We start from the raw sequence: 72,089 nt of genomic DNA on the forward strand, positions 1-72,089 counted from the left end.
TTCAGCTCGAAAACCATACAGTGTTTACCGATGTATTGGAAAATTCAAAATGGCGTCTGATTCTCTCTTTAACACGGTAAGTTTGGGAAAAGGTCTTATAAATAAAAAAAAAACTATACAAAAAAATACATCGGTAAACACTGTATCTTTTTCGAGCTGAAAAAACATGTTACATTAAATATAAACACTAAAAACATATCCAGTTTGGTAGAAAAGTAACTTATCTTGCCTTTGATAACATTTATTTGTTATATATTTGTTTTTTGACAACTTTTTCGAATCTATGTGTACAGTAATACAAACCCGGGTTTTATTAGTTGGCTTCTTTCCCCATTCCCGGTTTCATTTACATTAAAGTTCACACACACACACACACACACACACACACACACACACACACGCACGTTAGGCAAGATTCAGAATTGAGAACTGGCGAAAGAAGGGTTCATTCAAAATTAATTTAGGCTGATCCCTTCAACCAACAAAAAAGAGTTGGACACTTAAGTTTAGCAGGTCAAAAGGACAGAGAGGTCATTGTATTTGTTTATTCGAAATTTGGGAAGGGTCAAGCTGACCTTTCAAATTAGGAAGTTCATTTGAGCAGGTCAACCGGCGTTGATCGGCCGTTATGATACACTCAAATATGACAGTATAATTCATGTATATTATCTATATATTATTATAGAGACAATTTCTATCGATTATTATATTTGAACCTAATATATGGCAGCGAGCATAATATATATATATATATATATATATATATATATATATATATATATATATATATATATATATATATATATATATATATATATATATATATATATATATACACTCATTTTATTATACATATTTTTTAGAGCGGGTGGATTGACTTAGCGAGATGAAGGACCGTTTGAATAAATTTATGATTTAAATTTGTAATTGTAATTATAAAAAAATCATTTTATTTTCAGTTGCGTGCACTTATGTTACCGAACTAGCGGGTGCTTCTATACTTTCACCTAACAATTTAATAAACAAAAAAGATATTGTAAAACTTGAATTTAACTTGAAAATACTATTTAAAAATAGCACGGTAACATAAGTGCATGTGGCGACAACAATACGGTCGCACAGAGACCGACATCTTTAATTAGATTAATTCCACGTGGTTAGTTAACCCTGTAAAATTCTGCGATTTGTTTCACAATATTTGTAAAAGCATCTGTCTTGGACATATCGCATATTTTAGGGTTAGGGTAATTGGGTTTGTATTACTGTACACACAGATTCGAAAAAGTTGTAAAAAAACAAATATATAACAAATAAATGTTATCAAAGGCAAGATAAGTTACTTTTCTGCCAAACTGGATACATTTTTTGTGTTTTTATTCAATGTAACATATTTATTCAGCTCGAAAAACATACATTGTTTACCGATGTATTGGAAAATTAAAGATGGCGCCTCACTCCCTCTTTAACATGGTAAGTTTGGGAAAAGGTGTTATAAATAATAAACTAGACAAAATACTATTAAAAACCCGCTGAATATATGTCAACCTATGTCACAGTAACATATATTGAGCGAGTTTTAACAGTATTTTATCCAGTTTTTTATTTATAACACCTTTTCCCAAACTTACCGTGTTAAAGAGAGAGTCAGACGTCATCTTGAATTTTCCAATACATCGGTAAACACTGTATGGTTTTCGAGCTGAATAAACATGTTACATTGAATAAAAACACTAAAAATATATCCAGTTAGGTAGAAAAGTAACTTATCTTGCCTTTGATAACATTTATTTGTTATATATTTGTTTTTTGGGGTTTGTATTACTGTACACATAGATTCGAAAAAGTTGTCAAAAAACAAATATATAACAAATAAATGTTATCAAAGGCAAGATAAGTTACTTTTCTACCAAACTGGATATATTTTTTGTGTTTTTATTCAATGTAACATATTTATTCAGCTCGAAAAACATGCAGTGTTTACCGATGTATTGGACGATTCAAAATGGCGACCGACTCTCTCTTAAACACGGTAAGTTCGGGAAAAGGAGTTATAAATAATAAACTAGACAATTTTTTTTTTTTTTTTTAAGTGGAGGATTAAACAATCACTTACCTGTTAATGTTTGAATTTCTTTCCCCCTAAAATTCTCAGCTTCGGACTCGTTTTCTTCTTCTCCTGTCAACCAAATAACTTTTTATAATCAAATTTGGCAACTAAAAAGTTCGCTTCTATTCTTAAATTCTTGTCTTTTCAAGAGATAGTTTCGTAAAACTCAAAAAATCGATCCCCGGTTCCGATTAAACTAAAAAAAAAAAAATCTCGACTTTTTTTTTTTTTCTTTTTAAAAAATAAAACTATTAATATAGTATTGATATAATATAGTTTAAAGAAAACTTAAATTTTCTCAGCGACTAGAAGAGAGCAGTGAATGTGTGCGCTGTGCGTCCAGTTTATAATGTCTTAAACTGAATTTGTCATGCCGACCTTAGAAAACGTATTTTATCCATGTAATAGCTTACTAAACGACCCTGGTGTCTAACTCTGTCCCGTGGGGAGGCATAGTAAATAGGTACAATGAATAAAATACGATAGGATAATCACATTTCAGCTTAAGTCGCTTAAATGTTTTGATTGGTCGACAACTATCTTAGCTCCGCCCGTAAGGCGTGGCCAGCCACATCAATGACCTTAGGGTTTTTGTTGAGAAGTTAGCGTCCCTTTCCCCGTCGGCATTTTCGTGTATAGACGCATTACCCTTATCCCCGAATGGCTTCTGAGCCTTGATAAGTGGTGACCTCCATGTAAAAAAAAAAAAATAAAAACCAAACTAAACCCTTCTCAATCACCTTAATGTGTAGTATTTATCTACCTCTCACGACAGGGAGATTTAGACACACTACGGTGGGAAAGTGGTATCCAAAAACCAGCGCCCTCCCCTCTCCACGAGGACAAGTACTCTGGCCTGCAAAAAATACCTGGGCTGCCTCGTCAACATTCCCCAGTAAGGGCGCTTTAGGCGATTAGCAGTAAACTAATCCGTTTCTCAAAGAGAGATGGAAAAGCCTGGGAAGGTGGACCTCCTAGAACTGCACAGGACAAGCTTCCTACCGCAGTCAACAGAGAAATGGGGGTTTGTATTACTGTACACAGATTCGAAAAAGTTGTCAAAACACAAATATATAACAAATAAATGTTATCAAAGGCAAGATAAGTTACTTTTCTACCAAACTGGATATATTTTTTGTGTTTTTATTCAATGTAACATGTTTATTCAGCTCGAAAAGCATACAGTGTTTACCGATGTATTGGAAAATTCCGACATTCTCTTTAATACGGTAAGTTCAGGAAAAGATGTTATAAATAATAAACTAGACAAAATACTGTTAGAAATTCGCTCATTATATGTTACCGTAACATAAGTTGACATATATTCGGTGTTTTTTTAATAGTATTTTGTCTAGTTTATTATTTATAACACCTTTTCCCAAACTTACCATGTTAAAGAGAGTGTCGGGCGTCATTTTGAATTTTCCAATACATCGGTAAACACTGCATGTTTTTCGAGCTGAATAAACATGTTACATTGAATAAAAACAAAAAACAAAAAAATGTATCCAGTTTGGAAGAAAAGTAACTTAGGATTTGTGTTACTGTACACATAGTTTCGAAAAAGTTGTCAAAAAACAAATATATAACAAATAAATGTTATCAAAGGCAAGATAAGTTACTTTTCTACCAAACTGGATATAATTTTCGTGTTTTTATTCAATGTAACATGTTCATTCAGCTCGAAAAACATGCAGTGTTTACCGATGTATTGGACGATTCAAAATGGCGGCCGACTCTCTCTTAAACACGGTAAGTTCGAGAAAAGGTGTTATAAATAATAAACTAGACAAAATACTATTAAAAAACACCGAATATATGTCAACCTATGTCACGGTAATATATATTGAGCGAATTTCTAACAGTATTTTGTCTAATTTATTATTTATAAGACCTTTTCCCGAACTTACCGTGTTTAAGAGAGAGTCGGCCGCCATTTTGAATTTTCCAATACATCGGTAAACACTGCATGTTTTTCGAGCTGAATAAATATGTTACATTGAATAAAAACACAAAAAATATATCCAGTTTGGTAGAAAAGTGACTTATCTTGCATTTGATAAGATTTATTTGTTATATATTTGTTTTTTGACAACTTTTTCGAAACTATGTGTACAGTAATACAAACCGAGAAATGGCTTAAATGCTGTAGATTTTCAGGTGCCGACGTAAAAACCCAGATAACTAGTAGCATTTAGTTCTCTCCCACCATGAGAAATGTTACACCAGGGCCGAAAAAAGGGATTGAAAATTCAGTGCACTCAAAGAGGGGAAAAAGCGCTCGGGCAGCCCCTATCGGCATTCTCCATTAAAGGCACCTCAGGCGATTAGCAATAAATTTACGTCTTCTCAAAGAGAGAAGGCAACGCCTGGGAGCGTGGACCTCCTAGAACTGTACACGACCAGCTTCCTACAGCAATCAACACTCCCCAGTAGGGGCGAGGGGAGCTTTAGGCGATTAGCAATAAACTAATCCCTTCTCAAAGAGAGATGGCAAAGCCTTGGGAGAGTGAACCTCCTAGAACTGCATAGGACCAGCTTCCTACCGCAGTCAACAGAGAAATGGCTTAGATGATGTAAATTTTTTGATGCCGATGTAAAACGCTAGCAGTGCAGAGGCGTCAGATAACTAGTCGCATTTAGTTCTCTCCCACCGTGAGAAATGTAACTCCAGGGTCGGAAAGAGGGATTGAAAATTCAAAGAGGGGGAAAAATGCCCGGGCAGCCCACTAAAGACACCTCAGGCGATTAGCAATAAATTTACCTCTTCTCAAATAGAGAAAGCAAAGACCTCCTACAACTGCACACGACTAGCTTCCTACCACAATCTACACGGAAAAGTTCATTACGTATATAGTCTAACCTTTGATGATGATGTTGCTGAAGTCAAAATTCCAGCATTTGACTGATGCTACCAGATCAGGTTGTCTGAAGATATTGGCTTCCTGAGATGAAATGCAACTAACATTGATGCTTTTTTTGTTTTTCTACTTTTTTTTTGCAAAACTTAATTATGTTCTGCAAAACCAAAAACAAAAACCCACCTTTTCCTTCTTTTCCTTCTTCCCATTTCTCTTTTCTCTTTCTAAAAAAAAAAAAAAAAAAAATAAGCCGATAATGGTTGATATGCTGTAAAACAAAACCAAACCAAACTCAACAAATAAATATTTGCAGATATAAAGAACTTGAAGCATAAAAACTGTTTCCAAAATAATTGAATTTCGCATTAAATAACCTGAAAAGGGTTGATATGCCGTGAAACAAAACAACCAAACCAAACCAGCAGTTGAAGTATGACATATCTGACCTTGACAGACTCCTCTTCGGGTCACAGTTGCACCTGCGTGTGTGTTTTTTTTTTATTTATTTATTTATTTTTTTTTTTTTTTTCATTTTAATTTATTTTCATAGTTATGTTCACTCCAAACAAACTCAAAATCAGTTAAAAATTCTAGAATCCAACCTAACTAGGAAACGAAAATCCAGAAAAAATTTACGATGTAATAACAGGTGACGGAACAAAAATGTCATGTTCCAAAAATCACGTAAATTAATCAAGTATTTTTTAACTAAGAAAATAAACTTTATCAGGAAGCGAGACGTTATGTTTTGATCTACGATATTTAAGAAATTGGAGAAAGACAATTCAATTCGAACTATCGAAATAGAAATCGTAATAAAATCAACTATTTGATCAATTTACGTGTTTTTGGAATATGACCTTTTTGTTCAATTTTTGTCAATTTTCAGTTTACAGACTTGAGATTTGACATAAGGGGTAATGAGATTTGGGAAAATCTTTTTAATCGGTTTTCGGATAGAAATTTGGCTGTCAGGGGTCAAAGTTTAACGATTTGACCTTTGGAAACTCTATCAAACTCCTCTGCCAATTTTGGATCTAAACACTTGAAATTTTAGATGTAGGTTACCTGAACATGAGTCAAACTTGTTAATATATATATACATATGCACATAAAGTTATGAACAGTACATAGGGCCCAAGCCAGGCTGAACTGCTAGCAGTTAACTAAAGATGATTATCCCATAAGAAAATCCTAAAAAAAAAACTGGAATTAGTTAAAATGAATGTTTAAAATAATATGCGGGTTTGTATTACTGTACACATAGATTCGAAAAAGTTGTCAAAAAAAACAAATATATAACAAATAAATATTATCAAATGCAAGATAAGTTACTTTTCTACCAAACTGGATATATTTTTCGTGTTTTTAGTCAATGTAACATATTTATTCAGCTCGAAAAACATACAGTGTTTACCGATGTATGGGAAAATTCAAGATGGCGCCCGACTCTCTTTTTAACACGGTAAGTTTGGGAAAAGGTGTTATAAATAATAAACTAGACAAAATACTATTAAAAACCCACCGAATATATGTCAACCTATGTCACGGTAACATATATTGAGCGAGTTTCTAAGAGTATTTTGTCTAGTTTTATATTTAAAGCACCTTTTCCCAAACTTACTGTGTTAACGAGAGAATCGGGCGCCATTTTGAATTTTCCAATAATTCGGTAAAGATTTAATATCTCAAAGTGTAGTATCTGTTCTGCGGATGCTGCATTTAAGATAATTTGTACCAGTCAATGTAGGGGAAACCCTCTATACTGGGACAATTATTATTTTTGGTAATAAGAGTGCCCCTTTTTTTGCCTACTTTTAGGGGAGCTGGTTTTTACCCCACATTAAAAACGGCTCTGTGCCTAATTTGCTTTGGTGAGGAAAAGTTGTACATATATATATATATATATATATATATATATAGATAGATAGATAGATAGAGAGAGAGAGAGAGAGAGAGAGAGAGAGAGAGAGAAAGAGAAAGAGAGAGAGAGAATGATAGATAGATGTTGTTTGTTTTGGTTAGCGATATGTTTTGAATGAATTCAATTATTTACGATAGTGCATTTTTACCTAAATGCGAGTTGGGAATAATTTTCCCTTTTAACGAATTTGGTACCCTCACATGGGGAGCGGTATATATATTATCTTTAAAATGTAATATATATATATATATATATATATATATATATATATATATATATATATATATATATATATATATATATATATATATATAATGGAATAAGTATTACAGTTAAGTTTACCAATATATATATCTATATATCTATAAAAGTGAACGTGTCTGTCTGTCTGTCTGTCTGTGTACATTTCCCTACGCGATAACTCTGTCAATTTTTAGTCTATAGACTCGAAATTTGAAATACCGGGTACTGAGATTTGGGAAAATCGATGTGACGGGTGTCAGCCAGAAATTTGGCTTTTAAGGGGTCAAATTTCAACGATTTGACCTTTAAGAACTCTACCAAACTCCTCCGACAATTTTGGGTCTAGACACTTGAAATTTTAGATATAGGTTCCTTGAACCTGGATCTAACTTAATAAAGTGATTTGAGCCCGAAACTATACATGTTAAGGGGTCATAATAGGGGTCAAATTTAAAAAAAAAATGACTTTTTTTTTGTTTTACACCTCAAAACACCCGGGCAAAGCCGGGCTGAAATGCTAGTGTATATATATATATATATATATATATATATATATATATATATATATATATATATAATGGAATAAGTATTACAGTTAAGTTTACCAAAATAATCCAAGATGGCAAAACTAAGGTATATTATAAATATTGAAGAGTTAATATTTATACAGTAAAGTTATAGAGTAAGAAACTTATTTTGTGCTTCCTTTTTAAAATTAAATCTATTTTTAACTCTTTTTCATTTTCGTTTCATTTACTCACATAAATTAATATAAATTTATGCGTAAACTTTAAGTATTTACTTCAACAGTGCTCAATACGTAGGTAGAGCTAGTTCCTATTTACTATGCCTCCCCACGGGACAGAGTTAGACACCAGGGTCGTTTTTTAACGTGGAGAAAAGGGCCAAAAATAAAAAAAAAAATTGTCTCAGTCGTGAAGGATTTCTCCTCCACTGACAGAGAACAAGAAATTCAAGTGCACTGCAGCATCTGAAGAACAGATACTACACTTTGATCTTGTCCCGAAGGCCAAAGTTAGTAAGTTATAAAACTCTAGGATTCGTCAGATATATATATATATATATATATATATATATATATATATATATATATATATAAAATAAAAGTTACAATAAGTTTACTAGGGTAATCAAAATGGTAAACTTAAAATATATTATAAATATTAAAGAGTTAATATTTACAAGTAAAATAAACCCAGCCAGATATAAAAATCCTAGCGCCACTGCCACTAAAGTTTAAAAATATGGAGACAGGGGTTTGTATTACTGTACACATAGATTCGAAAAAGTTGTCAAAAAACAAATATATAACAAATAAATGTCATCAAAGGCAAGATAAGTTACTTTTCTACCTAACTGGAGATATTTTTTGTGTTTTTATTCAATGTAACATGCTTATTCAGCTCGAAAAGCATACAGTGTTTACCGATGGATTGGAAAATTCAAAATGGCGCCCGACAGTCTCTTTAACACGGTAACTTCAGGAAAAGATATTATAAATAATAAACTATACAAAATACTGTTAGAAATTCGCTCATTATATATTACCGTGACATAAGTTGACATATATTCGGTGGTTTTTTAATAATATTTTGTCTAGTTCATTATTTAAAACACCTTTTCCCAAACTTACCATGTTAAAGAGAGTGTCGGGCGCCATTTTGAATTTTCCAATACATCGGTAAACACTGCATGTTTTTCGAACTGGATAAACATGTTACATTGAATAAAAACACGAAAAATATATCCAGTTTGGTAGAAAAATAACTTATCTTTCCTTTGATGACATTTATTTGTTATATATTTGTTTTTTGACAACTTTTTCGAATCTATGTGTACAGTAATACAAACCCGGATACAGACAGACATATAGCGTTTTATATGTTAAACTAGCAAGGAGGGGGAGGGGTCACCCGGCTTTTCCCAGTTGTAAAATACTCTTAAATATGCTATCTTAATTTGTACAGATTTTGTATATATTATTATAGAGTCTTGATTTTAAAAGTAAAAAAGTAATCACGGGTTTGTATTACTTTACACATAGATTCGAAAAAGTTGTCAAAAAAAAACAAAACAAATATATAACAAATAAATGTTATCAAAGGCAAGATAAGTTACTTTTCTACCAAACTGGATATATTTTTTGTGTTTTTATTCAATGTAACATATTTATTCAGCTCGAAAAACATACAGTGTTTACCGATGTATTGGAAAATTCAAGATGGCATCTCACACCCTCTTTAACACGGTAAGTTTAGGAAAAGTTGTTATAAATAAAAAACTATACAAAATACTATTAAAAACCCGCCGAATATATGTCAACCTATGTCACGGTAACATATATTGAGCGAGGTTTTAACAGTATTTTATCCTGTTTTTTATTTATAACACCTTTTCCCAAACTTACCGTGTTAAAGAGAGAATCAGACGCCATCTTGAATGTTCCAATACATCGGTAAACACTGTATATGGTTTTCGAGCTGAATAAACATGTTACATTGAATAAAAACACTAAAAATGTATCCAGTTTGGTAGAAAAGTAACTTATCTTGCTTTTGATAACATTTATTTGTTATATATTTGTTTTTTGACAACTTTTTCGAATCTATGTGTACAGTAATACAAACCCGTGAAGCATACATGGTCCCCCTTGAGTGCACAGTGAACGAGGCATAAAAAGAAATGACTAAGTTCAGTATTTGTCCCCACCAATTTAGCCCCAAAAGTCCCCAGGCGAGGTCAAATCCTAGTGAAAATAGACAAACGGCGTTCAGATGACATCCATTTAGCTTTTGTTTCTTTTGTGTGTGTATTTAAGCATATCCTACTTTTTTTTTTATTTTTTTATTCAATTTTCACCCCCACCAGGGCCATTATGAAGGGAGATGTGTAGAAAGATGTTTGTTAACTACTGAACTGGGGCACTGGGCTACGCCGGTTGACCTAAGCCCCACAGGTCACCATCAGTCAAATGAAATCCACAGTTGTAAAGGAAAGATGCCCATCCCATAAACAAATCTCCAATAAACAAAGACCATGTTAATCCTTTATTTTTGTCATTTGAATGGCGTTGATTCAACCCTTCATTTCTGAACTTAGCCTTCTTGCTTGTGTGTGAAATTTAATTAAAATGAAATCGGGAATGAGGAAGCCAAATATAATAAAACCCTTCCTAAAAAATACCTCCCCACTTTATAAGGATTTGTATTACTGTACACATAGATTCGAAAAAGTTGTCAAAAAACAAATATATAACAAATAAATGTTATCAAAAGCAAGATAAATTAGTTTTCTACCAAACTGGATATATTTTTCGTGTTTTTATTCAATGTAACATGTTTATTCAGCTCGAAAAACCTACAGTGTCTACCGATGTATTGGAAAATTACAAAATGTCGCCCGACACTCTCTTTAACATGGTAAGTTCAGGAAAAGATGTTATAAATAATAAACTAGGCAAAATACTGTTAGAAATTCGCTCATTATATGTTACCGTGACGTAAGTTGACATATATTCGGTGTTTTTTAAATAGTATTTTGTCTAGTTTATTATTTATAACACCTTTTCCCAAACTTACCATGTTAAAGAGAGTGTCGGGCGCCATTTTGAATTTTCCAATACATCGGTAAACACTGCATGGTTTTCGAGCTGAATAAACATGTTACATTGAATAAAAACAAAAAAAAAAAAATGTGTCCAGTTTGGTAGAGAAGTAACTTATCTTGCCTTTGATAATATTTATTTATTATATATTTGTTTTTTGACAACTTTTTCGAATCTATGTGTAAAGTAATACAAACCCGAAATCGGGAATGGGGCTTCCAAAGAAGCCAAATAATATAACCCTTCCTAAAAAATACCTCCCCACTTCATATATATATATATATGGTGCTCGGTAAAAATGGCACCGGTAGAAATGGCACCGCTAAAAATGGCACTGGTAAAAATGGCACCGGTAAAATTGGCACCGGTAAAAATGGCACAAGTGAATAACTAGGTAAAAATGGCACCAAAAGGTGCTACTGAAGCTATGGGGTCCCAAATTCTAACCTCATTTTGGGTTTTGTAAAAGTTCCTATTTCCTTGCTGTCAACGAGGGCAGAGTTAGACACAAGGTCGATTTTTAATATCCAGCCCCCACCCCCCCAAAAAGGGGCAGTTTTCATCGGCACAAAAAATTACAATTACCTCAGTTTATCTAAAGGTTCTTATTTAATTGCACCTCGCTAGGGCAAAGTTAGACACAAGGTTGGTTTTAAATCTGGGGAATATCCAGCTCCCCAAAAAGGGGCATTTTCGATCGGAACAAAAAATTACAATTACCTCAGTTTAGAAGCATTGTTTATCTAAAGGTTCTTATTTAATTGCACCCCAAACGCAATGTCGGTTTTTAATCTGGTGACTATCTAGCTCCCCAAAATGGGGTACTTAGGACTAATGAATCGCAACTTATCAAGGATAAAACACACTCAAGGATAAGGGTTAATGTGGAAGTTTTCAATTCCACTAAACAAAATGCATGTTTTCTGGACAAGTTGTAGTTGTATTTTTGGGTTCTTTTTTCATAATGAATCGCTAGGTATCAAGGATAAAACACACACGGTGATAAGTTTTTTTCCCTAAAACAAAACAAAATAAAAATGATCCAGAAAAGATGCACTTTGTTTAGTGTAATTAAAAGCTCCCTGGTTGACACTTATCCTCGACTGGCTTTTATCTTTGATAAAAGAAAAAACTAATTTTGGTGCACTCTAAATTTATTTTATCATTGAATGTATTTTATCGTTGATAAGTTGGGCTTTGCCATTTTTTCTTATTTATCCAAAACTGCTATTATTGAATAAATATTGAACTCTGGAATGTTTCTGTTGAACTCGAGAATCTGCACAGAATTTCTGTCGGATGTTGGTTGCATCGACTGATACGTTAACAAAGTGTAGTATCACTTCTGATGCTACACTCCGCCTATTATCTCCCCGTTCAATGAAGAATTAATAAATCCTTTCAGACTGAGACAATTTTAATTTTTGTTCTGATCCAGAGTTCCTCTTGTAGGAGCGCTGGATATTGCCCACATAAAAAAAAACGACATTGTGTCTAACTTTGCCCTCTTGGGGAAGCAAGTAAATAGGAATACTCAAGATGAGAATAGTAATCCAAAGCTGAACAGTAACACAAAATTCTCAAAGCTAAACTGTATCAATGTTGTTAATTACCAAAAATAGTTTTATTGCCTTATTAACAAATTCAACAGACACATAAACTAAAGGGAAAGATAACACGTGTTGTAGCGTATACGTGCGAAAAGGTTTTATGACCAATTCATCTCACAGTTTCATGCTCACAGTTGAGTATGAAACCGTTCTGGGGGACATTTCTGGGGTCAATCGGTCACTCCAATATAAATAACAGCTTACTGACCAAATATGACAGAGTTCAGTTTTGACTCACTAAAATAGGTACTTATACATGTTTGACGCCCCGAGAGTACAAACAACGTTGAAATAATAACTATTTAGAAAACCATTCTTAACATGGAGGTGGGGTGAACTATTTTGCACTTTCATCTAACAATTTAATGAAATAAAAGTAACATTATTTTTTTTAAAGTTCATATTTCTTTCGGTATCAAACATCCATAAGTACAATACCTTCGTTTGTTTACAAAATAAAAAAAAAGTTTATTTCCGCACCAAGGGGAGAGGTCATTGAATATTTAGGCTGTGAACTATAAGACTCAACGCACAAGGAGTACTTAATTTTAAAGTATAAAAATCTATCGAACTATAATTTTAAAGTTTTAATATTTCTTTTTAATGAGTGATTCATAATTGAAAAAAAATATGCTAAAAACATTTATAGATTGTTTTTAGTATTTTTTTGGGGGGGGGTTACATTAAGGTTGTATAAAATGTATCAAAATATAATTTTACTTCATCAATGTAGTAATTTAAAAAACATGAAATATTTATGAAGAAACTTCTTTATATTTGAGTTTCATAAAGGGGTCGATAACTCGTCTCCATTGCCGACATGTTGCAATGCAGGAGTTCCATAAAAAAGAAACAACACTAAGTGTACATAAATTACGAGGAACGAATAACATAATGTTGATTTCTGATTTCAATATCAGAAGCCGTCATCAAATGGACTGTTCCTCGCTATAATTATTCATGCCTAAGTTATTTTGTTTGTATTTTTGAAAAATATATAAACTGCTTATTTTTATTTTATTTTTACTTTTAGCATATCTTGAGTTTAGTAGCATTTATTTTTTGTATATTTTACTTTTTCATTTTGTTGTCTATAGTAATAAATGTTCGATAATTCTTATTTTTAAGGCATTTATTAGTATAAACATCGAATCGAATATATGGTAAAGAAACAAATAAATAGAAGTAACTAATTAAAATAAAAGGAACTTGTTTGTAAATAAGGGAGATTTTTTAAATTTATTTCTGCCCAGTGTTCAACTCATAATAGGGGAGAAGAGGTGAATGAATTACCACACAGATGAAAAAAGTTATTTCTGACACCTGTGACGTAATAGCACTTTGGGAAATCTCAAAAACGAGATTCGCATTTAGGATCTATTTAAATTTGACAAACTTCTCATTATTTTCTGTAACACCGGTGACGTCGCAGTACATGACCTAACTTTTGGAAAACTCAAAACGAGGGTAAAATTTGAGACCAGATCGGTCGTCTAGCACCCTTTTTAATTCGACAAATTTCGCACGTTTTCCCATTTTAATATACTGTGAGATATTCGTTTTGTCATTTTTCTCATTAATCCATTACGTGCCATTTTTACCGGTGCCATTTTTACCTATTTATTCACTTGTGCCATTTTTACCGGGCCATTTTTACCGGTGCCATTTTTACCTAAATTCATATATATATATATATATATATATATATATATATATATATATATATATATATATATATATATATATATATATACATATACATATATGTATATATACATATACATATATATATACATATACATATATATATATATATACATATATATATATATACATATATATATACATATACATATATATATATATATATATATATATATATATATATATATAAAGTGGGGAGGTATTTTATATATATATATATATATATATATATATATATATATATATATATATATATTAAAACGAAATTTGAGGCGATAACTACTTAAATGATTTTTTATATAAACTACACATGCAATAATCGAATATTCTTCAAGCACAAAATAATGGAAAACATTGAAATATGTTTACAAATATTCCTTACGTTGACGGAACTCTCTTAAATTGTTAACACAGACTGCTCAGGTTTTCTCCTTCAAATTGAAAACGGGGCTCTCCATTTCAAAGTCGCTGCCATTTTGATTTTTTTTAACTGGTTCGGGAACTAAAAAAATTTTTTTTTACAAAATACTGAAAAATACAAACCAATAAACTTTTCTACCATAAAAGTAACTTTTATTGATTATGGTAACATTTATTTCTTATATATATATATATATATATATATATATATATATATATATATATATATATATATATATATATATATATATATATATATATATATATATATAGAACAACAATAATTTTTACCTAAATTCATATATATATATATATATATATATATATATATATATATATATATATATATGAATTTAGGTAAAAATTATTGTTGTTCTACTTAAGATTCTTCTTCTTTTTCTTTTTCTTCTTCTCCGTATTTTTCTTCTTCGTCTTCTTCTTCTTCTTCTTCTTCTTCATATTTTTCTACTTCTTCTTCTTTTTTGCTTCTTCTTCTTCTTCATACTTTACTTTTATTTTTGCATTTTTTATTGAAAGCTTCTTTAGACTATATATATATATATATATATATATATATATATATATATATATATATATATGAATTTAGGTAAAAATGGCACCGGTAAAAATGGCACTGGTAAAAATGGCACGTAATGGATTAATGAGAAAAATGACAAAACAAGAACATGCATGAATATCTCACAGTATATTAAAATGGGAAAACGTGCGAAATTTGTCGAATTAAAAAGGGTGCTAGACGACCGATCTGGTCTCAAATTTTACCCTCGTTTTGAGTTTTGCAAAAGTTAGGTCATGTACTGCGACGTCACCGGTGTTACAGAAAATAATGAGAAGTTTGTCAAATTTAAATAGATCCTAAATGCGAATCTCGTTTTTGAGATTTCCCAAAGTGCGATTACGTCACAGGTGTCAGAAATAACTTTTTTCATCTGTGTGGTAATTCATTCACCTCTTCTCCCATATTATAAGTTGAACACTGGGCAGAAATAAATTTAAAAAATCTCCCTTATTTACAAACAAGTTCCTTTTATTTTAATTAGTTACTTCTATTTATTTGTTTCTTTATCATATATATATATATATATGAATTTAGGTAAAAATGGCACCGGTAAAAATGCCACCGGTAAAAATGGCACGTAATGGATTAATGAGAAAAACGACAAAACGAGAACATGCATGAATATCTCACAGTATATTAAAATGGGAAAACGTGCGTAATAGATGTATGGAAACTAAAGCCGCTTTCAGGACTGCCAGCAACCATTGTAAGAAAGTAATAAAGAGCGCAAGATGGTTGTATGCTCAATCTGTTAAGTCCAAAGTAGCTGAGCAGCGGCTTGGTTCCCACCAGTTTTGGCAAATAGCAAACAGAATTCTGAACAGAAGTGTGTGCTCCATCCCAACTATCATCAATGGACCTGAGGTAATCTCGTCAGCATCAGACAAAGCCAAACTCTTTGTCAAGAACTTTGCAGCTAATTCTACCTTTTGCGATCGAGGCCGCCAACCCCCAATATTTCCTCCTGTATCTGAAAACACACTATGTGATATACGTATATCTGTACGTGATGTTGCCAAGCTAATCAAAAACCTTGATTCCAGTAAAGCAACTGGCCCGGACGGTATTCCAATTATTGTACTCAAAAAACTTCAACCTGAACTAGCGCCCATACTTACAAAACTATTTAAACGTTGTCTTAAGGAGAATAGTTTCCCATCTCCCTGGAAAATTTCATCCGTATGCCCTGTATTTAAGAATTCAGGTGATCGCTCATCCCCCTCTCAGTACAGGCCAATAAGTCTCCTGTGCGTCATGAGTAAGTTGCTGGAATCTGTGTTAAATACAGAAGTAATCAACCATCTCAACAAAAATAACCTTCTTAGTGACACTCAATATGGTTTCCGTTCTGCTAGATCTACAGCAGATGTGCTTACAGTTATATCTCATAGGATTAGCAAATCTCTCGACGGAGGCAACCTTTCGAGGGCAATTGCTCTTGACATATCTAAGGCCTTTGATAGGGTATGGCATAAAGGTTTACTTCATAAGATTTCTAGCTATGGTATAGCTGGAAATGTCTTCTCAATTATTAAATCATTTCTTTCTGATAGGTTCATAAGAATAGTAGTTGAGGGGCAAAAATCAGAAGCCCACAGTATTAATGCCGGTGTCCCTCAGGGGTCCATCCTGGGCCCAACTCTTTTCCTGATCTACATTAATGATCTTCCAAATCACATCCTTACATCATTTGTAGACATTTATGCTGACGACACTACCATTTATGGTAGCACATCTAAGACAGCAAACGACCAAGTTCTCTCCAATTCTCTCTCCTCTGATCTTGAGCATGTAGTACAATGGGGAAAGGAGTGGCTGGTTACTTTTAATGCATCTAAAACCAAGCTTCTATTTTTACATCATCAACATTCTGATCCACATCTGGCATCAACTGAAATGAATGGCTCTCGTCTTCAGGAGGCCTCAAGTTTTGACAAGCTTCTGGGCTTGACCATTACTCCTGATCTTAAATGGAACACGTACATCAAATCTGTTGCCGAGGCCGCTGGAAAAATGGTGGGATCTTTCTATCGATCCAGTAGATATCTCACTGCTGATGCTATTCTCTATCTATATAAGAGCCAGGTACGTCCAAGGATGGAATACTGTTGCCACATCTGGGCAGGAGCTGCTAGAAAGGACTTGTCTTACCTTGATAGAGTTCAAAATAGACTTCGTAGCCTCGTAGGAGATGTCCTTTTCTCTTCCTTGCAACCTCTATCTCACAGAAGAGATGTTGCGAGTTTTTCTCTGATGTATCGTTATTTTCATGGAAAGTGTTCGACTGAGCTTCAATCTATGGTCCCCCCTCGCAAAACTTTCACAAGAAACACTCGTCTAGCTGTAAACACTATCAATAATTCCCCCCACTCTTTATCTGTGCCTAAACCTAAACGTAGATTCCATGAACAAAGCTTTTTTATTAGAACTGCACGCCTGTGGAATTGTCTTCCATTTTCCTGCTTTCCGGCTGACTACAATATGGTTGTCTTTAAGTCTAACGTAAATAAGTTCTTGATGAGCCGTTCCATATAAGTTATCAAATTTACCAAATTTTCATTACTAATGATTATTATATTGTCCAATTTCTACTGTACACTGTTTAACCCTTATCCTTGAGTGGCCTCTTGGCCTTGATAATGAGTTGATACCTATGAAAAAAAAAAAAAAAAAGTCCAATGTGAACAAGTTCTAATTGAATCGTCCCCCTAAGTAATCCAAGTTACAAAATTCCCACTGTTTACTATGCTAAAATCACAATGACTAATGTATACCTATTAACGCTTATCCTCGAGTGGTCTCTGGGCTTTGATAAGTGGTGACACCCTTGTAAAAAAAAAAAAAAAAAAAAAATTGTCGAATTAAAAAGGGTGCTAGACGACCGATCTGGTCTCAAATTTTACCCTCGTTTTGAGTTTTCCAAAAGTTAGGTCATGTACTGCGACGTCACCGGTGTTACAGAAAATAATGAGAAGTTTGTCAAATTTAAATAGATCCTAAATGCGAATCTCGTTTTTGAGATTTCCCAAAGTGCTATTACTTCACAGGTGTCAGAAATAACTTTTTTCATCTGTGTGGTAATTCATTCACCTTCTCCCCTATTATAAGTTGAACACTGGGCAGAAATAAATTTAAAAATCTCCCTTATTTACAAACAAGTTCCTTTTATTTTAATTAGTTACTTCTATTTATTTGTTTCTTTACCATATATTCGATTCGATGTCTATACTAATAAATGCCTTAAAAATAAGAATTATCGAACATTTATTACTATAGACAACAAAATGAAAAAGTAAAATATACAACAAATAAATGCTACCAAACGCAAGATATGCTAAAAGTAAAAATAAAATAAAAATAAGCAATTTATATATTTTTAAAAAATACAAACAAAATAACTTGGGCATAAACAATTATAGCGAGGAACAGTCCATTTGATGACGGCTTCTGATATTGAAATCAGAAATCACCATTATGTTATTCGTTCCTCGTAATTTATGTACACTTAGTGTTGTTTCTTTTTTATGGAACTCCTGCATTGCAACATGTCGGCAATGGAGACGAGTTATCGACCCCTTTATGAAACTCAAATATAAAGAAATTTCTTCATAATTTTATGTCGGAAATATACCCAGTGACGGATTGACCCCAGAAATGTCCCCTAGAACGGTTTCATACTCAACTGTGAGATGAATTGGTCATAAAACCTTTTCGCACGTATACGCGACAACACTTGTTATCTTTCACTTTAGTTTATGTGTCTGTTGAATTTGTTAATAAGGCAATGAAACTATTTTTGGTAATTAACAACATTGATACAGTTTAGCTTTGAGAATTTTGTGTTACTGTTCCCATTCCAGCTTTGGACTACTATTCTCATCTTGAGTATTCCTATTTACTTGCTTCCCCAAGAGGGCAAAGTTAGACACAAGGTCGTTTTTTTTTATGTGGGCAATATCCAGCTCTCCTACAAGAGGAACTCTGGATCAGAACAAAAATTAAAATTGTCTCAGTCTGAAAGGATTTATTAATTCTTCATTGAACGGGGAGATAATAGGTGGAGTGTAGCACACTTTGTTAACGTATCAGTCGATGCAACCTCCGACAGAAATTCTGTGCAGATTCTCGAGTTCAACAGAAACATTCCAGAGTTCAATATTGGTTCAATAATAGCAGTTTTGGATAAATAAGAAAAAATGGCAAAGCCCAACTTATCAACGATAAAATACATTTCAATGATAAAATAAATTTAGAGTGCACCAAAATTAGTTTTTTCTTTTATCAAAGATAAAAGCCAGTCGAGGATAAGTGTCAACCAGGGAGCTTTTAATTACACTAAACAAAGTGCATCTTTTCTGGATCATTTTTATTTTGTTTTGTTTTAGGGAAAAAAACTTATCCCCGTGTGTGTTTTATCCTTGATACCTAGCGATTCATTATGAAAAAAGAACCCAAAAATACAACTACAACTTGTCCAGAAAACATGCATTTTGTTTAGTGTAATTGAAAACTTCCACATTAACCCTTATCCTCGAGTGTTTTATCCTTGATAAGTTGCGATTCATTAGTCCTAAGTACCCCATTTTGGGGAGCTAGATAGTCACCAGATTAAAAACCGACATTGCGTTTGGGGTGCAATTCAATAAGAACCTTTAGATAATGCTTCTAAACTGAGGTAATTGTAATTTTTTGTTCCGATCGAAAATGCCCCTTTTTGGGGAGCTGGATATTCCCCAGATTTAAAAACAACCTTGTGTCTAACTTTGCCCTAGCGAGGTGCAATTAAATAAGAACCTTTAGATAAACAATGCTTCTAAACTGAGGTAATTGTAATCTTTTGTTCTGATGAAAACTTCCCCTTTTTGGGGGGGGGGCGGCTGGATATTAAAAATCGATCTTGTGTCTAACTTTGCCCTCGTTGACGGCAAGAAAATAGGAACTTTTTACAAAACCCAAAATGAGGTTAGAATTTGGGACCCCATAGCTTCAGTAGCACCTTTTGGTGCCATTTTTACCTAGTTATTCACTTGTGCCATTTTTACCGGTGCTATTTTTACCAGTGCCATTTTTACCGGTGCCATTTTTACCGAGCACCATATATATATTATATATATATATATATATATATATATATATATATATATATATATATATAACATTTTGTTTTTGTAAGGAAACATCATTTTGTTGGTCACTCTTGGCTACGAATGGAAACAAAGTTGATATAAAAAAATATATTTTCGCGAAAATTATCTTTACTTTCATCATATTTTGCTTAGGGTAAAATTTTTCAGTATCAAAAACTTACCTCTTTACAACCCCCTCCATAACCAATCATACTTTTATCAATCACAGTCCATTTTTTGTAGGCTGTTTTTGAACCCAGTCAACGACGACGGGTACTTCCGCTAGTAGATACATATATATATATATATATATATATATATATATATATATATATATATATATATATATATATATATATATATATATACTAGTATTTCAGCCCGGCGTTGCCCGGGTGTTTGGAGGTGTATGCTGAGCAAAAAAAAAAAAAAAAGAGTAAATTTTTTTTTAATTTGACCCCTATTATGACCCCTTAAAATTTATAGTTTCGGGCTTAAATCACTTTATTAAATTAGATCCAGGTTCAAGGAACCTATATCTAAAATTTCAAGTGTCTAGACCCAAAATTGTCGGAGGAGTTTGGCAGAGTTCTTAAAGGTCAAATCGTTGAAATTTGACCCCTTAACAGCCAAATTTCTGGCTGACACCCGTCACATCGATTTTCCCAAATCTCAGTACCCGGTATTTCAAATTTCGAGTCTATAGACTAAAAATTGACAGAGTTATTGCGTAGGGAAATGTACACAGACAGACAGACAGACAGACAGACACGTTCACTTTTATAGATATAATAGATATATATAGTGTGGAAAATTTTTGGGTGCGTCACCAAAATCGTCTTTTCGTGGTAACAAAAAGGAAAGAAAAAAGGGAAAAAAAGCATTTATGGCAAATTTCTCGGAAAGAGTAACTAAAGGAAATGAGCAAACGAAATACAGACCCGAATAAGTTTAAAATGATCCAAGTTTATTAAAACAAAAGATTATCAATTGCCTTTATTTCCCAATGCTGGGGTTAAAAAAACCCTTAAGAAACATTTAAAATACATATTTAAAAAAATACAAAAAAGGCGTCAATCCTTACGTGCAAGAAAGGCTGAAAGAAAGAACATATAAAAAACGGAAAACAGTCCTTTTTTAAAATTGGGTTTGTTTTACTGCACACATAGATTCGAAAACGTTGTCAAAAAGCAAATATATAACAAATAAATGTTATCAAAGGCAAGATAAGTCACTTTTCTACCAAACTGGATATGTTTTTAGTGTTTATATTTAATGTAACATGTTTATTCAGCTCGAAAAACACAGTGTTTACCGATGCATTGGAAAATTCAAAATGGCGGGCGACTCTCTCTCGGAGACGGTAAGTTTGGGAAAAGGAGTTATAAATAATAAAAAAAAAACAATCAAAATGTTGTTAAAAACCCGCCGAATATATGTCAGCCAATGTCACGGTAACATATTGAGCGAGTTTCTAACAGTATTTTGTCTGTTTTTTTATTTATAACTAATTTTTCCAAACTTACCGCCTCAAAGACAGAATCGGCTGCCATTTTAAATTATCCAATACATCAGTAAACACTGTATGTTTTTCGAGCTGAATAAACATGTTACATTAAATATAAACACTAATACATATCCAGTTAGTTAGAAAAGTAACTTATCTTGCCTTTGATAACATTTATTTGTTATATATTTGTTTTGTGACAACTTTTTCGAATCTATGTGTATAGTGGGTTTGTATTACTGTACACATAGATTCGAAAAAGTTGTCAAAAAATCAAATATATAACAAATAAATGTTATCAAAGGCAAGATAAGTTATTTTTCTACCAAACTAGATACATTTTTTTGTGTTTTATTCAATGTAACATGTTTATTCAGCTCGAAAAACATGCAGTGTTTACCGATGTATTGGAAAATTCAAAATGGCGCCCGACACTCTCTTTAACATGGTAAGTTTGGGAAAAGGTGTTATAAATAATAAACTAGACAAAATACTATTAAAAAACACCGAATATATGTCAACTTATGTTACGGTAACATATAATGAGCGAATTTCTAACAGTATTTTGTCTAGTTTATTATTTATAACATCTTCTCCTGAACTTACCTTGTTAAAGAGAGAGTCGGGCGCCATCTTGAATTTTCCAATACATCGGTAAACACTGTATGCTTTTCGAGCTGAATAAACATGTTACATTGAATAAAAACACGAAAAATATATCCAGTTAGGTAGAAAAGTAACTTATCTTGCGTTTGATAACATTTATTTGTTATATATTTTTTTTTGACAACTTTTTCGAATCTATGTGTACAGTAATACAAACCCCAAAAAACAAATATATAACAAATAAATGTTATCAAAGGCAAGATAAGTTACTTTTCTACCTAACTGGATATATTTTTAGTGTTTTTATTCAATGTAACATGTTTATTCAGCTCGAAAACCATACAGTGTTTACCGATGTATTGGAAAATTCAAGATGACGTCTGACTCTCTCTTTAACACGGTAAGTTTGGGAAAAGGTGTTATAAATAAAAAACTGGATAAAATACTGTTAAAACTCGCTCAATATATGTTACTGTGACATAGGTTGACATATATTCAGCGGGTTTTTAATAGTATTTTGTCTAGTTTATTATTTATAACACCTTTTCCCAAACTTACCATGTTAAAGAGGGAGTGAGGCGCCATCTTTAATGTTCCAATACATCGGTAAAACTGTATGCTTTTCGAGCTGAATAAACATGTTACATTGAATAAAAACACGAAAAATATATCCAGTTAGGTAGAAAAGTAACTTATCTTGCCTTTGATAACATTTATTTGTTATATATTTGTTTGTTTTTTTTACAACTTTTTCGAATCTATGTGTACAGTAATACAACCCCCTCCCCTCCCCATGTTAAGAATGGCTTTCGAATCTATGTGTACGGTAATAGAAACCCTGTATAGTAAAACAAACCCTTAAAATTCAGTTCTTTTAACGAAATGTTCAGTCTTTCTTCCACAAGATGTTTTGTTTTTTTCTTTTCCAAATTAATTCTATGTGTTATTACAGTCTTAGTTTTTAGTCTGAGAGTATTATTATTATTTGCTATTTGCTCATTAGGAGTTCTCGTAGAAGTAACAATCAGTGACAACAACCGGCAATGTTCCATGAAGTCTCAGTATCTTCCCAGATTTCCAATACTCTCCATTTCTTTCGATAAACTTTGCAAATGAGTTTGTGTTATCTCAATAGACGCTTGCTATTGATTTCTCATTGGAAATAACCATTGGCCTTCACTGGAATTTGGGTAGCAATAAGCCTCCCTAAGATCCCAGTCTTCTTTGTCAGATGTCAGATTAGTGCTCACTCTCCTCGATATTTCCATCCTGAAAAGGAGAAAGAAGTAATTTCCTTTGTTAAGGCTCTTGTGCCTTTTAATTCAAACGGGAGAGAAAACCATAAAGCCGCTTTGGTAGGCTTTATGTGTACAAATACGGGGTAAATTCTTGAATTATGGAAGATTAGAAGGTTGAAAATCTTTCAAAAGAGGGGATTTCCTTTCTAGCGATATTCTGCTCGTCTCGTCGGCGAAATTAAATTTTGTTCCCAGAAAAGAACTCCTCAACACACGGTAGTTTCCTTCTTTTAATCCTTTATTAATTTACCAGTTGTAAGACTCTTGTTTGCCTGGTACTAATTTTCCAGTCGTAAGAAACTAGGGTAAATATCCAGATCCGCTACTACAGAACACCGACCACTCTAATTTGTTTTTGTTTTTTTTGTAGGTAATTGAGGTCGCTGACAACGAATCTGATAGTCAAACTTGGGGCAAATTTACCGCTTGCATGCTATTTACCCCTGAACCCACGAACTACTTTCCACCATTTTGCAGCTTCCGTTTACGCTACGCGCATGCACGCTGTAGCATAAACGACGGCTTCACCAAGCAAACTACGTTGGGGGAGGGGATTTTTTTTTCCAGGACATAGAATTTTCTAATTTTCAAAAATACATTATAGCACTTTTTGGGTGGAAAATTTAAAATTAGATGAAAAAGAAATAAATCAAGAAAAGGAAAGCACTCCAATTTATCTGGGCTTTTTTTTTTTTTTTTTTTACCTGGAACATAGAATTTTCAAATTTTCAAAAAGTAACGCACCGACATTTACCAATTAGAACACCATTTAACATTTTCCGAAGATTTTACTGTTTACATTGGGGTGGTAAATGTCGGTGCGTTACTTACGGAAAAACGTTTAACTAAACTGCAAAAGCACCTATTAAGCCACATAAGTTCTTTAATTGAATCCCCCTCCCGCAAAAAAAGAATGAAAAACATAAAGATGTTTGGTGCTTATGTTTTTGTAAACCACATTAAAAACTACGTGAGACAAAAAAAGTCCCCCAATTTGTTGTACTTTTCTTTAACTGTAAGTCATTAAAAAAAATGACAGTCCGTAATTTTTTGATTGGTACGCTATGTGAGAAGGCAGTTTGCTAGGTGAAGCAAGCCGTCGTTCATGCTGCAGGACATATGGCCGAGTGGTCCTAGACGTTGTATCAAAGTTTACAGTTACCCAAAGGTGCTGAGTTCAATCCTGAACGAAGGCAGTGAAAAAAGTAACATTCAAAACAGAGAATCAGCAACTATGTCCCAAAGCCTAGTTGGAGTCCGAACACGGTACCCCCGTAATAATAATAAAGGGTTGGGTTCGAGACTCCTAACAAACGGTTCCCCAGTTCGATACAAAACACCTGACGAAGGCCGGAGGGCAAAACGGCCGAAATGTTGAATCAATGAAAACACCTCATCTCAAAAATACAGACAATTATTACCGAAACTAGTTGTCTTTTAATGACTGGGAATAAAATTACGTTAAAAGTTTAGTACCTCCCAACAGAGTTCTAAACAAACGTCTTTCTCTAAAGGAGAAAATTTAGGGAAATAAATTTTAACGTCAAGACCCTTTTTGACGGAGAACGAAATTAGCCTACTTCTTCTTAGGCCGGCTAGGTTGGAACTGACGAAAAAGGGCTAAAGGCCCATCGTCCTTTTCCTCCTCCCCCTTCCAGAAATTGAACTATACCTAAGCTGCTGCTGATGATAATAGAAGTGACCTGCCGGTCAAGGAACGCATTCCTTGACCCAAATACTGAGATGCTGAATGGGTATAAATAAAAAAATAAATAAAAGCTATTTCTTTATTAAAAATTTCCACAATACATACCTTTAAAATATCTATCTATCTATCTATCTATCTATATATATATATATATATATATATATATATATATATATATATATATATGATGAAAATAATGGAAATAGTAGTCCGACAAAATAGAGAAAATAAAAAGGAACAAACCGTATCATGTGTTCATCAACGTTTCGTCTTTATTTATTTCATCCAGAGGAAGTCTCGAAATAAAGACGAAACGTTGATGAACACATGATACGGTTTGTTCCTTTTTATTTTCTCTCTCTCTATATATATATATTTATTTATGTATGTCATATATATATATATATATATATATATATATATATATATATATATATATATATTTATTTATGTATGTTATATATATATAGATATATATGTTTATGTAATATATATTGTATGTCAGTGCCCCTCCCCTGAGGGGCACTGACATACAAAAAGTGCCTGGGCAGTCACTTCAGCATTCGCCGGTGAGGGCGCCTTAGGCAATTAGCAATAAACTAACGCCTTCTCAAAGAAAGAAGGCAAAGCCTAATAGGGTGGACCGCCTAGAACTACCCAGAACTTCACTCCAACATCAAAATCAACAGGAACCGAGTCATTACAGGAATGGTCTAATCTTTGCACAATCACGTTGACAAACCGATTCTCGACAGATTACCGAAGTTAAGCAACGTTGAGCCTAGCCAGTACCAGATGGGTGGCCATTTGGGACAGCGAGGTAAAATACCAGGCTGGGAAAGTGGCGCAGTCGATCCTTCTCTTGAGGGGAGATGGTCTCTCTTTAGTGGGGTAGTTGTACCCCAGCTAATTATTTATCTTTTAGAACCCTCGATAAAAACGACAAACTCCTTTTAACATTGAACCTTTGCAAGTCTTTAAGAACTTACAGGGAAGCATTGATCTGCCAGAGAGTATAGTTCATTAGGGGGGGGTTGCTACATCACCCCCTGCTTAGGCGGAAAGCCGATAAAGAAGAAGTGTAGCAGTTGTTAAGAAAGAAAAAAAATGTTCACAAAAGTTGTTTTTTATGAGAAAATGTTCTTGCTTTTCAGTGAAAAGCTGGGTTTTCATGCTGAGGATGAAGAAAAAGGATTTCATTTTATTTTTTTATAAAAGAAGAAAATGTCTTTGTGCAAAAAAAATTTTGTGTGAGGAAAAAAATTTTTTTTTTTTAATATATATAAAGTCTTACACAACTTCTTTGGCCAATGCACTCTCCAACCACTACGCGTGGTAGTAACGTAGTTGTCTGCATTGGGAGTACTTGCTTCAGGTGTATGTTGATGATGCATGTATGTAGGGGGAATGTGTGGCTCTTGCGTTTTCGTGTCCAGAAAGGCTTTTTTTATTCTGTCAATAAAGACAGTTTCTCTTTTACCACTGATGTCTATGGTGAAAAGTTTGTTAGTACGTGAAAGCATGCGATAAGGACCGGTATAAGGTGGAGTAAGAGGGTCTTTCACAGAGTCCTTCCTAAGGAAAACGTGAGTCCAAGACGAAATGTCCTTTGGGACCGAAGATTTTATGGTCTGTTCCCTAGTATGCATAGGTGGGAGCTTATTGAAATAAGCTCGCAGTCTGTCAACATACAGAGCTGAATCCATTTGTGCAGACTCTATCAGGCTCAGCATTTGACCTGGCAACGATAGAGGTGCACCATAAACTAGTTTGGCTGGAGAGTATCCCAGGTCCTCTTTAATGGCAGCACGACAGCCTGAGAGAACAACAGGTACGTATTCGTTCCATCTCTGTTGGTCAGGATAAGCACGTAGTGCAGCTTTTAATTGGCAATGGAAGCGCTCTATCATCCCGTTCGAAGCTGGGTGATAGCTTGTCGTGCGAATACGTTGGATCCCTAGAATTCTGGAAAGTTCCTGGAATAGGTGGGATTCAAACTGTGCACCACGATCCGTGGTTACAATGGTGGGAACTCCGTAACGCGATATCCAGCCTGATATAAGGGCTCACGCTACGGACTCAGCCGAAATGTCTGTGAGGGGAATGGCCTCAGGCCACCGTGTGAAACGGTCTGTGCAGGTCAGGAGATAAGTAAATCCCTTACTGACCAGCCATGGTCCAACCAGATCTATGTGAACATGGCTGAACCGAGCATCTGGGGTGTTGAATGTTCCTAGGGGTGCACGGATATGCTTGTGCACCTTTGACTTTTGGCAGGATACACAGGAACGTGTCCAGGCAGTGATATCACGCCTCATATTTGGCCAGAAAAATCTAGCTGTAATCAGCTTCACTGTGGATTTACATTCGGGGTGTGCCAGATTGTGTAGGGTGTCAAAAACAACTCTAGGATGAGTCATTGGAACGAGTGGTTGAGGTGAATCCGTTGCAGTGTCACAAATGATCTGTGTGTCTGAAGTGGGCACAGGCAGGTATGCGAATTTGCAAGTTGCAAATTCAGGTGACGACGGATCCAAAGTGTCCAGACTTGGCTGGTCTAGGGCCATTTGCTGTAAGTCGATATCCGATGGTGAGAACAAAGAATTAATGGGAAGACGAGACAAAGCATCTGCTGCAGCATTCTGTTCACCGGAAATATGTCGGATATCGCTAGTAAATTGTGAAACAAAATCCAAGTGGCGAGTTTCACGGGGAGAATATTTGTCCAGCTTAGCATGCATGCAGTGCGTATGTAAGCGGACGGTGATCGGTGTAGATCACGAATTGACGGCCCTCGAATGAATGTTGGAAGTGTTTCACTGTGAGGTACATTGCTAGGAGTTCGCGGCCAAATGTGCTGTAACGTTGTTCTGCCAGTTTCAGCTGTCTCGAAAAGTATGCGAGAGGTTGTAATTGTTGTTGGTGCTGCTGTTGCAACACTGCACCTACAGCTGTGCCTGATGCATCAACGACCAGAGAATACTGGGCATCAGGTACGGGGTGTGCAAGTAAGGATGTCATCGCTAGCTTTGTTTTCACTTCGTTGAACGCTTCTAGTTGGACCTCATTAAGTGAGATTTGCTCATTTTTCTTCTTCCTGTTGTGTAACAGGTCGGAAAGAGTAGCTAGAAGATCCGCACAGTGTGGGATGAAACGTCTGTAATATTTCAACAGACCAAGAAAGTGCCTTAGTTGGCGAAGTGAAGTAGGTGGTTGAAGGTCTTGTAGAGCCTTCACCTTTTCTGGTAACGGAGATATACCGTCTGGGCTGATAATGTGGCCCAGGAGAACTAGCGATGAAGCACCGAAAACACATTTACCAGGGTTAATCCTCACCTGGTATTTCTGAAACCGTTCGAACAGTAGGCGGAGGTGAGTGACATGTTCCTCAGGTGAGGCGCTTGCCACGAGAATGTCATCTATATAATTATAGACAAAGTCTAAGTCACGCACTACTTCGTCCATGAAGCGCTGAAAGGTACTAGCCGCGTTTCACAAACCGAAGGGCATAGTTAAAAATTCAAATGCTCCAAATGGAGTTGTAACCGCAGTCTTGGGTATGTCGGCCGGATTCACCGGGATCTGATGGTAAGCCTTAACCAGATCTAGCTTAGAGAAGGTCTTACAACCATGCAGCAAGGAAGCAAAGTCTTGAATGTGTGGGATTGGGTAACGATCGGGTACCGTCATGGCATTCAGTTGTCGGTAGTCCCCAGTCGGACGCCAATCTCCATCACGCTTAGAAACCATATGCAAAGGGGAAGCCAATGGACTGGACGAGGGGCAAATTATTCCCCGCTTCAGCATATGGCTAAATTCTGCCTTTGCTGCCTTAAGTTTATCAGCAGGGAGGCGGCGTGGTCGTGAGAACACAGGTGCACCTGTGGTCTCAATATGGTGCTTTGCTGAGTGAGTGGGTTTGCTGACCACAAAATTTAAATTGGTCAATTCCGGGTATGCTTGCAGTAAAGTCTGGTATGGGTCATCAGACGCAGCAATAAAGAATACCGGACTGATAGCGGGGGGTGTTTGTTTTTACCCCAGAGACGGAAAGTTCCGTATTAGCGTCTATCAGCCGATGTCTTCGCATGTCCACTAATAGGTTAAAGTGGTGCAGAAAGTCCGCGCCTAGTATGGGGTACGGTAAGTCGGACACTGTGAAGACCCACGTAAAGTCTCTCCATAATTCCAAGTCTAGAGAACAAGAAATTTGACCATATGTGGGGATTGCCGAGTGATTTATCGCTTGCACTAGCAATACACATGAAAAAATTGAAATAGCTTGAAATATTTCAATATTGGTATGCATAGAAAGAGCTTGATGAGCTAAGAAAGAATCTTTTTAAATTTTTAAAATCTGATTAAAATTAAGGAAGTTATGGCTATTTTTGTGCCTCACACGTTTGGATATTTTTCCCTCTTTAAGACCATATGCGTTTCGTCACATTTTTTACACTACTTTTTCAGTAAAAATGTCATATCTTTGTTAAAACACAAGACTAAGAAATGAAATTTACCATATAAGTGTATTTTTGTACAAGGAATCAGAATATGCAACTAAAAATCTCTCAAAGTTTATGGTTTCCAAATAATCTGCAGTAAATGTGCATAAAAATGCAGCAATTCCTTAAAAATGCCATGTATCCATAAACAGAAAAGAAGTTGGAGAACTCAAAGTTAAATTGTAATGCGCTTTATGTACAAAAAACTTAAATCTAAACATAAGACCATTTAAAAATGAATATATTGCAATATTTCTTTGGTATTATTGTAGATTAACACCTTCTGTTTAACCCCACTCAACTCCTTCTGACCACCCCTCCAAAATGTAATTCTACCTTTATAGGAAATTATGTATAAAATGCCATGAAAAACTTTAATGAAAGATAAACAAATCATTTTAGAATTGAATGTAAAATAATTTCCTATTAAAGGTCATTCTAGCATTTTAGGGCAGTTAACTGTTTTTTTTTCTATGGGAAAATATGCATGCTTTTTTTAAGATGATTATGTGTAGTTTTAAGAGGGTTTCTATGCAATGAGAATATGTGGAGGGTTGCCATTCGGACTTTGAATTAATTGTAGGGCTAAGGAAAATTATGTGTGAACATACTGAAAACTTGACAGAGACAAAGTTAACAAAAACAATATTAGAGGGGGGAGCGGTTAGTTTCACAAAAATTTAATGTAAAATAATTCACCATTTCCTGGCCATTCTAGCATTTTAGGACAGTTAACCAATTTATTTTTATGTGTATTTTTCTTTAAGGAAGGATCTATTTTTTGTTTGTTTGTTTTAGATGCTTGTATGTGGCTTACAGAGGTATTTTGTTGGGGGGGGGGGGCTTGCGGGGGCTTGCCACTCGAACTTAGTGTTATTGTTAGGGTTAAAGAGTGTTTTAGGAGGAGACTTGCCACACATACTTTGTATTAGAGGTGAAGTCAAAGAAAATTCCATAAATTTGTTGATTTCTATTTTCGAGGTTGAAGGTGTTAATTCATTAGGCCGTTTATATTACGCTGGGGCAGGTTGTAAAAATATCTTTCGCTTAATAAGTAGAAAAAAAAATAACGAAATAAAAAACTTCCTAATTGTAGTTTGATGTGTTTTCTAACTGCTTTTAAAATTTCAAGAATATTGATATAGATTTTGAGGGTTTGTATTACTATACACAGATTCGAAAAAGTTGTCAAAAAAACAAATATATAACAAATAAATGTTATCAAAAGCAAGTTACTTTTCTACCTAACTGGATAATTTTTTTAGTGTTTTTATTTAATGTAACATGTTTATTCAGCTTGAAAACAGTGTTTACCGATGTTTTGGAAAATTTTAAATGGCACCCGACTCTCTTGAAACGGTAAGTTTGGGGAAAAGAGTTAACAATAAAAAAGTAGACAAAATACTGCTAGAAACTTGCTCAATATATGTTACCGTGACATAGGCTCACATATATTTGGTGAGTTTTTAACAGTATTTTGTTTATTTATTCAAACTTACCATGTCAAAGAGAGTCGGGCCGGGAGCCATTTTTAATTTTCCAACACATCGGTAAACACTGTACGTTTTTCGAGCTGAATAAACATGTTACATTAAATAAAAACACTAGAAAATTATCCAGTTAGGTAGAAAAGTAACTTATCTTGCCTTTGATAACATTTATTTGTTATATATTTGTTTTTTGACAACTTTTTCGAATCTATGTGTACAGTAATACAAACCCTGTATAGTAAAACAAACCCTTAAAATTCAGTTCTTTTAACGAAATGTTCAGTCTTTCTTCCACAAGATGTTGTTTTTTCTTTTCCAAAAGGTATCACAAACAAAAAGTTTCTTTGACAAAATGTTCCGTTTTTTTTTTTTTTTCTCAAAAGGAGAAAGAAGTAATTTCCTTTGTTAAGGCTCTTGTGCCTTTTAATTCAAACGGGAGAGAAAACCATAAAGCCGCTTTGGTAGGCTTTATGTGTACAAATACGGGGTAAATTCTTGAATTATGGAAGATTAGAAGGTTGAAAATCTTTCAAAAGAGGGGATTTTCTTTCTAGGAGCGATATTCTGCTCGTCTCGTCGGCGAAATTAAATTTTGTTCCCAGAAAAGAACTCCTCAACACACGGTAGTTTCCTTCTTTTAATCCTTTGATTAATTTTCCAGTTGTAAAACTCTTGTTTGCCTTTACATAACTCGTACTAATTTTCCAGTCGTAAGAAACTAGGGTAAATATCCAGATTCGCTACTACAGAACACCGACCACTCTAATTTGTTTTTTGTTTTTTGTTTTTTTTTTGTAGGTAATTGAGGTCGCTGACAACGAATCTGATAGTCAAACTTGGGGCAAATTTACCGCTTGCATGGTATTTACCCCTGAACCCACGAACTACTTTCCACCATTTTGCAGCTTCCGTTTACGCTACGCGCATGCACGCTGTAGCATAAACGACGGCTTCACCAAGCAAACTACGTTGGGGGAGGGGATTTTTTTTTCCAGGACATAGAATTTTCTAATTTTCAAAAATACATTATAGAACTTTTTGGGTGGAAAATTTAAAATTAGATGAAAAGAAATAAAACAAGAAAAGGAAAGCACTCCAATTTATCTGTTTTTTTTTTTTTACCTGGAACATAGAATTTTCAAATTTTCAAAAAGTAACGCACTGACATTTACCAATTAGAACACCATTTAACATTTTCCGAAGATTGTACTGTTTACATTGGGGGCGCCCCCAATGTAAACAGTAAAATCTTCGGAAAATGTTAAATGGTGTTCTAATTGGTAAATGTCGGTGCGTTACTTACGGAAAAACGTTTAACTAAACTGCAAAAGCACCTATTAAGCCACATAAGTTCTGTAATTGAATCCCCCTCCCGCAAAAAAAGAATGAAAAACATAAAGATGTTTGGTGCTTATGTTTTTGTAAACCATATTAAAAACTACGTGAGACAAAAAAAGTCCCCCAATTTGTTGTACTTTTCTTTAACTGTAAGTCATTAAAAAAATGTCAGTCCGTAATTTTTTGATTGGTACGCCATGTGAGAAGACAGTTTGCTAGGTGAAGCAAGCCGTCATTCATGCTGCAGGACATATGGCCGAGTGGTCCTAGACGTTGTATCAAAGTTTACAGTTACCCAAAGGTGCTGAGTTCAATCCTGAACGAAGGCAGTGAAAAAAGTAACATTCAAAACAGAGAATCAGCAACTATGTCCCAAAGCCTAGTTGGAGTCCGAACACGGTACCCCCGTAATAATAATAAAGGGTTGGGTTCGAGACTCCTAACAAACGGTTCCCCAGTTCGATACAAAACACCTGAGGAAGGCCGGAGGGCAAAACGGCCGAAATGTTGAATCAATGAAAACACCTCATCTCAAAAATACAGACAATTATTACCGAAACTAGTTGTCTTTTAATGACTGGGAATAAAATTACTTTAAAAGTTTAGTATCTCCCAACAGAGTTCTAAACAAACGTCTTTCTCTAAAGGAGAAAATTTAGGGAAATAAATTTTAACGTCAAGACCCTTTTTGACGGAGAACGAAATTAGCCTACTTCTTCTTAGGCGGGCTAGGTTGGAACTGACGAAAAAGGGCGAAAGGCCCATCGTCCTTTTCCTCCTCCCCCTTCCAGAAATTGAACTATACCTAAGCTGCTGATGATGCTAATAGAAGTGACCTGCCGGTCAAGGAACGCATTCCTTGACCCAAATACTGAGATGCTGAATGGGTATAAATAAAAAAATAAATAAAAGCTATTTCTTTATTAAAAATTTCCACAATACATACCTTTAAAATATATATATATATATATATATATATATATATATATATATATATATATATATATATATATATATGATGAAAATAATGGAAATAGTATTCCAAAAAAATAGAGAAAATAAAAAGGAACAAACTGTATTATGTGTTCATCAATGTTTCGTCTTTATTTATTTCATCCAGAGGAAGTCTCGAAATAAAGACGAAACGTTGATGAACATATGATACGGTTTGTTCCTTTTTATTTTCTTTTTATTTTCTCTCTCTATATATATATATATTTATTTATGTATGTCATATATATATATATATATATATATATATATATATATATATATTTATGTATGTTATATATATATAATATATATGTTTATGTAATATATATTGTATGTCAGTGCCCCTCCCCTGAGGGGCACTGACATACAAAAAGTGCCTGGGCAGTCACTTCAGCATTCGCCGGTGAGGGCGCCTTAGGCAATTAGCAATAAACTAACCCCTTCTCAAAGAAAGAAGGCAAAGCCTGATAGGGTGGACCGCCTAGAACTACACAGAACTTCACTCCAACATCAAAATCAACAGGAACCGAGTCATTACAGGAATGGTCTAATCTCTGCACAATCACGTTGACAAACCGGTTCTCGACAGATTACCGAAGTTAAGCAACGTTGAGCCTAGCCAGTACCAGATGGGTGGCCATTTGGGACAGCGAGGTAAAATACCAGGCTGGGAAAGTGGCGCAGTCGATCCTTCTCTTGAGGGGAGATGGTCACCATTTTTAGTGGGGTAGTTGTACCCCAGCTAATTATTTATCTTTTAGAACCCTCGATAAAAACGACAAACTCCTTTTAACATTAAACATTTGCAAGCATTTATTCAACGGGATAATAGTGGTGGAGCTCGAAGTTATTGAGTCAGGTCCACGTCGTGCTGGGTGAGGAGGAGAGGAAGGTGTGTCTTCGCTCGCGGCTCTGTGCTGACTGTTGGTGTCCCCTGCACTCTTTTTGGGGACAGTAGGATCAATGCGCCCTGCCTGTCGATTGGCCAGTCTATGGCCGAAGAACTTACAGGGAAGCATTGATCTGCCAGAGAGTATAGTTCATTAGGGGGGGTTGCTACATCACCTGCTGCTTAGGCGGAAAGCCGATAAAGAAGAAATGTAGCAGTTGTTAAGAGAGAAAAAAAATGTTCACAAAAGTTTTTTTTTATGAGAAAATGTTCTTGCTTTTCAGTGAAAAGCTGGGTTTTCATGCTGAGGATGACAAAAAAGGATTTTATTTTTTTATAAAAGAATAAAATGTCTTTGTGCAAAAAAAATTTTGTGTGAGGAAAAAAAATTTTTTTTTTTTATATATATAAAGTCTTGCACAACTTCTTTGGCCAATGCACTCTACGACCACTACGCATGGTTGTCTGCATTGGGAGTACTTGCTTCAGGTGTATGTTGATGATGCATGTATGTAGGGGGAATGTGTGGCTCTTGCGTTTTCGTGCCAGAAAGGCTTTTTTTATTCTGTCAATAGAGACAGTTTCTCTTTTACCACTGATGTCTATGGTGAAAAGTTTGTTAGTACGTGAAAGCATGCGATAAGGACCGGTATAAGGTGGAGTAAGAGGGGCTTTCACAGAGTCCTTCCTAAGGAAAACGTGAGTCCAAGACGAAATGTCCTTTGGGACCGAAGATTTTATGGTCTGTTCCCTAGTATGCATAGGTGGGAGCTTATTGAAATAAGCTCGCAGTCTGTCAACATACAGAGCTGAATCCATTTGTGCAGACTCTATCGGGCTCAGCATTTGACCTGGCAACGATAGAGGTGCACCATAAACTAGTTCGGCTTGAGAGTATCCCAGGTCCTCTTTAATGGCAGCACGACAGCCTAAGAGAACAACAGGTACGTATTCGTTCCATCTCTGTTGGTCAGGATAAGCATGTAGTGCAGCTTTTAATTGGTGATGGAAGCGCTCTATCATCCCGTTCGAAGCTGGGTGATAGCTTGTCGTGCGAATACGTTGGATCCCTAGAATTCTGGAAAGTTCCTGGAATAGGTGGGATTCAAACTGTGCACCACGATCCGTGGGTACAGTGTTGGGAACTCCATAACGCGATATCCAGCCTGATATAAGGGCTCACGCTACGGACTCAGCCGAAATGTCTGTGAGGGGAATGGCCTCAGGCCACCGTGTGAAACGGTCTGTGCAGGTCAGGAGATAAGTAAATCCCTTACTGACCAGCCATGGTCCAACCAGATCTATGTGAACATGGCTGAACCGAGCATCTGGGGTGTTGAATGTTCCTAGGGGTGCACGGATATGCTTGTGCACCTTTGACTTTTGGCAGGATACACAGGAACGTGTCCAGGCAGTGATATCACGCCTCATATTTGGCCAGAAAAATCTAGCTGTAATCAGCTTCACTGTGGATTTACATTCGGGGTGTGCCAGATTGTGTAGGGTGTCAAAAACAACTCTAGGATGAGTCATTGGAACGAGTGGTTGAGGTGAATCCGTTGCGGTGTCACAAATGATCTGTGTGTCTTAAGTGGGCACAGGCAGGTATGCGAATTTGCAAGTTGCAAATTCAGGTGACGACGGATCCAAAGTGTCCAGACTTGGCTGGTCTAGGGCCATTTGCTGTAAGTCGATATCCGATGGTGAGAACAAAGAATTAATGGGAAGACGAGACAAAGCATCTGCTGCAGCATTCTGTTCACCGGAAATATGTCGGATATCGCTAGTAAATTGTGAAACAAAATCCAAGTGGCGAGTTTCACGGGGAGAATATTTGTCCAGCTTAGCATGCATGCAGTGCGTATGTAAGCGGACGGTGATCGGTGTAGATCACGAATTGACGGCCCTCGAATGAATGTTGGAAGTGTTTCACTGCGAGGTACATTGCTAGGAGTTCGCGGCCAAACGTGCTGTAACGTTGTTCTGCCAGTTTCAGCTGTCTTGAAAAGTATGCGAGAGGTTGTAATTGTTGTTGGTGCTGCTGTTGCAACACTGCACCTACAGCTGTGCCTGATGCATCAACGACCAGAGAATACTGGGCATCAGGTACGGGGTGTGCAAGTAAGGATGTCATCGCTAGCTTTGTTTTCACTTCGTTGAACACTTCTAGTTGGACCTCATTAAGTGAGATTTGCTCATTTTTCTTCTTCCTGTTGCGTAACAGGTCGGAAAGAGTAGCTAGAAGATCCGCACAATGTGGGATGAAACGTCTGTAATATTTCAACAGACCAAGAAAGTGCCTTAGTTGGCGAAGTGAAGTAGGTGGTTGAAGGTCTTGTAGAGCCTTCACCTTTTCTGGTAACGGAGATATACCGTCTGGGCTGATAATGTGGCCCAGGAAAACTAGCGATGAAGCACCGAAAACACATTTACCAGGGTTAATCCTCACCTGGTATTTCTGAAACCGTTCGAACAGTAGGCGGAGGTGAGTGACATGTTGCTCAGGTGAGGCGCTTGCCACGAGAATGTCATCTATATAATTATAGACAAAGTCTAAGTCACACACTACTTCGTCCATGAAGCTCTGAAAGGTACTAGCCGCGTTTCACAAACCGAAGGGCATAGTTAAAAATTCAAACGCTCCAAATGGAGTTGTAACCGCAGTCTTGGGTATGCCGGCCGGATTCACCGGGATCTGATGGTAAGCCTTAACCAGATCTAGCTTAGAGAAGGTCTTACAACCATGCAGCAAGGAAGCAAAGTCTTGAATGTGTGGGATTGGGTAACGATCGGGTACCGTCATGGCATTCAGTTGTCGGTAGTCCCCAGTCGGACGCCAATCTCCATCACGCTTAGGAACCATATGCAAAGGGGAAGCCAATGGACTGGACGAGGGGCAAATTATTCCCAGCTGCAGCATATGGCTAAATTCTGCCTTTGCTGCCTTAAGTTTATCAGCAGGGAGACGGCGTGGTCGTGAGAACACAGGTGCACCTGTGGTCTCAATATGGTGCTTTGCTGAGTGAGTGGGTTTGCTGACCACAAAATTTAAATTGGTCAATTCCGGGTATGCTTGCAGTAAAGTCTGGTATGGGTCATCAGACGCAGCAATGAAGAATACCGGGCTGATAGCGGGGGGTGTTTGTTTTTACCCCAGAGACAGAAAGTTCCGTATTAGCGTCTATCAGCCAATGTCTTCGCATGTCCACTAATAGGTTAAAGTGGTGCAGAAAGTCCGCGCCTAGTATGGTGTATGGTAAGTCGGCCACTGTGAAGACCCACGTAAAGTCTCTCCATAATTCCAAGTCTAGAGAACAAGAAATTTGACCATATGTGGGGATTGCCGAGTGATTTATCGCTTGCAGTAGCAATACACATGAAAAAATTGAAATAGCTTGAAATATTTCAATATTGGTATGCATAGAAAGAGCTTGATGAGCTAAGAAAGAATCTTTTTAAATTTTTAAAATCTGATTAAAATTAAGGAAGTTATGGCTATTTTTGTGCTTCACACGTTTGGATATTTTCCCTTCTTTAAGACCATATGCGTTTCGTCACATTTTTTACACTACTTTTTCAGTAAAAATGTCATATCTTTGTTAAAACACAAGATTAAGAAATGAAATTTACCATATAAGTGTATTTTTGTACAAGGAATCAGAATATGCAACTGAAAATCTCCCAAAGTTTATGGTTTCCAAATAATCTGCAGTAAATGTGCATAAATATGAAGCAATTCCTTAAAAATGCCATGTATCCATAAACAGAAAAGAAGTTGGAGAACTCAAAGTTGAATTGTAATGTGCTTTATGTACAAAAAAACTTAAATCTAAACATAAGACCATTTAAAAATGAATATATTGCAATATTTCTTTGGTATTATTGTAGATTAACACCTTCTGTTTAACCCCACTCAACTCCTTCTGACCACCCCTCCAAAATGTAATTCTACCTTTTTAGGAAATTATGTATAAAATGCCATGAAAAACTTTAATGAAAGATAAACAAATTATTTTAGAATTGAATGTAAAATAATTTCCTATTAAAGGTCATTCTAGCATTTTAGGGCAGTTAACTGTTGTCTTTAAATAATGTTCTATTGTTAAAGTGTTTTATATTCAAGAAGTCTGAAGAAAGTCTGGTTATGTGAAAATTTTCAAACGCCATAATGCTTTAAATTTTCCAAGCGGTCTTGAAATAATTGTAACTTACAATGAAATACACCTTTTTATTGCTATCAATTCCTTTTTTTTTTGGAGTCTTGGTTTTGTTAATGCAGTATATGAATGCTCAATTATGAAATATGATAATTTTGTAGCTTACTTTTTAAGCCATCCCTTTTTGGCTTAAAATTCATTGGTATATGAAAATTTACTGAATTATACGGACCCAGTAAAATTCAGTATATTAAAAACAAGTCAACATATATATATATATATATATATATATATATATATATATATATATATATATATATATATATATATGGGGACGTTCTACTTAAATGCAACATCTATATATATATATATATATATATATATATATATATATATATATATATATATAGATAGATGTTGCATTTAAGTAGAACGTCCCCAAGTACGAAAAGGCGAATGCGGTATTATGGTGAAAGAAGATTCTAGCTAAGAGAAACTTTTGTTTAGTTCTAGAGTGACAAGGATGACAAACGACCCCCATCTGCCCCTCTTTTGAGTTGGCCTTGTTCCAAAGTTTTTTGTTTATGTTCTTTTTTTTTTTTTTGCCTGAATAAAAGATTTAATATCTCAAAGTGTAGTATCTGTTCTGCAGATGCTACATTTAAGATAATTTGTACCAGTCAATGGAGGGGAAACCCTCTATACAGGGACAATTATTATTTTTAGTAACCAGAGTGCCCCCTTTTAACCTACTTTTAGTGGAAGCTGGTGTTTACCGCACATTAAAAACGGCCTTGTGTCTAATTTGTTTTGGTGGGGAAAAGTTGTATTTTCTTTTTAAATAAATAGAATTTTTTTTTTAAGATGAATATCAATACACACACTCATACACAAAAATAATATAGATATAGATATAATAAACATCAAAATGTGGGAAACTGAGAGGTAGGGGGAAGAGAAAGGTTATTTTAGCCGGTCATGCCTCACTAGGGGGCCAGTCAAGGTGACAAAGAAAGATGAGGACTGGGAAAGGGGTAGGTTTGACCTGTTGGGTATCAAATTACTGTTTTTTTTTGCTGTTTTCTTCCTTAAATTAAGACTGTATTAACATGGACAGATGAAAAGAATTTCAAAAACAATCTAGCAAATATACCCGGGGTTGGAAGGACTAAACTAATAGTAGAATGTTTGTCATCCGATAGAATGCTCCATCTCAAGCAAAAACAAAGTTTATATATATATATATATATATATATATATACATATATATAAACTTTGTTTTGCTTGGGATGGAGCATACATAAATACATAAATATATATATATATATATATATATATATATATATATATATATATATATGTATATATATATATATGTATATATATATGTATATATGTATATATATATGTATATATATATGTATGTATATATATATATGTATATATATATGTATATGTATATATATATATGTATGTATGTATGTATATATATATATATATATATATATATATATATATATATATATATATATATATATATATATAGAGAGAGAGAGAGAGAGAGAGAGAGAGAGAGAGAGAGATGTTGCTTGTTTTGGTTTTAGTGATATGTTTTGAATGAATTCAATTATTTACGAAAGTGCATTTTGACCTAATATATATATATATATATTTTATTACATTTTCACCCCATACAAGGCACATTGCCAGCTTGGTGTAGGGGGCTACTAACATATATATATATATTTACACCAAGCTGGCAATGTGCCTTGTATGGGGTGAAAATGTAATAAAATATATATATATATATATATATATATATATATATATATATATATATATATATATATATATATATATATATATATATATTTTATTACATTTTCACCCCATACAAGGCACATTGCCAGCTTGGTGTAGGGGGCTACTAACAGGGGCAACAACTACTGGGGTACTATGTAGGGATTTGGGCAGAAAGATGTTGGTTCACGTTGCACTTGAACTTCTGAACGTCAGTACAGTTGGGGAAGCAGGGACCTGGAATGGAATTCCAAAGTCTAGCGGTTCTGGGGAAGAAACTACTCGAGTAGAAAGATCTTTTACATCTAGGGACTTCTACGATGTGGGGGTGGGATTTTGCAACCTGTCGGGTCTGTCGAGTGTGTTCACGTCGTGGGGGCACAAGTGCTTGCAGTTCGTCAGAGCATTCGCCGTTATAATACTTGTAGAACAGGCAGAGGGATGCAACGTTTCGTCGATGGGACAGAGGCTGAAGCTTAGATGCCAGTTTAGGGCCTATCAGATTTGCGACTCTCTTTTGAACCTTGTCAAGGAGCGAGAGACTAGTAGCCGATTTACCAGCCCAAATATGACAGCAATACTCCATACATGGGCGAATGGTGGCCTTATAGAGGTACAGGATACTTTCGGGTGTTAATAGTTTTCTAGCACGATAGAGAGAGCCCACCTTCCTTGCAGCGGCCCTGGCACTGCCCTCGATGTAATTGTTCCAACTCATGTTTCCTGTGAACGTTAGACCAAGGAGCTTGAAAGACGTACTCTCAGATAAAGAGTCGTTGGCCATTGCTATAGGTGGTAGAAAAGGTTTCTTTTAATTATTGAAGGAAACTAGTTTAGTCTTGTCAGCATTGAACGTGACCATCCATTTTTGTCCCCGTTCCACTACAGATTGGAGGTCATCTTCAAGAGTTTCTGGCATTTCTTTAGATATATGTTCATTTGTTTTCTTGTCATGCCTGTTATAGAGTGTGGTGTCATCAGCAAGATTCATTAAGACATTTGTTGTAGAGTTTGGAGAGAACTGGAGCTACTTCAGCTGAGCACTTTTTTAATAGCACAGCTGGGATGAGGTCAGGTCCACATGCTTTTGAAGTGTCAAGATTTTTTATGATAGCATGTACTTGAGCAGGGGTGATTTGTAGATCGTCTAGCGTGGCGTTTGTCCGCATAGCAAATTCAGGTAGGGGGTGGTTGGAAGGGTCCAGTGTGGAGTTTGAGGCAAATCGACTGGCAAGCATGTTAGCCTTTTCGGTTGCTGAGCAAACAACCTCGCGATTGTTGGTTAGTGGGCAATTGTTAATTGCCCATTATTTACTACACTGTTGTAGATTTTCCAGAAGTCACGAGTTCCTAGTTTTTGTGCTTCTATGCGTTTTTTAGTGGTTTCCATAAATTCTCTCTTAGCTGGTCAGCTTTACTACTCAATAAATAAACGGGGTTTGCTTTTTATTACAAAAGATTTTAGTAAAATTAGGCCACCACAAACGTTCGTTATCTTTAGCTCATAATATTAAAAAAAAATGCTTTCTAGATTTAGAAGGAATATTTAAAGAAAAAACAACAAAAAACAGGGTTTAATATCAAAAGAAAAATGTTATACAGGGTGACCCCCCCCAAAAAAAAAACGGGCCCCGTTTCTTCGTATTTGATTTTTTTGACAACTTTTTCAAATCTATGTGTACAGTAATACAAACCGCCGTAGTCATACTATTTATTTTTTACTTTTGAAATCACGATTCTATAATAATATATATGAAATCTACACTAATTAAAATATCATATTTAATAAATAAACGGGGTTTGCTTTTTATTACAAAAGATTTTAGTAAAATTAAGACACCACAAACGTTCGTTATCTTTAGCTCATAATATTAAAAAAAAAAATGCTTTCTAGATTTAGAAGGAATATTTAAAGAAAAAACAACAAAAAACAGGGTTTACTATCAAAAGAAAAATGTTATACAGGGTGACCCCCCTACAAAAAAAAACGGGCCCCGTTTCTTCGTGTTTTGTCCAAATGAAATGAAACTGATCATAACAAGTTTATTATATTCAAAACATCACATAAAACACTAGGGTCTCTGGCTTTTTTCTCCCTTCTGCAGCATATGTTCTCGATGACCTCCATTTAGCTTTTTTTTTGGCGGGGGGGGTCACCCTGTATTTAAGCATATCATACTACTGGGCAACGTCGGTTGACTACTAAAAGCCCCACAGGTGGTCACCATCAGCCAAATGAACTTCCCAGTTTTAAAGGGAAGTATGCCCATCCCAGATCTCGAATAAACAAATACAATGACCTCTCATCATGCTATTTTATTTTTGTCATTTGAATGGCGTTGATTCAACCCTTCTGTCCGTCTTCATTTCTGAACTTAGCCTTGCTTGTGTGTGAAATTTAATTAAAATGAAATCGGGAATGGGGCTTCCAAAGAAGCCAAATAATAAAACCCTTCCTAAAAAATACCTCCCCACTTTATATATATATATATATATATATATATATATATATATATATATATATATATATATATATATATATATATATATATGTGTGTGTGTGTGTGTGTGTGTGTGTGTGTGTGTGTGTGTGTGTGTGTGTGTGTACAATAATACAAACCCGATATTTTAATTTGTGTAGATTTCATATATATTATTATAGAATCGTGATTTCAAAAGTAAAAAAAAAAAAATAGTATGACTACGGGGGTTTGTATTACTGTACACATAGATTCGAAAAAGTTGTCAAAAAAACAAATATATAACAAATAAATGTTATCAAAGGCAAGATAAGTTACTTTTCTACCAAACTAGATACATTTTTTTGTGTTTTATTCAATGTAACATGTTTATTCAGCTCAAAAAGCATGCAGTGTTTACCGATGTGTTGAGAAATTCAAAATGGCTCCCGACACTCTCTTTAACATGGTAAGTTTGGGAAAAGGTGTTATAAATAATAAACTAGACAAAATACTATTAAAAAACACCGAATATATGTCAACTTATGTCACGGTAACATATATTGAGCGAATTTCTAACAGTATTTTGTCTAGTTTATTATTTATAACATCTTTTCCTGAACTTACCGTGTTAAAGAGAAAGTCGGCCGCCATTTTAAATTTTCCAATAGATCGGTAAACACTGTATGCTTTTCGAGCTGAATAAACATGTTACATTGAATAAAAATACGAAAAATATATCCAGTTAGGTAGAAAAGTAACTTATCTTGCATTTGATAATATTTATTTGTTATATATTCGTTTTTTTGACAACTTTTTCGAATCTATGTGTGCAGTAATACAAACCCGAAAATTTAAAATGGCGACCGACTCTCTCTCTCTCTCTCTCTCTCTCTCTCTCTCTCTCTCTCTCTCTCTCTCTCTCTGTTAAAGAGAAAATCGGGCGCCATTTTTAATTTGAATCTATGTGTACAGTAATACAAACCCGACTACGGCATAATCACGTTTGGCACACTAGTTCCCGTCAGATCCCCGAGAATGTAAATTATCGAGAACACAGTTAGGATATTCGGAGATCTTATCCTCTCGCAATTAAATGATGCTTGTCTCAGTAAACAAATAGATAAATTGACCCTTAAAACTATTTTAGTCATTTTTGGCGTTACCACTATACCAATATGACACGCATATGAACTAATTAAAAATTCCATTTAAAATAACGTATATAATGTATAACGATTTTTTTTTTTCAATTTTGATCCATTTTTGATCCCTAAAAACTATTTTAACAACTAAAGACACATAAAAGAACGGTCCATAAAAATTAAATTATTTGAGACCCCTATAGCGCCGTTCTATGAATTTTAGTTTCGGGGGAGATAAAGTTTGAAAATATAAAGACGGAGAGACAAACATAGTGCATTGTATATATTAGACTTACTACATATTGGCGCCATTGTAATCTAATATATAAATATGAAATCTGCATTAATCAAAATATCATATTTAAGCGTATCTTACGACCGGGCAATGCTGGTCAGCTTGCTACTCAATAAATAAACGGGGTTTGCTTTTTATTACAAAAGATTTTAGTAAAATTAAGCCACCACAAACGTTCGTTATCTTTAGCTCATAATATTAAAAAAAAAAATGCTTTCTAGATTTAGAAGGAATATTTAAAGAAAAAACAACAAAAAACAGGGTTTACTATCAAAAGAAAAATGTTATACAGGGTGACCCTCCTACAAAAAAAAACGGGCCCCGTTTCTTCGTGTTTTGTCCAAATGAAATGAAACTGATCATAACAAGTTTATTATATTCAAAACATCACATAAAACACTAGGGTCTCTGGCTTTTTTCTCCCTTCTGCAGCATATGTTCTCGATGACCTCCATTTAGCTTTTGTTTTTCTTTTTTGGGGTCACCCTGTATTTAAGCATATCATACTACTGGGCAACGCCGGTTGACTACTAAAAGCCCCACAGGTCACCATCAGCCAAATGAACTTCCCAGTTTTAAAGGGAAGTATGCCCATCCCAGATCTCGAATAAACAAATACAATGACCTCTCATCATGCTATTTTATTTTTGTCATTTGAATGGCGTTGATTCAACCCTTCTGTCCGTCTTCATTTCTGAACTTAGCCTTGCTTGTGTGTGAAATTTAATTAAAATGAAATCGGGAATGGGGCTTCCAAAGAAGCCAAATAATAAAACCCTTCCTAAAAAATACCTCCCCACTTTATATATATATATATATATATATATATATATATATATATATATATATATATATATATATATATATATATATATATATATATATATAGGGTTTGTATTACTGTACACATAGATTCGAAAAAGTTGTCAAAAAACAAATATATAACAAATAAATGTTATCAAAGGCAATATAAATTACTTTTCTACCAAACTGGATATATTTTTCGTGTTTTTATTCAATGTAACATGTTTATTCAGCTCGAAAAACCTACAGTGTTTACCGATGTATTCGAAAATTCAAAATGGCGCCCGACACTGTGTGTATATATATATATATATATATATGTGTGTGTGTGTGTGTGTGTGTGTGTGTGTGTGTGTGTGTGTGTGTGTATATATTAAGACGAAATCTGAGGCGATGACTACTTAAATGAATTTTTATATAAACTACACATGCCATAATCGAATGTTCCGCAAGCACAAAATAATGGAAAACATTGAAATATGTTTATAAATATTCCTTACGTTGACGGAACTCTCTTAAATTGTTAACACAGAATGCTTAGGGTTTCTCCTTCAAATTGAAAACGGGGCTCTCCATTTCAAAGTCGCTGCCATTTTGATTTTTTTTTTAACCGTTTCGGGAATTAAAAAAAAAATTTTTACAAACTACTTAAAAATAAAAACCAATGAACTTTTTTACCATAAAAGTAACTTTTATTGATTATGGTAACATTTATTTCTTGTATATTTATATTATTATATAGATAACATTTTGTCTTTGTAAGGAAACATCATTTTGTTGGTCAGTCCTGGCTACGAATGGAAACAAAATTGATATAAAAAATATATTTTCGCGAAAATTATCTTTACTTTCATAATATTTTGCTTGGGGTAAAAATTTTCAGTATCAAAACCTATCTCTTTACAACCCCCTCCTTTTCATAACCTATCATACTTTCATCAATCACAGTCCATTTTCTGTAGGCTGTTTTTGAACCCAGTCAACGACGGGTACTTCTAATAGTATATATATATATATATATATATATATATATATATATATATATATATATATATATATATATATATATAATACACAAGCGGGGTGGGGGTGCACAGCTTAGCTCGGTCATAAAATACGCTTAAATATGATATTTTAATTTGTGTAGATTTCATATATATTATTATAGAATCGTGATTTCAAAAGTAAAAAATAAATAGTATGACTACGGGGGTTTGTATTACTGTACACATAGATTCGAAAAAGTTGTCAAAAAAACAAATATATAACAAATAAATGTTATCAAAGGCAAGATAAGTTACTTTTCTACCAAACTAGATACATTTTTTGTGTTTTATTCAATGTAACATGTTTATTCAGCTCGAAAAACATGCAGTGTTTACCGATGTGTTGGAAAATTCAAAATGGCGCCCGACACTCTCTTTAACATGGTAAGTTTGGGAAAAGGTGTTATAAATAATAAACTAGACAAAATACTATTAAAAAACACCGAATATATGTCAACTTATGTCACGGTAACATATATTGAGCGAATTTCTAACAGTATTTTGTCTAGTTTATTATTCATAACATCTTTTCCTGAACTTACCGTGCTAAAGAGAAAGTCGGCCGCCATTTTGAATTTTCCAATACATCGGTAAACACTGTATGCTTTTCGAGCTGAATAAACATGTTACATTGAATAAAAATACGAAAAATATATCCAGTTTGGTAGAAAAGTAACTTATCTTGCCTTTGATAACATTTATTTGTTATATATTCGTTTTTTTTTGGCAACTTTTTCGAATCTATGTGTACAGTAATACCCTTAAAACTATTTTAGTCATTACCAATATGACACGCATATGAACTAATTAAAAATTCAATTTAAAAATAACGTATATAATGTATAACGATTTTTTTTTTCAATTTTGATCCATTTTTGATCCCTAAAAACTATTTTAACAACACATAAAAGAACGGTCCATAAAAATCCAATTATTTGAGACCCCTAGCGCCGCTCTATGAATTTTAGTTTCAGGGGGAGATAAAGTTTGAAAATATAAAGACGGAGAGACAAACATAGTGCATTGTATATATCAGACTAGCGCGTGGGGGTGGAGGTGGGTCCTTCACCCCCCACCCACCTACCCACCGCCGGCTTTGCCTGGTCATAAAATGCACTTAAACATGATATGTAAATCAGTCCCGATTTCATAGATATTAATATAGAGTTGTGATTTTAAAAATTAAAAATAAATTGTTGTTGCAAGACTTTAAGCCTATCATACCACCCGCCACCCCGGTTGACCTGCTCAATTTGGAGCCATGATGATGACCTGGTCATCATCATGGCTCCAAATAACCCTAACCCTAACACTAACCACCCGCCACCCGGATTGACCTGCTCAATTTGGAGCCATGATGGTGACCTGTATATATATATATATATATATATATATATATATATATATATATATACGTACCTTTAATATATATATATACATATATATATATATACATTTAAAGGATATTAGAACAATAGTCTAAAGAGCAGAATGTATTTTAATGTAATAGTAAAATTACTAGTTTAATTAAAATACAGGGAAAGAAAAGTGCTCGTTTTAATTTAGATATATTATAAGCTCGATAGGTAAATATCCTAGAGCTAATTCAATATTTAGTAATGTGATGGATAATTTAAAAATCAAATTAGAATTAAATTAAAAATCCGTTTCATAAGAAGGAACAACAAAAAAAATCAATAATTTGTACGATCGTTTCGGAAAACAATGTTTTTATTGTGGTAGACATCAAGTTACGGACAATAATTTTTACATATAGTGTTTTTAACAAACAAAGTTTCCTCATCAGCAAATATTGGGAAGGGTTTTTAGTATATGTAAAAGACACCATAAATAAACCTAGCATACAAAGTAAGGCAGATATATCTGGAAAAAAGTAAAATAAAGGTATGGATTTACTTGATAAGAAAATTAATATGGGTTAAAGATAGAAATAAAATAGAGTAAAATTATAAATCTAAATTTGGTTGAAGTACAATATCATAATAATATATTTCTAATAAAACTCATAGACACATACACATATATACATACATATATGCACACATACACATATACACGTACACATACACACACACATATATATATACTTACCTTTAAAATGTATATATATATATTTATATATATATATTTATATATATATTTATATATATATATTTATATATATATTTATATATATATATATGTATATATATGTATATATATATACTTACTTTAAAATGTATATATATATATTTATATATATATATTTATATACATTTATATACATATATATATATATATATATATATATATATATATATATATATTAATTTATTTTTATTTCGGACTATTATTCTCATCTTTATTAGTTGTTGTTCTTTAATCTTTTATTGATTTTATTGGTATCCACAACGTTTCACAAAGCGTGTCAGAGGTTTACTTGGCCAAAACGTTGAATCTCTACGGTTCCAGATGACCATTGTCTGAAGATAGCGGTTTCAATCCTACCCAAAGCGTGCCAGAGGTTTACTTGGCCAAAATGTGGTGAGACGACAACAACTACGGATAGCAGTGATGGCTGAGAATGTAGTTAGGAGATTCGAGGTTCCTATCCGTCGCGGTTACCACCTGACGAAGGCCAGAGGAATTAGTTGTGAATAAACAAACCAATAAAAGATGAAAAACAACAACTAATAAAGATGAGAATAATAGTCCGAAATAAAAATAAATTAATATATATAATGCTCATCTCCAAAAATGAATTCCAATTAAGGAACAAGCGGGGGTGGGGTGCACGGCTTAGCTCGATCATAAAATAGGCTTAAATATGATATTTTGGGTTTGTATTACTGTACACATAGATTCGAAAAAGTTGTCAAAAAACAAATATACAACAAATAAATGTTATCAAAGGCAAGATAAGTTATTTTTCTACCTAACTAGATATATTTTAAGTGTTTTTATTCAATGTAACATATTTATTCAGCTCGAAAAATATGCAGTGTTCGGACTATTATTCTCATCTTTATTGGTTGTTGTTCTTTCATCTTTTATTGATTTTATTGGTATCCACAACGTTTCACAAAGCGTGCAAGAGGTTTACTTGGGCAAAATGTGGTGAGACGGCAACAACTACGGATGGCAGTTATGGCTGAGAATGTAGTTAGGAGATTCGATGTTCCTATCCGTCGCGCTTACCACCTGATGAAAGCCAGAGGAATTAGTTGGTGGAAACGTTGTGAATAAACAAAACCAATAAAAGATGAAAAAAAAAACAACAACTAATAAAGATGAGAATAATAGTCCGAAATAAAAATAAATTAATATATATAATGCTCATCTCAAAAATGAATTCCAATTAAGGAATAATATATATATATATATATATATATATATATATATATATATATATATATATATATATATATATATATATATATATATATACGAGCGGGGGTGGGGTGCACGGCTTAGCTCGGTCATAAAATAGGCTTAAATATGATATTTTGGGTTTGTATTACTGTACACATAGATTCGAAAAAGTTGTCAAAAAACAAATATATAACAAATAAATGTTATCAAAGGCAAGATAAGTTACTTTTCTACTAAACTGGATATATTTTTCGTGGTTTCGTGTTTTTATTCAATGTAACATATTTATTCAGCTCGAAAAACATACAGTGTTTACCGATGTATTGGAAAATTCAAGATGACGTCTGATTGTCTCTTTAACACGGTAAGTTTGGGAAAAGGTGTTATAAATAAAAACCCAGATAAAAGACTGTTAAAAACTCGCTCAATATATATTACCGTGACATAGATTGACATATGTTCGGCGGGTTTTTAATAGTATTTTGTATGGTTTTTTATTTATAACACCTTTTCCTGAACTTACCGTGTATACAAACCCGATATTTTTATTTGTTCAGATTTCACATATATTATTATAGAATCGTGATTTCAAAAGTACAAAAAAAAAAAAAAAAAAAAAGATAGTATGACTACGGCATAATTACGTTTGACACACCAGTTCCTGCAAATTATCGAGAACACAGTTAGGGGATTGGGAGTTCTTATCCTGTCGCGGTTAAACAATGCTCATCTCAATAAACAAATAGACAAATTGACCCATAAAATATTTTAGCCATTTTTGACCCCTCTAGAACTAGTTTAACAGCTAAAGACCCATAAAAGAACGGTCCATAAAAAATCCAATCATTTGAGGCCCCTAGCGCCGCTTTAAGGCTTTTAGTTTCGGGGGCGGGGGAGATAGGGTTTGAAAATATGAACACAGACAGACAAACATATATCCGTTTATATATTAGAGTATTCACTGTATACAAAATATTTATTGACTCGTAAGTGTTTCTATTTACTTTCCTCCCCCCGAGGGCAGAGTTAGACACAAGGTCTGTTTTTAATGTGGTCATAATCCCATAAATGGGCATTCTGGATAGGAACAAAGTCTAGAAGAATTTCTCGTCCATTGACCGAGGAGAGAAAAAGTGAAGTGTAGTATCTGTTTTCATACTGCACTCCGCTTTTCTGTACCTAGCCAAAAAAGGCAAGGGAGTTGCTACTTGGTTATCTTCCACTGCAAAAACTTACGACACTAGGGTCAGAAAATGGGATTGAAAAGTCAGTTTCTCAGGGGAGGGGCACTGATATACAAAAAGTGCCTGGGCAGTCACTTCAGCATTCGCCGGTGAGGGCGCCTTAGGCAATTAGCAATAAACTAACCCCTTCTCAAAGAAAGAAGGCAAAGCCTGATAGGGTGGACCGCCTAGAACTACACACAACTAGACTCCAACATCAAAATCAACAGGAACCGAGTCATTACAGGAATGGTCTAATCTCTGCACAATCACGTTGACAAACCGGTTCTCGACAGATTACCGAAGTTAAGCAACGTTGAACCTAGCCAGTAACAGATGGGTGGCCATTTGGGACAGCGAAGTAAAATACTAGGCTGGGAAAGAGGCGCAATTGATCCTTCTCTTGAGGGGAGATGGTCTCTCTTAAGCCGTGGTAAGCATCCCATTTAGTGATGGCGCCATGATAAAAAATACCATTGATAGCCTTGATGAAGAATCAACTATTTCCACCCATTAGTATAAAAAAAAAAAAAAACGTGAAAGATTTTGCGGAATTTGTTCACATTTCACCTGCACCAACTGACATTGGATGAAAGATTTATTTCTTTTTTTCTAATCTCTGTTGACTTTGGGGGTCCAGGGTGAAAAAAAAATCCGTAGCCGAGGCCAAGGAATGTGGCTGTTCCTATTTGCTTGCCTCCCCACGAGGGCAGAGTTAGGCACCAATGTGGGTTTTTAATGTGGGGAAAATCCAGCTACCCAAAAAGGGTCACTCTGGATAGAAGTAAAAATAAAAAATAGTCTCAGTCATGAAGGATTTCTCTTCCACTGACCGAGGACAGCATCAGAAGATATTCCTAGCGAAAAGGTCACGGAATGTGACCATTGTTCACCAAACTTTCTTTAGTCAAACAGGTGTTTTTACGTTAAACATTTTTCATGGTTGAAAGTAAAGTTTATATTCTTATGTCTTTGTATATGTTTTGTTATAAACTTTTTCGTTTCTTATCCATTTTTTTTTTTTTTTTACATTTTATTTACAAAACTGTTTACGTTTTTTTTTACGCATTTGTTATCTGGTCACCGTCTTTTATTCTTTGAATGTTTTATTTTTATTTCCATTTTATATAAATATACCATTTTATATAAATATACCATTTTATATAAATATACCATTTTATATAAATATACCCCTTCTGTATATTTACTCTTTCGTTTTCTTTCTTCGCTGAAACAAAAACAGAACGTTATATCCTATTTATGTTATATATCTATATCTATATATCTATAAAAGTGAACGTGTCTGTCTCTGTCTGTCTGTCTGTCTGTCTGTCTGTGTACATTTCCCTACGCAATAACTCTGTCAATTTTTAGTCTATAGACTCGAAATTTGAAATACCGGGTACTGAGATTTGGGAAAATCGATGTGACGGGTGTCAGCCAGAAATTTGGCTGTTAAGGGGTCAAATTTCAACGATTTGACCTTTAAGAACTCTACCAAACTCCTCCGACAATTTTGGGTCTAGACACTTGAAATTTTAGATATAGGTTCCTTGAACCTGGATCTAACTTAATAAAGTGATTTGAGCCCGAAACAATAAATTTTAAGGGGTCATAATAGGGGGTCAAAGTTTTAAAAAATTAACCATTTTTTTTTGTTTTTTTGCTTTTTTTGCACAGCATACACCTCCAAACACCCGAGCAACGCCGGGCACCCCTGCTAGTATAATATAAAGCTGAACGTGTGTGTGTGTGTGTGTGTGTGTGTGTGTGTGTGTGTGTGTGTGTGTGGTCACGAATAGGCTCCTATATGGTTGACTATTTTAAAAAACTGATTACATATAATGATAGAAGATGTATCGAGAATCAGGAATGGGTATGTTTGATCTGGCAGGACGGTGGTTCATAAAAATTGCGGGGTCTGCGTTCACGCCTGGCCCACAAAGTATGGAATAAAAAATTAAAAAAAAAAAAACGTTTACAAGTGTTTCTGGTATAAATGTACATAAGAATACTTTGATAAGTATGTTTTAACTTAAATATGGATGGTATAATAAAATTGTGGGGTCTGCGTTCGCGCCTGGACTCCATGGAATGGATATAGACACAAACTTTAATAAAGACTTTTCATATCTATCTGCGTAAGTATACTTTGATAATTATGTTTCAGTTTGAAGAAATATGGTATAATAAAATTATAGGGTGTTCGTTCGCGCCTGACCTCCATCGAATGGAAATATGTCACAAAGTTTAACAAAGTTTTTTTAATATAGATCCACAGAATCTTGTGTTAAATGTTTCAGTGTGAACAGGTATGGTATAATAAATTATGGGGTTTGTCTATTTTATTTTTACTTTCATCATATTTTGCTTTGGTTTTGATACCCCCAAATTCGAAGCTATCTCTTTACAGCCCTTCCTTTTCATAACCTATCATATTTTCATAAATCAGAGTTTTAGTCATTTACAACTGCTTTAAAGCTTCACTGCGCACTCATTTTTCAACCAAATTTCAAACAACTATTACAGTTTATAGATCACCTTCTCAGCTATATTGTGAAAAAACAATTTCAATTTTCGTTCAGTAAAACAAAAGTTATGATGAATTTACTGGTGTTCAAAATCGTAAAAAAAAAAGGTAAGGAGATGAGCGGCGTTTTTATGACTGGTTTCCATAGCAACTACGTCGCTTCAACGACTACTATTGTTACCAATTCACTGCCATACATTGTTATTACATATGTGTATGTTATGTTTATTGGACCAAAAAATAAGACTGAAATTAAACAAATAACAAGTGAATTTACTGGAAGTCTGGAAAAATCATGGATTACAACAGAAAAATGCGAGCATGAGACGTAATATGGTTAAGCTTAAACATGGAAAAGTAAAGGACTAGTTGTTAAAATTGGAAAAGAAAGGACAAGATATTCTAGTAAGAAATATAATTAATTTATAACTTAAAATAATCCAGTATTTTTTTAAATTCAATATATAACATTTTATAATCAATTCTTAATGCTGCAATATTTTAATTTATAAATTCATTATATTTTTACTAGAATATCTTGTCCTTTTCTTTTCCAGTTTTAGCAACTAGTCCTTTACTTTTCCATGTTTAAGCTTAACCATATTACTTGTAATGTTCGCATTTTTCTATTGATATATTCTATTGAGATATATATATATATATATATATATATATATATATATATATATATATACATATATATATATATACTAGCATCGATACTCGGCGTTGCCTGGGTTGACATGAAGTTTAATTTTAAACACGCCTGCTATACTAATCATTTTCATCATGGGTAACATAGATACCTCCACAACAATTTCAAAAATAAAAGAACGGATAAAAACATTTTAATGTAATCGCCCCCCCCCCCAAAGAAGTATCTGATATCCTCTCCACCAGATATTTCGGCTGAAGGGATCACTGTCCTAAGAAAACTAAGGATTTTGTGAACCTGAAAAAATAACGTTTATAAACATTAATGCGTACGTTTATTTTTTTATTTTAGTAAATGCATAGTTTAACGGTGTAAATTATTTGCGAGACAAAAAATTATAAAAACTATTTATTTTTAATATAAAACACATTTTTAGACCCAAAGGCTGAAATAAAACCAGAAAAAAATCATTTTTATTATTTTTTCATCATTTTTATTTATTATTCGAGGCCGCTATATTGATTTTAAAATTTGGCCTTTCTAAGGTTTGGCAGATTGGCCTTTTTTTAAGCTTGTTTTTAGCCGCCATATTTTTTTTTTGTAATAAAAGAGTGTAAAAAATGCCAAATTTGGCCTTAAGAAGGCCAATCTGTCAAACCTAAAAAAAAGGAAACGTGTAAGGCGTGCATATTTAGTTTAATAAAAAAATGATTAAAAACATAAAAATGAATTGGCGTTATTTCAGCCTTTTGGTCTAATAATGTTTTATCTTCTCTATCTATCTTCTTCTATTCTATCTTCTATCTCTATATAAATAAAATGAACTAATTTTTTCCCGTCTGATTTTGACATTAATAGGATTAAAAATCAAGATATTTCATGCAAATATAATATGCACAAACGGCAGAACAATATCTGAGGTGTGTTATAGGCTTATTATTTCTCAAATTCCTCGATAATCTTAGATTTCTATACTTTTTCTGCTGAGAAGTCACGGCCAAAATCGGTTAAGATCAATGGAAGTGGTAAAATATTTTCTCTCTAATAAATTCCTCCTCCCCCTGCCACCACTTAACACCGTTTGGGGATCGTTCACAAGGAACAGTTGAGAAGAGAACACCGGTTTGGCTTCGTAGTTCTTTCATGTGAAATTATTTAAAATCACTAAACTAAGTTGCAGTGCTCTGTGGCGTAGTGGTTAGCGTGCTGGACAATTCACATTATATTTTCACGTTCGCGCCGACCTACCGTAGTCGTTTTTTTTTTCCTAAACAACTGGAATGGACTTTTCTTGGTGGCCGAACTGTTAACGTTGCAGATGTTTTTTTTTTTTTTTTTCACACTTTATTTTCCTACTTTTACTCATGACTCCGGGTTTGATCCTTCCTACTTACCTACCATAACATTTTTTAAAACTCCCCCCCCCGTCCCGGAAACAAACACTCGGGCAACGCCGGGTACCCCCGCTAGTATAAAAATAAATAGTTTTATCATTTTTTTGTCTGTCAAATTATTTATGCCGCTATACTACACATTTACCTTTTTTCGGAAGGGCTCTTTTTTACTGGCTCTTTATTTTTTGTCAATAAAGGAAATTTTCGATTTGCTTTTTATTTGTCGTTTTATATTTCTAATGTAAACCCCCCCCCCCAAAAAAAAATTGAATTTATCATATTTTCGGGTTTGTTTTGTTTATTAAATTGTTAGGTGAAAATAGAGAATGGTCTCATAAAAAATAATTAAATTCATCGTTATTTTATTTTTCCAATGTAATTCCCTCCCAACCCACCCGAAAAATTGCCAATTTTTTTTATAACCGTTTAAGGAATAAAATAATAATAAAAAAAAAACAAATGAAATCTTTTCAGTTTTTTTTTCGTAAATGTTTTTTTTAAAATTATTTTTCCAGCTAGAAACTTAATGGAATTATCAAATGATTTTATTTAGCGAACGTTTGTTTTTTATGCATAGCATCTAGGGGCAAATAACTCTTAAAAGTTTTTAAAAAGGGTCGCAGTTTGAAATAATAATTCCAAATAAATTAAATTAAATATATTATCAATATAATTACAGTTTAAAATTTATTAAATATTTATTTTAAATAGAATACTTAAAACAATTCTCTCGCTAAAAACGTCAACTAAAATACCGCTATTTAGTAAAATCGATTTTTCTTAATGTCATATGCAAATGAGGTGATCTCTTAATTGTATATTTTTGCAAGAATAATACTATATATAGAAATAACTGAAAAAATTAAAGTAAGATATTTTTGTATATATTAATCAAATTGTAAACAAACAAACAGACAGGAATACGAATTTATATATATATATATATATATATATATATATATATATATATATATGAACAAATGATTAATAAAACATGTTAAAAGACATCTTGAAAAAGAGTTAAAAACATATTTAATTTTAAAAAAGGAAACACAAGATAAGTGGATAGTCCTTAATCCGCGGAGTTTCGAAGAAATACTCTCCTTCTCATAAGAGGGCAAGAATTAGCAAAATGCAGGATAGGATTTTGCATATAAAAGTATTTAATGAAACTACAAGTAAGTCACAGATCTTACTTGGTTAAAGAAAAAAGGGTGAGGTAAGGGGAACAGGAGGCAAAAGAAAAATGATAAAAAGATTTCACATGAATGGATAGTCCGGTGAAGGGTAAAAATCCAAAAATGGTAAAATCCAAAACGGTCGAATTTAAAATTTCAATCCAATGGGTAAATTCCAAATGGTCAAAATAGTCCAAAAGGCAGAGTTCCTTGGAAAAAAGCGCAAATGGAATGAATTCCAAATCATTAAAAGAAAAGCACTGGAGAGAATATTTAAAAACACGTCTGTCAAGGCTGGATGAATTAAAAAAAATTTATATATATATATATATATATATATATATATATATATATATATATATATATATATATATATATATTGCCCAAAATTGCCCGGTGATAAAATAAAGAGGTTTACCTTTTTTCTGTTGTTCTTGGCCTTCGGGCCGGGATCAAAGTGTAGTATCTGTTCTGCAGATGCTGCACTTAAGGTGATTTGTCCCAGTAAATGGAGGGGAAATCCTTTATACTGGGACAATTATTATTTTTGGTAACTAGAGTGCCCCCTTTTTGCCTATTCTAGGGGAGCTGGTTTTTACCCCACATTAAAAACGGCCTTGTGCCTAATTTGCTTTGGTGGGGAGGCAAGTAAATACAAAAAAATACGTTTAAAAATGATATTTTGATTAATGCAGATTTCGTATTTATTATTATATTATATTGGACCCAATATATAGTAATGATTTTAAAACTTAAAAAAAAAATGATTCGCGTGCCACCACCGAGAATTGAAACCAACACGTTTAGTTTAAGATTTACGTTTTCTTTTGACGTTAATGCCTGAGCCATGAAGACATGTTAGCTGCCATGCAAAAAATTAAAGCACGAACGAATAGTTATTACGTTACGCATGCATAATCGAAATGCCATCGTTCGACTTTCACCTGACTAATTCCATTTTTTTAATTTTCATATTTTTGCGCCTATTTTCCCTGGCTAAAAACCAAATATAAAGTTTCGCATGGGTTCGAATACCCTATATATTAAGTTTCATGTCCGTAGATCAAAAACTGACAGAGGAATTTGTTAGGAGAAAAGTTTTAAACAAATATATATACGCATACATAAATATACATAGAAAGAGGTTTTTGTTTACTATAAGCTTTTTACGCAAATATAAATCATGTAGAATATCTGCATGAATATAATTTCACGTAATAGTTAACTAAAGATGATTATCCTATTAGAATAAAAAAAAAAAACGAAAATATAAAAATAATAGGGATTTAATTAAAATAAATGTTTAAAAGAATATGCAAATTAGAACTTTTGCAGATGAATGCAATTCCACGACCCATATATAACAAAGTTGTATTTTCTTTCTAAATAAATAGAAAAAGGGGTTTATATATATATATATATATATATATATATATATATATATATAAATGATTTTCAGAATGTGAGAGATTGTATAATAAATTCCACAGCCAAACAACGTCGCACGCAGCTCACAACCTCTTGTGAGCTGCGTCTGCGACGTTGTTTGGCTGTGGAATTTATTATATATATATATATATATATATATATATATATATATATATATATATATATATATATATATATATATATATACATATATATATACATATATATATACATATATATATATACATATATATACATATATATTTATATACATATATATATATACATATATATATACATATATATTTATATACATATATATATATATACATATATATATATATATACATATATATATATACATACATATATATATATATATACATATATATACATATATATATATATACATATATATATATACATATATATATACATATATATATACATATATATATACATATATATATATATACATATATATATACATATATATATACATATATATACATATATATATATATATACATATATATATATATACATATATATATATATATATATATATATATATATATATATATATATATATATATATACTAGCAAAAGTACCCGTCGTTGAGTTGACTGGGTTCAAAAACAGCCTACAGAAAATGGACTCTGATTTATGAAAGTATGATAGGTTATGAAAAGGATGGGTTGTAAAGAGATAGCTTCAAATTTGGGGGTATTAAAACCAAAGCAAAATATGATGAAAGTAAAAATAAAATAGATAAACCTCATAATTTATTATACCATACCTGAAACACTTATCAAACTGAAACACTTATCACAATATTCTGTGGATCTATATTAAAAAGCCTGGTTAAACTTTGTGACATATTTTCATTCTATGGAGGTCAGGCGCGAACGAACACCCCATAATTTTATTATACCATATTTCTTCAAACTGAAACATAATTATCTAAGTATACTTACGCAGATAGATATGAAAAGTCGGGTTTGTATTACTGTACACATAGATTCGAAAAAGTTGTCAAAAAACAAATATATAACAAATAAATGTTATCAAAAGCAAGATAAGTTACTTTTCTACCAAACTGGATATATTTTTCGTGTTTTTATTCAATGTAACATGTTTATTCAGCTCGAAAAACATACAGTATTTACCGATGTATTGGAAAATTCAAGATGGCGTCTGATTCTCTCTTTAACACGGTAAGTTTGGGAAAAGGTGTTATAAATAAAAACCCAGATAAAATACTGTTAGAAATTCGCTCAATATATGTTACCGTGACATAGGTTGACATATATTCGGCGGTTTTTTAATAGTATTTTGTATAGTTTTTTGAACGCAGACCCCACAATTTTTATGAACCACCGTTCGCCAGATCAAACATACCCATTCCTGTGTCTCGATACATCTATCATTATATGTAATCAGTTTTTTTTTTTTTTAAATAGTCAGCCATATAGGAGCCTATTCGTGACCATACACACACACACACACACACGCACACGCACACATACACATTCAGCTTTATATATATATATATATATATATATATATATATATATATATATATATATATATATATATATATATATATATGAAAATGTGAGTATATCTGCCTGTATGTGTACACTTCCCTACCAAACTACTCTGTCAATTTTCGGTCTACAGACTCGAGACATAAGTAGTATTGAGATTTGGGAAAATCTTTGTAATTGGATTTCGGTCAGAAATTTGGCTGTTAAGGGGTCAAAGTTCAACGGTTTGACCTTTGAGAACTCTACCAAACTCCTCCGCCAATTTTGGGTCTAAACACTTGAAATTATAGATATAGGTTAATTGGACATGGATCTAACTTTATAATTTGATTTGAGCCCCAAATCAATAATTGTTAAGGAGCCAAAATTGAGGTCAAAGTTTTTTTAAAAATTGACCTCTGCGATCTCTATCAAATTACTCAGCCAATTTTGGTCTAAACATTTGAAAGTTTACATAAAGCGTATTCAGTCATAGGGCAAGCTTTTTCAATGTTTTTTTTTCTGAAAATTTTGCTTCCAAGGGGTCAAAATTCAAAAAAAATTTACCTTTGTGGTCTCTAGCAAACTATTAAGCCAGTTTTGGGTCTAAACATTTGAAATTTTACATAACGAGTATCCGACATGCAGCAAGCTTTTTCATCAGTTTTTGGGCGAAAATTTGGCTGCTCAGAAGTCAAAGTTGAAAGAGTTGACCTTTGCAGACTCTACCAAACTCGTCCGCCAATTTTGAGTCTTCTAAGCACTTGAAATTTTAGATGTAAGTTACATGGGTCAAACATTTTAATTTAATTTGAGCCCAAAATAATCAATGCTAAGAGGTCCAAATTGGGGTCAAAGTTTAAACAAATATGACGTCTCTGGTCTCTACGAACTTTTATGGTAGTTAAGGAAACCTATTATATAGGAATCCACACTTGTTAATATATACATATGCACATAAAGTTATTAACAGCACGTAGGGCCCGAGCAAAGCCGGGCGGAACTGCTAGTATATAATATTCAATAGAGAATTGGCTCTACAATGATAAATACGAAATTTGCATGAATTGAAATATAATATTGGGTTTGTATTACTGTACACATAGATTCGAAAAAGTATTACTGTACACATAGATTCGAAAAAGTATTACTGTACACATAGATTCGAAAAAGTTGTCAAAAAAACAAACAAATATATAACAAATAAATGTTATCAAAGGCAAGATAAGTTACTTTTCTACCAAACTGGATATATTTTTCGTGTTTTTATTCAATGTAACATGTTTATTCAGCTTGAAAAGCATACAGTGTTTACCGATGTATTGGAAAATTCAAAATGGCGCCCGACACTCTGTTTAACACGGTAAGTTCAGGAAAAGATGTTATAAATAATAAACTAGGAAAAATATTGTTAGAAATTCGCTCATTATATGTTACAGTGACATAAGTTGACATATATTCGGTGTTTTTTTAATAGTATTTTGTCTAGTTTATTATTTATAACACCTTTTCCCAAACTTACCGTGTTAAAGAGAGTGTTGGGCGCCATTTTGAATTTTCCAATACATCGGTAAACACTGCATGTTTTTCCAGCTGAATAAACATGTTACATTGAATAAAAACACAAAAAATATATCCAGTTTGGTAGAAAAGTAACTTATATTGCCTTTGATAACATTTATTTGTTATATATTTGTTTTTTGACAACTTTTTCGAATCTATGTGTACAGTAATACAAACCCTAATAATAATAATAATAATAATAATAATAATAATAATAATAATAATAATAATAATAATAATAATAATAATAATAAATTAAAAAAAAAAGGCGGGGGTTTGTATTACTGTACACATAGATTCGAAAAAATTGTCAAAAAACAAATATATAACAAATAAATGTTATCAAAGGCAATATAAGTTACTTTTCTGCCAAACTGGATACATTTTTTGTGTTTTTATTCAATGTAACATGTTTATTCAGCTGGAAAAACATGCAGTGTTTACCGATGTATTGGAAAATTCAAGATGGCGTATCACTCCCTCTTTAACACGATACGTTTGGGAAAATGTGTTATAAATAAAAAATTATACAAAATACTATTAAAAACCCGCCGAATATATGTCAACCTATGTCACGGTAACATATATTGAGCGAGTTTTTAGCAGTATTTTATCCGGGGTTTTTATTTATAACACCTTTTCCCAAACTTACCGTGTTAAAGAGAGAATCAGACGCCATCTTGAATTTTCCAATGACGGTAAACCCTGTATAGTTTTCGAGCTGAATAAACATGTTACATTGAATAAAAATACGAAAAATATAGCCAGTTTGGTAGAAAAGTAACTTATGTTGCCTTTGATAACATTTATTTGTCATATATTTGTTTTTTTTTTACAACTTTTTCGAATCTATGTGTACAGTAATACAAACCCAAAGGCGGGATTAAACAGTCACTTACCTGTTAGTGTTGATTCCCCCCCCCCTAAAATTCCCAGCTTCGGTCTTTTTTTTCTTCTTCTCGTTCGTTTCAAACCTGTTAGCCAATAACTTTTTTATAATCCAGTTTGGCAACAAAAAGTTCACTTCTATTCTTCCTTTCTTTTCAAGAGATAGTCCGTAAAACTCAAAAACCGATTCCCGGTTCGATTAAACTAAAAAGCAACAAAATTCTCAATTTTTTTTTTTTTTTTTTTTTTTTTTTTTAAATAAAACTATATTCTCGTGTTTAAAGGAACCTTAAATTTTCTCAGCAACTAAAACAGAATATGCTTTTCTGTGCGTTCAATTTAATGCCTTAATTAATTGAGTTTGCGACTCTAAGTTTAGAAAATGTACACATTTCAGCTTAAGCCGTTTATACGTTTTGATTATTCACAGCTATCTTAGCTCCGCCTATGGGGCGTGGCCAGCCACATCAATTAGTGTATCAGAATTTTGGGTGAATTTTTGACATCCCTAACACAAAATTGCGAATAACATATAAAAATAAAATTGTAATTTCTCTTTTTAAAGTGGGTTGTTTATTGTCTTTATGGAATATACTTCCAAAATAAACTAAAAAAAAAAACAGTGTTTACAAAATGTTTACAAACTGCCGGCGCGCCTTCATGCAGCCATATTTTTTACGTAATGAAATCAATTGAATTTTACGAGTTAAATATTTTTCAATTTTTAAACTTTAAAAATCTATCAAAATTTTTCTATTGGTTCAATTTTTACGATATTTTCAGGGTCAATAGGGAATTTTATGCTCTTTCCAATAAACCAAACATAATATTTAAAACAAACGTTTTTTTTTTTTTTAATTCACCCCCCCCTATTTTGAAATGTCTCTTAAAATTTAAAGTTTTATATATCACAAATTGAAGATAAAAGATCAATAAATAAAATATTCTAATTTAAAACAACAACAAAAAAGAAGTGTTTTTTGGAAATTTACCTGTAAAGTCCAAAGTGTAAAACCTTTTCTTTTTTTTTTTAAACCACGTTAATTTTGTTTTTGAGTGGAAGTTTATGTTAGTAAATATTGTCAAGTAAATATCGGACGCTTACGACAATTTTTTCTATTTCATTCAATGTTTGCTTTTTATTAGATATTTTTAAAAAATTCACTCGATAAAGAAGAATTAAACTATATTAAATAAAAAAATCCATGTATTTATTTAAGAGAATAAAAAAAATGAAAATTTGGTAGAGCGGATATTTTGTAATCGGCCAAAATCCATGAATAAAATATTCATATTTTGCAAATATGGTAGCACATATTGAGCACTTTGTAGTTGAAATGAAATATGTCAAAAATACAAAAGGGAGATAAGGATGCATGCGTTGTTTTTACATTTTGGAAATAGTTATGTCCCTTTGAGACATCCGTATTTGCTAAATTGAAAATTAGAAGCCACACAGCTTTAAGCTAATGGCGGAAACGAGTTGCGAAAATACAATTTTAATAATAATAATAATATAATATAAGTGTATTAAAGAAAAGGTATATTTACAATACTCGGTGTCGAGTCAGAGAGTCTTGGTAGGGAGGACATGTACGCTCTTCGGCGTCACTTCCGGTGGCATTTGAGTACGACACACCAAGGCCAACCTAGGCTTGCCATTTATAGTGTTATGTTATTCGCATATGCAAATAGGTGCGTATTTTTTTTTTAAATAGGTAAGTGATTTTTTGGCATTTATATATATATTTTTAGATGTGATTTCAGTTAAAATTTGTTGATTTCGTAAATGAATATGGTAGCACATACTGAGCACTTTGTAGTTGAAATGAAATATGTCAAAAATACAAAAGGGAGATAAGGCTGCATTTTTTAAATAATTATTTTTGTCACTTTTATGCTTCTGTATATGACACATCGACAAATATGCGGTTTCGCTAATGACGGATAACAGTTGTCGAAAAGATGGTTTTCCGGGGACTCTTGGTTTAAAAATCCTTTTATTTAAAAAAAACAAAACATGGAATTTAATATATAAATATGGACAAATTCTTATACATGAAGAATAGAAGCACCCATAGCTTAGTAATTTTGAACAGGTAAATGATTTTTTGGCAGTTATATATATTTAATAGATTTCGATGAAGTTAAGTTTGTTGATTTTCGTGAAATCTTTTTTAAAGAAAACCGATGAAAAGAAAAAATATTGTATATTTTTCGATTAAACCTTTTATAATTTTAAAATTTGGTCTTTGCTCATTTTATTGAAATAAAAATTAGGGTTTGAAATTACATTTTCATATTGTTATAAGCTTGTAGACATGGAGAGTCTATTTAATCAAATGTTTGCAATGGCGACTTGCCCTCTGATACACCTACCACATCGATGACCTTAAGGTTTTTAGTTCTCTCTCTACTATTACAAGACATCAGGATTGGAAAGTAGGATTGAGAAGTCAGCGCTCCCTCTCTGACCTCACGAAAAGTGCCTGAGCAGCCCCGTCGGCATTCCCATGTATGGGCACATATTGGCGATTAGCAATAAACTAAAACCTTCTCAATCACCTTAATATGTAGTATTTATCTACCTCCCACGACGGGGAGATTTAGACACCCTACGGTGGGAAAGTGGTATCGAAAAATCAGTGCACCTCCCCTCCCCCACCTCCACGGGAATGAGTACTCTGGTCTGCAATAAATGTCTGGACTGCCTCGTCAACACTCCCCAGTAGGGGCGATTAGCAATAAACTAATCCCTTCTCAAAGAGAGACGGCAAAGCCTTGGGAGAGTGAACCTCCTAGAACTGCACAGGACCAGCTTCCTACCGCAGTCAACAGAGAAATGGCTTAGATCAGCGGTTCTCAACCGGGGGCGAATCGCCCCCTAGTGGGCGAAAATCAAATTTTTGGGTGGGGGGCGATTTTCAATCAATTTTATCTGTGAAAAATTTTGACATTTTTGCGAGTAAATTTTTTAAATTTTTAGAAATTATAAACGCGTAGCTAAACTATTAGTGCGAAACTTTGGTCACGTGACCTATGAATTGCTCTCTTATAAATGAATTGTCAGTTTTGAATATTCAATTTATTTCAGTAAATCCGATACTCCAGTGACATTGTCTTACAAGTGTTTACAATTTACACACACACAAAAAACAGTTAGCGTTAATCAAGTTTTCATTATTATAATTGTTGTAAAATACTTTATTTGCATTAAATTAGTTTTCATTTAAAAATAAAGTTTAATTATATAATATTTATTTGTTTATTAAAACCTCAAAAAATTATATTGAGAAATAGAATATTGTTTTATGACCAAAATTTATAAGGGGGTCCACCAAGAAAAAAAAGAAGGGAAAAGGGGTCCATGGGTCAAAAAAGGTTGAGAACCGCTGGCTTAGATGATGTAGATTTTTTGGTGCCGATGTAAAACCCTAGCAGTGCAGAGCCTGCAGAGGCGTCAGATAACTAGTCGCATTTAGTTCTCTCCCACCGTGAGAAATGTGACTCCAGGGTCGGAAAGAGGGATTGAAAATTCAAAGAGGGGGAAAAAATGCCCGGGCAGCCCACTAAAGACACCTCAGGCGATTAGCAATAAATTTACCTCTTCTCAAATAGAGAAAGCAAAGACCTCCTACAACTGCACACGACTAGCTTCCTACCACAATCTACACGGAAAAGTTCATTACGTATATAGTCTAACCTTTGAAGATGATGTTGCTGAAGTCAAAATTCCAGCATTTGACTGATGCTACCAGATCAGGTTGTCTGAAGATATTGGCTTCCTGAGATGAAATGCAACTAACATTGATGCTTTTTTTGTTTTTCTACTTTTTTTTTGCAAAACTTAATTATGTTCTGCAAAACCAAAAACAAAAACCCACCTTTTCCTTCTTCTCATTTCTCTTTCTTCCCCTTTCTCTTTCTTCCCCTTTCTCTTTCTTCCCATTTCTCTTTCTTCCCATTTCCCTTTGTTCCCTTTTCTCTTTCTTCCCCTTTCTCTCTCTTCCCATTTCTCTTTCTTCCCCTTTCTCTTTCTTCCCATTTCTCTTTCTTCCCCTTTCTCTTTCTTCCCCTTTCTCTTTCTTCCCATTTCTCTTTCTTCCCATTTCCCTTTGTTCCCAGTTCTCTTTCTACCTCTTTCTCTTTTTTCCCATTTCTCTTTCTACTCTAGTCCGTATTTTTTTTCATAACTCTTCTGTACCTATCAGTTTAATAAACAAGATACCGTAAAAAATTAATTTAAAAATCCTATCTAAAAAAAATAGCACAGTCCGTAAACTGCACAAGTAACGGTTTATTTGAAATTTCGTGTTGATAAAACAAGTTAAGGTTACGTAAACTTTGCTTAGTACGAATGTCCTTGGTGGACTTACGTTTTTTATTTTTTTAAATTATTATTATTATTATTATTATTATTATTATTATTATTATTATTATTATTATTATTATTATTTTATTATTATTATTATTATTACTATTACTATTACTATTACTATTACTATTATTATTATTATTGTGATGTTGTTGTTGTTGTTGTTGTTGTTCTTCTTCTTCTTCTTCTTCTTCTTCTTCTTCTTCTTCTTCTTCTCTCTACAAATATCTTGCTTTCTTATGTTTGGGATTCTTAGAACGAAAACAAGTTTGAAGAGCACAAATGAATGAACCACAATACTAGACTTTCTTTAAGTCTGTCCACCAATTTAAAGACTTCGAAATCACTTTCAAATGCCGAAAACTAAACAGTGTTTTGTCTTTGGCTAGGAGCAAAGTGTAGTATCTGCTGATGCTATACTTAAGCTATTCCGTCCTAAATTGGTGAAAACAAATCCTTCTAGATTGAAGCAATTTTAATTTTTATTCCAATCCAGAGTGCCCATTTTTGAGGAACTGGATTTTTCCCACATTAAAAACAGACCTTGTGTCTAACTTTTCCCTCGTGGGGAAGCAAGTGATAAAGTCGAGTATAACGTTTATTATTATCACTCACTAGGAGTTTTCACACAAGCCATCATAAAAAATTCGGCGCTTCTACACGAATATAGGTAAAAATGGCACCGGTAAAAATGGCACCGGTAAAAATGGCACAAGTGAATAAATTAAAAAGTAAAATATACAACAAATAAATGCTACCAAGCGCAAGATATGCTAAAAGTAAAAATAAAATAAAAATAAGCAGTTTATATATTTTTCAAAAATACAAACAAAATAACTTAGGCATAAACAATTATAGCGAGGAACAGTCCATTTGATGACGGCTTCTGATATTGAAATCAGAAATCAACATTATGTTATTCGTTCCTCGTAATTTATGTACACTTAGTGTTGTTTCTTTTTTATGGAACTCCTGCACCTGCATTGCAACATGTCGGAAATGGAGACGAGTTATCGACCCCTTTATGAAACTCAAATATAAAGAAGTTTCTTCATAAATATTTCATGTTTTTTAAATTACTACATTGATGAATTTGAATTATATTTTGATACATTTTATACAACCTTAATGTAAAAAAAAAAAAAAAAAAATACTAAAACTATTAACCTTTGCGAAACCCCGTGAATGATTGATGCGATAAAGAGACAGATGGTGTCAGACAAGGTGGCTCCAGGAAAATAAAATAAAACTCACCCAGTCGTTTTCTAGCATTAAACTGTGAACTCTCTGGGAAGTGGCCCGTAAACATTTGGCAACTAGGCGTGAAAAAATACGTGACCTTTTTAAACCGTTTAATAAGGGATGGACAAGTGACCTCTAAAACATTTACTTATAATAAAAAATCAAATGAAAGTTGAAAGCGATTTCCCTTAAAAAATATAACACAAAATTGTTTTGTTTTTTTTTCGCCATTCCTTGTCATATTTGACAATGCCGAGCAAGGAAGCGGACAAAAACCTAACCTGACAAAACCCTAACCGGACAAAACCCTAACCGGACAAAACCCTAACCGGACAAAATTCAACACTATTATATTCTACTTTTGATTTTATTAACAATAATGTTTGATATTATTTTTCTTGACAAAATATTTCTTTAAATTTAAACAATTTTTTCAATACCTTGAAAGTAAACTGCATCCTTCTAAAGGGTATCTAGCGAATTTTCGCAAAGTTTCAAGTTTTATTTTGTTTATTTTTCGCAGATAAAATAAATTTAGATCTTCTTTTAATGTTATCATGATCTATAGAGGTTAGTTTTACTAATAGTTTAAAAGGAATAAATATTTATCAACGGTATCAGCAATGAAAAATTAATATAATAAAATATTAAAAGAATCGTTTTTGGAATCGGAAATTAGGCACAAATCTTTCCGATTCCGATACCGATTCCGATACCCCGAAAACTACCGATTTTTCCGATTCCGATTAATCGGTACAACACTAATGTATGTATATATATATATATATATATATATATATATATATATATATATATATATATATATATATATATATATATATATATATATATATATATATATACAGTGGGGAAAATAAGTGTTGGACACATCCGATTATTCTTTATTTAACACATTTTTTATGCAGCGAATGACGCGAAAATTTAACAAGAAATAGTTACTAATTTAACAATAACAAATAACTTTAGAAATTGGAACCTTTTAATGCATAACAAAAATTATATAATAAAAACGAAAATAGCCGGAAAAAAGTATTGGACACACTAACACAATTTCATCTAATATTTAGTTGAAAACCCCTTATTGGCTATTACAGCTTCGAGACGTTTTCTATACGACGAAACTAATTTGTGACAACGTTCAGGCGATGTTTTGGTCCACTCTTCAACACATACTTTCTTCAAATCCTGAATATTACGTGGATCTCGCTGGTGGACCATGATTGAGCTCTCTCCATAGATTTTCTATAGGATTTAAGTCTGGGGACTGACTGGGCCACTTAAGAACATCTATTTTGTTCTGTACGAACCAATTGGAGGTTATTTTAGCAGTATGTTTGGGATCATTATCTTGTTGAAAGATCCATCGCTGTCGCATACCTTACGCATTGGAAGCAGGCAAGAGATTATTTTCAAGAATTTCCAGACATTTGGCTGCATTCATCTTTCCATCTATAATATGAAGTGGGCCAGTACCATTTGAAGAGAAGCATCCCCAGAACATGACATTTTCACCACCAAACTTTACAGTAGGGAGGGTGTTCTTGGGATCGTGCGCTGTGCCATCTCTTCTCGATACTCGACGTAGAGAGTTAATGCCGAACAGTTCCACTTTCGTCTTATCGGACCAGATCATATTCTTCCAGTAATCATCTGTTTTCAATAAGTGGTCTCTTGCAAACTCCAGACGAGCATTAACATGACATTTTTTTAGTAATGGTGTCTTTCGAGGTGTACGCGATTTAAGACCGTTGCGTCGGAGTACATTACTAATCGTTGGTTTTGTTACTACTATCCCTGCTTCTTCTAAATCTTTCTGAAGTTCGCCTCGTGCTGTTCTCAGTTGCTGCTGAACTTTTCGTACAGTCTTTCTCACTGCTCGATCCGACATCTTGCGAGGATCTCCAGTGCGCGGGCAGTTCAGGGTTGAGTCATGCACTTTCCATTTTCTAATAAGGTTCCCTATGGTGCATTGGTGCTTACAGGGATTTGGTATTGAGCATATATACACCGATAACCAATTCCATTCTTGTGCTCAGCAATAATCTTATCACAGACGACTTAAGAGAGTTCTTTACGTTTACTCATTCTGAGAACCTTCACGCGTGATGGCTTACTGGTGACTAACATGTTCCAATACTTTCCAACGACGTAGAGTATGGTCTACAACAATCGAGAAACTTCTAAAAGTTCGCCTCGTGCGGTTCTCGGATTTAGGAAAACTCGCCCCGGGAAAACTCGTCTCCGGAAAACTCGTCTCCGGAAAACTCGTCCCCTTTCGCTAGGTAGGAAAACTGGTCCCTTATTGAATAAATGTCGATTGAAAATACATTTTATGATCGTTCTTGAAGGAGATATTGTTTTTTTAAAATAGACTATAACCTCCATAATATTTAAAAAAAAATATTTTTACTTGTTTAATTTTTTTTTTTTTTTTTTTTAATAAAATTGATTTTCTAAGTGTTCGTTTTCTACCTAACTGGTTAAGTTCTTAGTGGTTTCACTTATTTTAAAGTGATTAGTATGTTCATAAACGAGACCGCTTTTTTTATATTAATATAAAAAGAATTTATGGGTTTGTATTACTGTACACATAGATTCGAAAAAGTTGTCAAAAAACAAATATATAACAAATAAATGTTATCAAAGGCAAGATAAATTACTTTTCTACCAAACTGGATATAATTTTCGTGTTTTCATTCAATGTAACATGTTTATTCAGCTCGAAAAGCATACAGTGTTTACCGATGTATTGGAAAATTTAAAATGGCGGCCGACTCTCTCTTTAACACGGTAAGTTCGGAAAAAGGTGTAATAAATAATAAACTAGACAAAATACTGTTAGAAATTTGCTCAATATATGTTACCGTGACATAACTTGACAAATATTCGGTGGTTTTTTAATAGTATTTTGTCTAGTTTATTATTTATAACACCTTTTCCCGAACTTACCGTGTTAAAGAGAGAGTCGACCGCCATTTTGAATTTTCCAATACATCGGTAAACACTGTATGCTTTTTGAGCTGAATAAACATGTTAAATTGAATAAAAACACGAAAATTATATCCAGTTTGGTAGAAAAGTAATTTATCTTGCCTTTGATAACATTTATTTGTTATATATTTGTTTTTTGACAACTTTTTCGAATCTATGTGTACAGTAATACAAACCCGAAAATTGATTAATAAATTTATTTAGTGATTACTTTTTCTCTTAATGATTGATTTTAGAATTTTGAAGTAAAAATTTAAAAAAAATAAAAATTAGTTAACGAGAGATTGTTAGCACATGGCATCTCTCGCGCCAAAAAAATATTTCGTTTTTAATTTATTAGTTAATTTTTTCAAAATTTGACAGGACGACAATAAATGTTGATAATTGATAAAATTATAATTTTAAATAACGCATGAGTGCATTTGGTATGAGAGAAAACAAAAACATAACAACAAAAAAACTATCATAATTAAAAAACCAAAACAAAAAAAGTAACGAAGAATCGAATAATCGCTCCCTGTTTTTTAATTTTTTGTTTTTGTTTTTAATTATTGTTTTTATGACTCCAAAAAACATCGTTAAAATAAGAACAACAAAAAAATTTGTAATTAACTTTGTATGAACATAATAAACGCTTTAATATAAGTGAAACCACTAAGAACTTAGCCAGTTAGGTAGAAAACGGACACTTAGAAAATCGATTTTATTTAAAAAAACAAAACAAAAAAACATTAAACAAGTAAAAATATTTTTAAAAAATATTAGGGAGTGGGGCTATAGTCTATTTTAAAAAATAATATCTCCTTCAAGAATGATCATAAAATGTATTTTCAATCGATATTTATTCAATAAGGGACCAGTTTTCCTACCTAGCGAAAGGGGACCAGTTTTCCGGAGACGAGTTTTTCCGGGACGAGTTTTCCGGACACCCAAACATACACCAACCGGCTAGATGTTAAGATCAGGAATCTTCTTCTTCTTCTTCTTCTCCTTTGTATTTTTCTTCTGCTTCTTCTTTTTCTTCTTCTTAAAAAAGATCTCTCGGTTGGAGTAACTAAACTAATGAGAGAATGTTTGGCATCTGGTAGAATGCCCCATCCCCAGGAAAAACAAAGTAACAAAAAAATTAAAACAAAAGACGCGCACAAACACACACACACACAGACACGCATACATACACACACAGACACACACGCACAGACACACACACACCCCCACACCCCCACACCATGTCTATAGATTCGCTAGGAACTGAAGATGTATAAGATTTGCGAAAAGTTTGTCCCAACGGTGCTTCATCCTTGTCACAGAATTCCAGAAGTTGTTAGAAGGGTGTAACAAGTGCATTGCAGCCGGAGGAGATTACTTCGAAAGAGACTAGACTGCGAGTATCATGAGAAAACGGAAAAAAAACTAATAGGGAATTAATTAAAGTGAATGTTCAAAAGAATATGCAAATTAG

The sequence above is a fragment of the Euprymna scolopes genome, chromosome 45 (genome assembly GCF_053919585.1).
Source record: "Euprymna scolopes isolate OS-2025 chromosome 45, ASM5391958v1, whole genome shotgun sequence".
Classification (NCBI taxonomy): domain Eukaryota; kingdom Metazoa; phylum Mollusca; class Cephalopoda; order Sepiida; family Sepiolidae; genus Euprymna; species Euprymna scolopes.